This window comes from Bos indicus x Bos taurus, chromosome 10, assembly GCF_003369695.1.
Source record: "Bos indicus x Bos taurus breed Angus x Brahman F1 hybrid chromosome 10, Bos_hybrid_MaternalHap_v2.0, whole genome shotgun sequence".
Classification (NCBI taxonomy): Eukaryota; Metazoa; Chordata; class Mammalia; order Artiodactyla; family Bovidae; genus Bos; species Bos indicus x Bos taurus.
This window is the reverse complement of record NC_040085.1, coordinates 79,749,225-79,809,937: the sequence shown is the minus strand read 5'-3', so window position 1 is coordinate 79,809,937 and position 60,713 is coordinate 79,749,225. Positions and strand designations below refer to the sequence as shown.

At 42.3% G+C, this 60,713-nt stretch overlaps 2 protein-coding genes and 1 pseudogene across 3 annotated transcripts; 1 reads left to right on the top strand and 2 right to left on the bottom strand.

Annotated features, from left to right (window-relative positions):
- Window positions 1-4,540: 4,540 nt before the first annotated feature.
- Window positions 4,541-15,111, bottom strand: FCF1 (FCF1, rRNA-processing protein). Its single transcript, XM_027552437.1, has 8 exons — window positions 15,019-15,111; window positions 14,060-14,127; window positions 12,524-12,595; window positions 11,785-11,933; window positions 8,784-8,856; window positions 7,022-7,109; window positions 5,469-5,563; window positions 4,541-4,750 (listed from the first exon to the last, which is right to left on the bottom strand). Exons 1-8 carry the CDS (start codon window positions 15,019-15,021, stop codon window positions 4,702-4,704), a joined length of 597 nt encoding a protein of 198 aa, XP_027408238.1. The 5' UTR covers window positions 15,022-15,111; the 3' UTR covers window positions 4,541-4,701.
- An 8-nt stretch (window positions 15,112-15,119) lies between these two features.
- AREL1 (apoptosis resistant E3 ubiquitin protein ligase 1) lies at window positions 15,120-59,527 on the top strand. Of its 2 annotated transcripts, none has more exons than XM_027552435.1 (20): window positions 15,120-15,291; window positions 32,791-32,902; window positions 36,823-36,883; window positions 37,739-37,965; window positions 38,896-39,133; window positions 45,207-45,376; window positions 45,544-45,724; window positions 45,927-46,174; window positions 47,678-47,755; window positions 48,830-48,971; window positions 49,104-49,225; window positions 50,205-50,280; window positions 50,833-50,942; window positions 51,521-51,700; window positions 51,873-51,998; window positions 53,959-54,088; window positions 54,176-54,234; window positions 56,176-56,265; window positions 56,663-56,838; window positions 56,949-59,527. In XM_027552435.1, the coding sequence occupies exons 3-20, from the start codon at window positions 36,868-36,870 to the stop codon at window positions 57,049-57,051; spliced, it is 2,472 nt and encodes an 823-aa protein (XP_027408236.1). In that variant the 5' UTR covers window positions 15,120-15,291; window positions 32,791-32,902; window positions 36,823-36,867; the 3' UTR covers window positions 57,052-59,527. The 2 variants fall into 2 exon arrangements, with proteins under 2 accessions (XP_027408236.1, XP_027408237.1); XM_027552436.1 differs by having other exon boundaries at window positions 15,131-15,291; window positions 37,739-37,935; window positions 56,949-59,517.
- On the bottom strand, window positions 43,048-44,513 carry LOC113899115 (annotated as a pseudogene).
- Window positions 59,528-60,713: the final 1,186 nt, after the last annotated feature.

The window sequence follows — 60,713 nt, the reverse complement described above, 5'->3', positions numbered from 1 at the left end:
AAACCTTTGCCAGCCTTTGTTGGCAAAGTAATGTCTCTGCTTTTGAATATGCTATCTAGGTTGGTCATAACTTTCCTTCCAAGGAGTAAGCGTCTTTTAATTTCATGGCTGCAATCACCATCTGCAGTGATTTTGGAGCCCCCCAAAATAAAGTCTGACACTGTTTCCCCATCTATTTCCCATGAAGTGATAGGACCGGATGCCATGATCTTAGTTTTCTGAATGTTGAGCTTTAAGCCAACTTTTCACTCTCCTCTTTCACTTTCAAGAGGCTCTTTAGTTCTTCTTCACTTTCTGCTGTAAGGGTGGTGTCATCTGCATATCTGAGGTTATTGATATTTCTCCTGGCAACCTTGATTGCAGCCTGTGCTTCCTCCAGCCTAGCGTTTCTCATGATGTACTCTGCATATAAGTTAAATTAGTAGGGTGACAATATACAGCCTTGACGTACTCCTTTTCTTATTTGGAACCAGCCTGTTGTTCCATGTCCAATTCTAAATGTTGCTTCCTGACCTGCATACAGATTTCTCAAGAGGCAGGTCAGGTGGTCTGGTATTCCCATCTCTTTAAGAATTTTCCACAGTTTTTGTGATCCACACAGTCAAAGGCTTTGGCATAGTCAATAAAGCAGAAATAGATGTTTTTCTGGAACTCTCTTGCTTTTTCGATGATCCAGCGGATGTTGGCCATTTGATCTCTGGTTCGTCTGCCTTTTCTAAAACCAGCTTGAACATCTGGAAGTTTGTGGTTCACGTATTGCTGAAGCCTGGCTTGGAGAATTTTGACAAACCTAGACAGTGTATTAAAAAGCAAAGATGTTACTCTGCCAACAAAGGTCCATATAGTCCTAGGAATGGAGTTATTGGGTTGTGTGCAAAGTGTATTTTCTAATTAATTCCAACAATTTTGTGTCATTCTGATTTAGGCACATCTTGTAAATACCATATAGCCACAAGATTTTAAAAACATCCAATCTGAGTATTTGTCTTTAATAAGGGAACTTTAGTCACATTCATCATGGGTACTGTTTGGACTCCTTCCTACCAACTTTTGTTTTCTATTTACCGTTATTTCTTCTTCTCTGATTCTGCATTTCTTTTCCTTTTAAAACTTACATATAGTGAAATATACAGATCTCCAATGATGTATTCTGCTTTTTTTAAAAAATCTATTTATTTGGCTGAGTCAAATGTTAGTTGTGGCATGTGGGATTTTAGTGCCCTGACCAGGGATGAAACCTTTATCTCCTACATTGCAGGGTGTAGGGGACCACTAGGCAAGTCCCAGAATTTCCTTCCTTTTTAAAGCTGCATACTTTCCATTGTGTGTATATACCACATTTTGGTTATTCATTCATCTGTTGAGGACACTGGCATTGCTTTGTCCTCTTGACTACTGTGAATAGTGATGCTAATGAACATGGGTATACAAATCTCTTTCAGATCCTGCTTTCAATTTTTTTGTATATATAACCCAAAGTGGAATTGCTGGATTATATGGTAGTTCTATATAAAATTTTTTTAGGAACCGTACTATTTTTCATAGCAACTGTACCATTTTACATTTCCATCAACAGTACACAATAGTTCCAGTTTCCCCATATCCTTGTCAACACTTGTTATTTAGTTATTCTTAACTGCAGCCATCCTAATAGGTATGAGGTGGTAACTTACTGTGATTTTGATTTGCAATTCCCTAACGATTAGTGATATTGAACATCTTTTCATGTGCTTTTCGGCCATCTATATGTCTTCTCCAGAGAACTGACTATTCAAGTCCTTTGTCTTACTTTTAAATCTATCTCATTGTTTTTAAGTGCTTATGACATTCCGTGGTATAAATGTAACATAGTTAAAACTTTCAGATGGATATTTACATTCTTTTCAATTTTTCTGTTATAGTGGTGCAGTAAACCTCTTTCTATACACTTCCTTGTACACACATGTGAAATTTACATTTATCATGCATTTATCTCACACTGATGATGTATTTTAAAGGAAATCACCTATATGATACCTATAAACTAAAAGAGAGAATCAGGCTCACATGACATCTGTAATTTTTATTTTAATGGATCCTAGTGAAGTGAAAGTCACTCAGTCATGGCCGACTCTTTGCGACCCCATGGACTATACAGTCCATACAGTTCTCTAGGCCAGAATACTGGAGTGGGTAGCCTTTCCCTTCTCCAGGGGATCTTCCCAACCCAGGGATCGAATCCAGGTCTCCCACACTGCAGGTGGATTCTTCACCAGCTGAGCCACAAGGGAAGCCCAAGAACACTGGAGTGGGTAGCCTATTCCTTCTCCAGGGGATCTTCCCAATTCAGGAATTGAACCAGGATCTCCTGCATTGCAGGTGGATTCTTTACCAACTGAACTATCAGGGAAGCCCAAAGGATCCTAACTGCTGTTCAAAATGGTTTTACTTATTTGCCTTCTTGTCAGCACTACAGGACTACCCATGTCCTTACACCCTTATTATATATATTAGAAAATTTTGTCAGTCATTTGTCTTAAGTTTGGGGGAAGTTCTTTTTTGCAGATAAATCTAATTTTAATGTATCCACACTTTTTTCTTTTATGGCTTTTACATTCTTCTTCAAGAATTTTGCTGCTAAGTCACTTCAGTGACACGACTTCAAACAGTCATGTCCGACTCTGCAACCCCATGGGCTGTAGCCTGCCAGGCTCCTCTGTCCATAGGATTCTCCAGGCAAGAATACTGGAGTGGATTGCCATGCCCTCCTCCAGAGGACCTTCCGAACCCAGGGACCGAACCTGCGTCTCTTACGTCTCCTGCACTGGCAGGCGGGTTCTTTACCACTAGTGCCACCAGGAAGCCCTCTTTAAGAATTCTACTCAGAGCTTATATACATTTTCCTTTTTCTTTTTCTAATACTTCCATGTTGGATGGTATCATTGACTTGATGGACATGAGTCTGAGCAAGCTCTGGGAGTTGGTGATGCACAGGGAAGCCTGGAGTACTGCAGTCCATGGGATTGCAAAGAGTCGAACAAGACTGACTGAACTGAGTTGAATACTTCCACACTTCCCTGGTGGCTCAGACGGTAAAGCGTCTGCCTGCAATTCGGGAGACTCGGGTTCAATTCCTGGGTCGGGAAGATCCCCTGGAGAAGGAAATGGCAACCCACTCCAGCACTCTTGCCTGGAAAATCCCATGGACGGAGGAGTCTGATAGGCTATATAGTCCATGGGGTCACAAAGAGTCAGACACAACTGAGCGGCTTCACTTCACTTCATGGCTTAAAAAATATTTAGACTTTGATCCACTTGAAGGATATGAGGAATCTCATGAAGGATATGAGGTAGAAATATAAACTTTTTTTCAAGTGGATAGTCAACTTGTTATTATAATACAGTCATCACTATCATTTACTGAATAACACTTCTATCGGGTACTATTCAATACTATCTTGTTGGGGTTGTTTTGAGGATTAAATAAAAATTTTTTTTTTTTTTTCTATTTTTTGGCTATTCCTGGCATACAAGATCTTAGTTCCTCAACCAGGGATTGAACCCAGGCCCCCTGCAGTGAAAGTGCAATGTCTTGACTACTGGACTGCCAGGCAAGTCCCTAAATAAAACATTTAAAGGGAAGCAAGGAAAGCATCAAATGCTTATGTAATTTTCCCAATTCATACAGATATTAACTGCTGAAGTCAGGATCCTAACCCTAGTGGGATAACCCCACAATATTTGGCCTTCTAATGCAATTTCCTTTTCCCATAGATTTAAAAATTTTTTAATACCAGCTTTATAACATACTAAATTACCATAAATACATAGGTCTGTTTATGGACTTTCTAATCTGTTTCAATGATCTATTTGTTTGTTCTTATACTGTCTTGTGATCATGTAAAACATCTAATCTGATCATGTTATCCATCCTAATTAAAAATTTAATGAAGGTTGACCTCAGGATTACGTCCAAACCCTTCAGCCTGTCATATAAAGCCCCCTCCCTCCCACCTCCTACCTCTGGGGTCTCAGATGTGAGCACAGACCCCTCCCCTCTATGTTCTAGCTCTCTTCAAGATTAACCCAAACATAACTGCCTTCAGTCCTTCTTCTCTCCCTATCCCAACCAAGTAGAAAGAAATCATTCTTTCTACCTGTTTGTCTACTCCCTCATACTTTTATCCTAGCATCATTATTTTACTGTATTTTTTCATCTACATGTCTTTCTTTTACCATAATATGAATATCGTGAGGATAAGAGCACATGTTATTAAATGCTTAGCATAACCTTAAGAGTTGGATACGACTGAGTGACTTCACTTTCACTTTTCACTTTCATGCATTGGAGAAGGAAACGGCAACCCACTCCAGTGTTCTTGCCTGGAGAATCCCAGGGACGGGGGAGCCTGGTGGCTGCCGTCTATGGGGTCACACAGAGTTGGACACAACTGAAGTGACTTAGCAGCAGCAGCAAATCAATATAAAATGACCATCATATCATGTGAGAAGTTTTCTGATTTATAAAAAGATGCAGCAAATTTTAAAATGACACAAAATATAATTTTAAAAACAACATTAAAAAGTGAGTATATTTAACTGTAACTCAGCTCATTATAGAGCAAGTGGGTGAGTGCAATAGTAATTCACACTATAGCATGTTTAATGAACTTGCAAAAGAGAAAACAGGTCAAAGGAAGGTGGACAAAGTTTCCCTTTTCATTAGAACCGAGGGGCTCCGTAATCATCTGGCATCCGCTCAATGTTGTACCTGATGAGGACAAAAAATTAACACTGGTTAGAAACGTGTGTTCAGAACCCACCTTAAAAGCCCATCCTTTACTGATTGTATCACTCTCACCTCCTGCTGTAAATCCTTTTTGTCAGTGGGAACATTTTAAAGGCATATCATAATGAATGATTTACAGCAAAATGCTGACTATATTATCTTTATTCTTCAAAGTGGAGAAACAAGTTGGAGAGCCAGGTACGGAGTCCAGGTGTGCCCAAGCCCCTCACCCATATTCTTCCCATTTTGCTGTTTGTCCCAGGATGAAAAGTTGGCCAATAACAGTCTGAGGACTGATACAGGAATATCAAAGAAGGATAAAAAGCAGCTTTTGTTTTCTTTTTTTTCTAAATAAACTTTCAGTTTCCCAAATAAGATGCTAATCACCTGCACTAGGTTTTCAAAAAAAAAAGTATTTCTAGCCAAAAAAATAAGCTTAAGTTACTGCTTTGTATCAATATTTAAGGCCACACATTTCCCTATTCCTGCTAGTGATCTTACTGTAACAATGTGACTGTCTGCCTCATTCCTAAATCCTAGCTTTATCTTTTGTTTGTGTTCTTGTCATTAACACTTTGTCTCATTTATTCAAATAGAACTATGTAAACATTTGATACATCAAATTTTTTTTCTCCAAATCCTTCTATATCTTGACATCAACTATATACAGTTAATCACTTCTCTAAGAGAAACTTCTCACCTATGGTTAGAAATGTACATGATGGGAACTCCAGGGATCTTCCGGATTCTTCGTTTAAGGTCCCGGTCAACTGTGGCCACAATGTAACACTTGTGCTGGAAAAGACAGGATTGGGTGTTCCACAGAGCTCACCAAGTGACGCTGGATACAATCACTGGTCAGTCTGAAGAATCACTCATTTTTACAGTAAACAGGAAAGGAAAGGCTAAAACAAATTGGTGAGTAGTTTCTAGATCGAGGAGCTCATATTTATCACATAAAACATAACAAGTTGCCTGGGCTGATTGTAACTCTAAGAATCTTGAGGGGGAGAAGATAGAAAAAAGCTGCAAATTGTTTTTTGTCTCATAAGTGGAAGGGATTTTCATATCTAGGGCAGACAATTCCTTGGTTTTCGGAAAATACCCTTAGAAAGACAATGTAAAGGCAGAGTTACAGCCTTAGATCCGAAGGCACAGCTTTTGCTTTTAGAAGGATCTCTGGGGAAAATCCCGTGGATGGAGGAGCCTGGTGGTGGGCTGCAGTCCCTGGGGTCACGACTGAGCGACTTCACTTTCACTTTTCACTTTCATGCACTGGAGAAGTAAATGGCAACCCACTCCAGTGTTCTTCCCTGGAGAATCCCAGGGACGGGGGAGCCTGGTGGGCTGCCGTCTATGGGGTTGCACAGAGTCGGATACGACTGAAGTGAGTTAGCAGCCGGGGCTGGTCCTACTCTGGAGGCCTTCCATCCTACCCAAATCTCTTGCTGAGTTTAATAAAGAGTTGTAGATTAGGGCCAGCCATGCTATGGGGAATTAAGGGAAATGCTGGCCCCACTCAAGGGATGAAGTGGCTCAAGGGATGGCAGTGTGGTCACTACATAGAGATGATTCTTTTCAGCAGAGACAGGCTTTTTAAGGTCAATCAGCAATAGAAGTTCTTGCAGTGTTTGACAAGGAAGAACAGACGAATCAAAAACCTACTTATTCTAGGCTATGTGTGAAATAGCACCCTGGGAGACTCAGATGTAACAAAATTCCTACATAGGGAGTAAATGGAACTTTACTCAATTATTTATTTTTTGGCTGCACTACATGGCATGTGGGATCTTAGTTCCTCCATCAGGGATCAAACCTGTGCCCCCTGCATTGGAAGTGCATAGTCAACCACTAGACCATCAGGCAAGTCCCTGGAACCTTATTTTAGATTCAGGGAGACAGAACCTGATATATTAGTATGTCTGCACTCACCTACTTAAACCATATTATAGAGGAGATTTGTGGAATAAAGAATCAATAAATGCTCCAAATTACACCTCCAATAAATGCAGATGCCAAGATCTGAAACCATGTCTCCTCCCCAAACCCATGATCTTTCCATTATGGTTACAGTATACACTTCCATTCCACTCTCTCAAGTAAATGAGGACACCAACACTTCCCATGAAGGGATTCTATATAATTTTTTTTTTAATCATTTATTTTCCTAGATACTTTACATGAACATTCAGGAAATAATAGCTTATCTTTTTTTTTTAATAGCACAGAGTAAATATTAAAAAATGATGATACCTGAGTTACTCTTTGTACTAAGCAGTCATCTGCATAGGTTCCTTTGTGTGTACACGGTAATCGTTCAAATCTTGGATCCTTGGCAATCCTATACAGATTATAGGATTATAAAAGTAGATTAATAAAAGCATTCAAGCAACTGAGTAACTTTACAACCTTCAATCAGTGAAATAAGAGTAATGTGATGTATGTGGAGATTTCAAGACACCATTCTCCCCTTGAAGCTTATCTTCTATAATAATTGGAAAGACAATTTATAGAAAAGGGAATTAAAGCTTACTGACTGAGAGCTGCCAAGCCTTACATCATGTACTTGTTACAGAAATCTGAATTATTCTATTTCCGTTTTACAGATAAAGTAGAAGATTCAGAGAGTTTGATTAATTTGTTCAAAGCTACACAGCTGGGAAAAATCAGGATTCAAAACTACATCAAATTAAACCTAACCATTTTGCTTTTAGGAAGTTGTCTTACACAAATACACAAGAATACAGGTGCAAGGATGGTCACTACAAAATGGTTTACAGCAGTGGAAAACTGGAGATAATCTGAATATCCATCAGCAAGGTAAAAGTTCAATACATTTTGGTCCTTCTAGCCTACTGTAAAAAACGAGGTAGAGCTGTATGTACCAACGTGGGAGGACATATAATAAACAAAGCAGACACAGACACACACACACGTATATAACATTAAAAAACCACATTCATCAATGTTTTCACTGGTCTCAATAGAAAGGTCCTTAGCATTGGGAATGTGATTGATTAGCTTATGATTTTCCCTAACTCAAAATCAGTGTCTGTCAGTTGTTCTTCACATGAAAATGGTATTTCATGAAAAAGCAGCTCATTCAGCTCACAAATGCTTCCCTTTGAGACAACGTTCATCCTTTGCTCTGTTTTCCGTCTCCTTCCAGTTTTACTGAGATGGAAGTGACGTACAGCGCTGTGGAGTTGAAGGCCCACAGCACGGTGACTTGGTTTATACATGTTATGAAACGACCGCCGTGGAAAGGTGAAAGGTGCGCCCACCAGCAGAAATGCTTTGTGTGCACTTCTCACTGCACCACAAGGAACACTGGTGTGTATTCCAGGGTTGAGATTTAACACTTTAATGAATTTTACTGTTCTATTAAGGATATTCTTAAGTGACTCTGGTGTTAAAAAAAAAAAACAACAACTGCCAGTGAAGAATAAAAAAACTACTAGAATCATCTGGGCCCAATGTCTTGCTTTGTACTGAGGTAATGCCATTTTTTTGCATTCAGTGCAAATGTCAGCACAGTGACAAAGGCAACACCTTGGTATTATTAAGAAAATAGTTTTGCAAACTCCCTGCAAAGGTCTCTGGGACTCTGGGGGTGGAGGAGGGTTGCCGCACTTTAGGAACCACTAAACTGAAAGGCACTTTCTAAACTCAAAACTTCTTGTAAGTTTTGAGTGTGAGATTCTGTTTAAGTGTGAGATTCTGAAGATACCCAGATAACAAACTAATAGACAGACGCTTTCTAAGTGAAAATCCAGAGGAACATACAAGGAGGCCCAGGAGACCTGTGTGACTAAGGAAGTTTAGTTCAAAAAGCTTCAGCTGGAAAACTCTAACCTTCAAATGTCTGCTTTCTAAGTCATGCATAGTTAACTAGTTTTGTATGATTTTTATTTAAACTAACCAGACAAGAAACCTTTGGAGAGCAACAGAAGAAGGAGGGTCAAAGAATCCTCAGTGTACCATCTAAAACAAATCTAGATCAGCTCCATCCTACCTTAAAGCCACTCTATATTTCTGCCCCAATTTCTCAATTTCAGCCATTACGCAGTCAGTTATACAAGGGATACCTGCCAGGAAAAATAAAATTAGTAACAAACTTGTGAAGGAACTGATTTAACTCTCTGAATTATATCCTGTTGAGAGTCTTACCACTGGACCACCAGGAAATTCCCTGAATTATATACTTTAAATGAGTGACTTATATGGTATACGGATTGAATCTTAAAGATGTTAAATAGCATGAAGATGAAAAAGTAAATAATGCATGATCTATTCTTATTCATGAACAAAAATAACCTCACAGAATGAAGTTATTTATTATGAACAAAAGTACCCCATAGAAACTGTATATGAACTTTTTAAAACTGCCCCTTTCTGAGGAAAGGCATAACAGGGAACTTTCATTTTCTTCATGCTAGATTATTAATTTTTTTCACAAGTATACTAACACTCTTGAGAACAAAGTTAAGACATCTTAAACTAAAATACAATGCTCAGAAGAAAAAGCAGTTGTAAAATGGAGGGAAGAAGATAGGAGGAGCAGATAGTCATGGAATTCGAGGGCAATACATGCCTTCAAAGGGTCGATTTCAGGGCCATGCAGCACTGAAACAAGAGCTTGCATCTAGAGCAGTGAAATGGGTTCAGGAAGATCACTACAAAGAGGACTCTCAGTAGAAAGAAAGCGCATAGGTAGCTAACTGTCCTCATCTGTTGGAGCGTCAAACAGGGACCAAGAGCTACGAAAAGGTCAAAGGGGCAGCTCCAAGCCAAAAGGAAGATAAAGGCCTTCTTTTATGAATAAACCAAGTTAAAAAAAATAAGCAGAGCTTAAAACAGTTGAGGAATCTCCTAGGTAACTGAACTTGTGCACTTGAATGTTTCTTCAGCCTTTGCTCTGAGATCACACAGAAAAGTATCACACAGAAAAGTGGCATTTTCCTTAGTAAGTTTTTTCTTTCAGAAAAGGCACTGTGAGAGCAATTCGCTGTATGCATTATAGCTGTACTCTATGGTATCCACAACTGGAGAAAGACCTAACTATAAGGCCAATGCTATCCCAAACAATCATCTTTTTTTTTGGCCATGCCATGCAGCTTATAGGATTTTAGTTCTTCAATCAGGGATTGAATCTGCATCCTTGGCAGTGAAAGTGCCGAGTCCTAACCACTAGACCACCATGGACTTCCCCTGAACCATTTAGATAATAGTAGTGGAGCTAGAGAGCCAGGGAAGCAATGCAACTCCAAGGGACCATGCTTAAACCCTCCATCCACTTCATTCATAAACAGGTCACAGCATTCCTGGAGAAGCAGCTAAGACAACTATAAGAAACACCATGGGAATAGAAGAAGTCCACCAAGATCAGCTTCTTCCCTCATACAGGCCACCTTAGTCCACTTTTAGGCATGGTCGTGATCCAACTTCAGACTACTCTTTATTATTCCTAAAAGACTTAAGAAAATTTTTTTTTAAGTATTACAAGTACATAGCTTTAAAAAAATACAAAAAGGCCTATATGAAAAAATAATGATCCCTTGATCTTTTTCCATTCCAATTCTGAGAGTTGGACTATAAAGAAGGCTGAGCACTGAAGAATTGATGCTTTCAAATTGTGGTGGTGGAGAAGATTCTTGAGAGTCGCCTGGACAGCAAGGAGATTAAACCAGTCAATCCTAAAGGAATCAACCCTGAGTATCATTGGAAGAACTGATGCTGAAATCGAAGCTCCAAAACTCTGGTCACATGCTAGAAGAGCCAACTCATTGGAAAAGACCCTGATGGGAAAGGCTGAGGGTAGGAGAAGCGGGAGACAGAGGATGAGATGGTTGGATGGCATCACTGACTCAATGGACATGAGTTTGAGCAAACTCTGGGAAATAGTGAAGGACACGAAAGCCTGGTGTGCGGCAGTATGTGGGGTAGCAAAGAGTCAGGCATGACTGAGTGACTGAACAAATTCTGATCCTTAGAGATGACTATTTTAATTTCATTGGCTGTTTTTCTCACTTGGTGGTTACATGCATAACTTGATACAATAAACTTATGCAGTTAATTTTTATATTAATTTTAGGCATTTAAAGAATTGACCTCTCTTACCCATCACACATCCCTTATCCCATCTTGCTAATTTTAATAAATCAATAAACAGCATTCACATTACTATCACTCTGTAAATGTTCACTATGTAGTATCTTTTATATATATTAAAGGAGGTATGAAGTATTTCCTTTGATTCCAATAATTAATTCTTTATGGCAAATTGTAAGTTTAATTTTCATTTGTACCTTTTACTAGATGACTGGAAAATGTGTGAATATAAACCCACTACAAAATATAACAGATCTCACTATTAGGAAGTTATTCCCCTGTACTTGTCCTAAACTATCTTTTTCCTCCTCATGGTAGGAAAAGAAGACCATTTGAAGGAGGAGACACCCAAACACACAAGGGAAATCTATTAATGGTAAACTACATATCTAGGTGTAAATAAACTACCTCAGATCCTTTGCAGTACAAACACACAACAGACTGAATAAACTTAGGAATGGTTGCCCATGATCAATTCTAGTTCTGTGACTGTAAATGGCAAAATGTCTTATTTAGCTTTTCCACACTGAAGTGGACAGGTGAATGTTTCCTTCCTACTTAATGTAAATAATACATATAGTGAGAAATGAAATAAATTTTCATTTATCCAGAATTTTAAAATCCAAAATCCTAAAACAGAAAATTCCCCACCTATTTTCTAAGTTGATGTCTGTAACGATGGTCAAAATATACTAAGTGTTTTCTCAACTGTGAAAGTTTAATTATTCCCAGTCAAGTTTGCATTATATTTCAATTCATTGAAAAGGGTCCTCGCTATGGTGAGCAAATTAAATGGCCAGCAATTCAGTAAAATTGATTATTTTACTGAAATAATCATTTTAAATTCAGTAAAAGTATGATTATTCTTTACAAATGTCAGAGAAATGGAAAAGTCTGATACTCACACTTGGCATACAGACAGTCCATCATTGACTGCACTAAGTCCAGTTTGGCCTTAATGGAAAAGTTGATAAAGTTGGTATCGACCAGGATGTGGTAAGGTGGGCCCAGCTGTGTGTTATATTGGAAGAATAAGCAGGAAGGGTGTTGGGGGCTGGAAGAAAAAGAAAAAAGACATGAAGTAATGTCTACACTGATATTCTGGTATAAACAAACAAAAAAGAAGTCTCTGCTTGGAATAGTTTGTTCCTTTCCCCCCGTTCATTGAAAGTAAATCCTGTGATGATATATCCATCACCAATCTAGGGCAAAATGAGAAAAATAAGAAAAATGTGATGAGGTTTCATAAAGTTAAATGTACTTACTTAAAAGGAATAACCTTTATCCTGAAACTATGCCCTTACTACTTTTTGGTGATATGCTGTCTCTTTTATGAAATGCGGGTATGTTAAAACAATTAACAATCTTTCAATTTTCTTTTGAAAGTTCCTTGGCAAAGAAAAAAAAAATGATATTAGATTTAATCCCCAGGATTTAAGGAAACTTTTACTGCTCCATGAAGTCCAAAAACCTTTGAATCATTAGAATTGGTTTATGCTCATCGATATCACTTCATTTGCACAGCTGTGCCAGACTTACAAATGACTGAGCAAATCAGTTCAGGGGATGCCTGAATTTCTCAGAGGTCTATGGTTTTAGAATCTTTTAGTTTTAAAGGAAAACTTGAAATTTTTGATTACTCACACTTCTCTTTCCTTGAGTGCACTGGGATCTTTCTTTTCTTTCTTTTTCGGTTTTAATCTATCCTTTTCTTTACTAGAAAAAAAAAAAAATTCAATGTAGGAGAGAAAAAATCCACAGCAGTGATTATTATTAAAAGTTTCTTCTTTTTTGTCTACAAAGGAAATCCTATTTTGTGAGATTATCATATTAATATCAGCATAGGCTTCTTGTGCACAAATAACTGTGTAGAAAGTACCCTGGAATTAACACAGTTAATCAGTAAAACCTAATTAAATTTTAAAATCATTAGCTAATAATCCATATAAATTATTAGTGGATAAGTAAATGTTGGTTATATTATTTCTTTCTTTGTCAGCTCTCATATCAAGGATAAAAATCCACTTCCAAGCAGTGGGTGAACAGGCTGACATTTATCCTCTGAAGACTCATATGCTTCAACAGCAGGAAGGGTTCTCCCACATGTCTCTTATAAAAGGCTAAAATGTGACAATATATATACAGAATTTAACCTTAACTAGAAACAAAATATTATTAGTGGGTCAAATTTCCTTAAAATTACATAATAAATTCATACTAAAAGTCAAGAATACAATTTAACCACAATGAAGGCTCTAAGGACTACTCCTTTGTACTGAGACTCTTAAACACAATGAAGCCCAGTCTTTATTTAATAACTCCATCCATTCTTAACCAAGCTGGCAAGCTGTTTAGTTTCTCCTTATACTAGGGAGTATCATTCTACTCTCTTCCTCCACAGTCATAAATCTTGTAAGATTTATCAAATGGAGACACCTAGGTGTTTTCCCCGGAGAAGGCAATGGCACCCCACTCCAGTACTCTTGCCTGGAAAATCCCATGGACGGAGGAGCCTGGTAGGCGGCAGTCCATGGGGTCCCTAAGAGTCAGACATGACTGAGCGACTTCACTTTCACTTTTCACTTTCATGCATTGGAGAAGGAAATGGCAACCCACTCCAGTGTTCTTGCCTGGAGAATCCCAGGACTGGGGAGCCTGGTGGGCTGCTGTCTATGGGGTCGCACAGAGTCGGACACGACTGAAGCAACTTAGCAGCAGCAGCAGCAGCAGCAGCAGGTGTTTTCCCATTTTTTCTTTCAAAAATACTTGAGTTATCAGGTGCTGGTACACAAGACAATGATAATCTCTGTCTTTCAAAAATTATAACAAATCTTTTCCCCCCCACTGGGGAATGTAGCAGTGTAATGACAAAAACTTAAAGTAAATCCTACCTACCTCACAGAACAGTCAGGAGGCTTCAAAGTGATATGGCACATACAGTATATAGAAACAGTGATACAAATTGAACACTTAAGAGATGCTGAATTCCCAACCCATTCATCAGTGTACCTGCTCAGCAGCTAAGCCACTGTTGTACCGTATTACCCTATAATAATCCAAGACATAACACCAAAAGTAAACAAAACAACAAAAATAACAACAGAAACTTTTACTACTTATCCCCTCGTGATTTCTATAGCTCTGGGCAGTCTAGGAACCCAGGTGATTCCAGACACTCACAGCCTCTGATCTCTGAGACTAAGCATTCGCTTCATGGTCGCATACTTCCGTGTTTTCTTTTGCTTCCCCTTTAAACAAAAATTTTAGAGTTAAAAGGAGTTGGAAACACACCGCATATTCCTAAGTTCCTTTTCTTTTGTCCACATCCTTCTTCCCTCAAATACCCAATTCCTCCTATCTGCCTCAACCAGACTTTTATTTTCTTGGGCTCCAAAATCACTGCAGATGGTGACTGCAGCCATGAAATTAAAAGACGCTTGCTCCTTGGAAGAAAAGTTATGACCAACCTAGACAGCATATTAAAAAGCAGAAACATTACTTTGCCAACAAAGGTTCCTCTAGTCAAAGCTATGGTTTTTCCAGTAGGGTCACGTATGGCTGTGAGAGTTGGACTAGCGCGGAAGAATTGATGCTTTTGAACTGTGGTGTTGGAGAAGACTCTTGAGAGTTCACTGGACTGCAAGGAGACCCAAACAGTCCATCCTAAAGGAAATCAGTCCTGAATATTCATTGGAAGGACTGATGCTGAAGCTGAAACTCCAATACTTTGGCTACCTGATGCGAAGAACTAACTCATTTGAAAAGACCCTGATGCTGGGAAAGATTGAAGGCAGGAGGAGAAGGGGACGACGGAGGATGAGATGGTTGGATGGCATCACTGACTAGATGAACGTGAGTTTGAGTAAACTCCGGGAGTTGGTGATGGACAGGGAGGCCTGGCGTGCTGCAGTCCATGGGGTCGCAGACCCGTACACGACTAAGCGACTGAAGTAAACTGCCTCAACCCATCCTCCCAACTCGCTAAAACATAAGAAGCACTACTCCCGCAGTTTAAAAGGTGAGATCGGAATGAAAATAAGCAAGGAGACTTTCGTGGAAGTTTGGCCAAAGGCCACTCCCTCAATCTCCTCCTAGACGTGGTCTGACAATGCCCGTTCTCGGACTCCCCGGGGCCTCACCATGTTCACGCCGCGCTCTTGTTTCTTCCGGAATCACCGGCGGCGCGGCTCGTTTGCATCATCCGTACGCCACTTCCGGCAAAGGCTAGCCCGGAAGCGGAAGCCGTTTTGGGAAACGGAAAAGCCCAGCAGCGGGTTCCCAGCCGCCGGGCTGGGCAATCTGTACTGGGTTCTCTTGAGTGGGAGGGTCTAGGGCCGTATTTTCTGCTGGTGCTGCCACCGCCTCCCAGAGTAGCAGAGCTGCGACTTCGCCGTGCTGCACCCCCAGTTTGGGTAATGTTTCCCTCTTGCATTACTCCAGCACGAGGCAGAGCTCAGAGGACCTGCCTGCATTATATAGAGTTCTAGAGAGAGGGAGGACCAGGGTAGAGGGGACGACATTCTGGATTGCCCAGTAGGTTTGGGGAAAACACGTTCTCCTCATCCTTCAGCGGCGGGCATCAGGTCTTTATCGTGCTCCGCGGAGGCTCTGGTTCCTCCTTGGTTCTCCCAACCGGCATTGTGCTTGGGGTAGCCGAATGGACGATTCTCGTGATTTCCCCCGAGTGCATACCGTGTATTCGTCTTGGTGAAGCCTAAAGGGATGAGGGAAGGGTGGGATGAGGGATGGAGCAGCATTTGAGGGCTTTGAGGGCTTTCTTTGGACTGTCTCTAAAAATCGAGGCAGACGCTTGCCTGTGTTACTAGTTACCAAGCCAGTAAAATGTTGGGAAATAATTAGCATTGTATTCTGAAGCCTTGGTGTGTTATCTTTCATGGGAAAGATTAGAGTTTTTGAGAACAAGAAGGGTAAGATAACTTACTTTTTTTTTTTTTTGAGTACCTTTTTAGGTACTCTGGTGGTTCTTAACCTTTCGAAGATCCAGGGACAGTTCTTTAGTAAGTGGGTACACGTTGCAATATTTGTCACACGATTATGAGACTGGTGACCTCAAAGCCTGTCTGTGAACGCTCTAGGTCTGCGCTTGACATGAAGAACCCCGATTCTATATATTGTATTAGGCATTTTAACTGTATTACCTTCTTTGACCTTCACAGTGATTTCAGTATCCCCATTTTACATAATGGGAAGCTGAAGCCTAGACTTTGTTCAGGGGTTTGTTTGGGTCTAATTCCACAGTCTGTACTTATTTCACAAAGCTGTCCTGATGTTTGAAATCCAAAAAGGTTATGAGGTTAAAGAAAAAAAAGCTGACCATAGCAGCTTAAGACTTATTATGAAACATAGTGTATTAAAATGGACTTTGGAGTCTGACTGATGGGGTTTTAAAAATCCCTGTACTGCCCTCTAATTACTTGTATGTTATTGGGTGATTTTATCTGTGCTTCAGTATATGTGTAAAATGAATAGTATCTGTCTTACAGGAATGTCTGTCAGTAATCAGGACTAAGTGAGTTAAAGCATGAAGTCCCTAGAAGAGTGTTCACCACGAGTAAACCCTATTAAAGTATTTTCTGTTATTATTGTGTGTCTTCTGTCAAAGTATGCCAATGATATTTTAATATAGTTGCTCAGTTTTGGAACTTGAGTGTGTTATAACTTCAAGAACTTGATTACATTTTCAGTTCTTGAAAAGCTCCTTTGCAGGATGATTTCTTGAGTTGATTTGAGTACAGTTTTCTTCCTGCTTTCCCTTTGAGGCATGCATGCATGTAGCTAGCTTTGTAGGGCACATATTTGACTTTGTAGGCTCTGAATTTTTGACATTGAAATAATTTTGTTATGGAAGCATCTACAGATCCTGTGTATGCCTCCTGCTTTACCCCATTTGTGGTTTACTAGAAGTTCCTAATCTTTAGGGAACAGCCTTTCTGCCAAGCTGTCATGGTGACATGATAGCCACAACTTTTTTGATGCATTAGAACCTCATGGTGATTAGGCAATAAGCTTTTTAAGTAAACATGATCGGTGTGTTTATTTTGAACATTTGGAGACTGATTAGTATTATATATAGGTTTAGAGAGAAAATTGCATATAATTAAATAGTAATTTGCATTTAAATTCAGGCACCGACAGAAAAACACTCTCTTGGTAATGTGTACCCTGAATTTTGAATTCTGTGAACAATAACAAATTAAAAAATACAAGCAGTGTGTAATATCTATTCTGGGACTTTTCTGATTTCCTTGATTGATAAAGCTTAGTAGGGAGCTAAATTAGTGTGGGAACACTATGGAGGATGAGAACATACTTAGGAAAATATGGTTTTGTTTTTTTTTTTTTTTTGCTTTGTAATTTTGTTCCAATCCAAGATTCTTACGTTCTAAGATTCATAAAGTACCAGGATATCCTATAGCATGTTTTGGTAGTTATGGGAGGGACAGATGGTGTTGCTTTGTGTTGGGTGGGAGCAGAAAGTAATCGATTTTGATTACATACTTGTGAGAAAAATAAGTGATTTTAGTCCTTCTCAGCAGTCAGGAGGGTTGTTTGGTTCTTTTCTGCAGTCTTGAAGAGAAAGAATTGCTCAAGGCATTTGACCCACAGTTTGAACACATAATTGGGCTTGGATTTCATTCCATTCACTAATTGGCCTAACTTACTAATGTAAGTTGTTAACAAATTGCTTTTTAAAATTTTGGAGGATGAATCTTGTAGGTCAGTGTTAGAAAGTTCGATGTGTATTCACTTTGTGGCCATTAAGGGAAAAAAATCACATTATTTTCTTCCGTTTCAAGTTAGTTTTTACACTTTTTAAAGAAGATGTATCTATTTCTTTACTTACTTATTTGACTGCATCAGGTCTTAGTTGTGGCGTTCAGGGTCTTCGTCATGTCGTGTGAGATCTTTTGTTGCAGAGAACAGACTTTCTAGTTGAGCCGTGACGGCTTAGTTGCTCCGAAGCATGTGGGATCTTAGTTTCCTGACCAAGGATTGAACCTGTGTCCCATGCGTTGCAAGGTGGATTCTTAGCCACTGGACCACTAGGAAGGTCCCTTTACACTAACTTTTATGTCTCATGTGATAGGAGTTTTTTCCCCAACAAACATTAGTTGCTGTTAGTTATTTTTCAGTTAGCTCGACTACATCTAAATGTGGTAGCATGGTATATGTACAGCAGTCCCTGTTTGTAAGATATCGATATTGAACTGGTTTATCAGGATACCTGAGAAGTACGTTCCTGCTGCATGTTCATTCATTCAGAGGCATTTATTGGAGGGCCCGTTCTGCTGCAGGGAATGTGCTGGTTATTCTTCAAGAACTCAGGCCTGTATTAGAGAAAGAGTTGTGAACAGGTAAATTATGGTAGGTGGTTGAACCAAGGTATGCAAATTGAAATATTTTATTTTTTTAAACTATAAAACATATTATTAAAAAAATTTTATTTTGTATTGGGGGTAGCGAATTGAAATATTTTAGAGAATTTATTCTACCTGTTCTTCTTTCTGGAAATGGACCAGGTCAGAGTACTGTTGTGTAATATTTATTTAGTGCTATAACATATAACAGATCGGATTTTATGACTATAATGGATTCTAGTATGTCAGTTTATCTTTTAAATGACTGTAGTCATTAAATAGTTTAGGTGTAAATTTCAGTTATCTTTCTTTTGTTTCTTCTTTTACGCTTCACTAAAGCATCTGCTTACAATGCAGGAGACCCGGGTTCAGTCCCTGGGTTGGGAAGATCCCCTGGAGAAGGCAATGTCAACCCACTCCAGTACTCTTGCCTGGAAAATCCCATGGACTGAGAAGCCTGGTAGGCTATAGTCCATGGGGTCACAAAGAGTCGGACACAACTGAGCGACTTCACTTCACTTCACTTTTCCAAAGTTCTGAGGTTGTTTAACCTTATTGTAGCGTGTGTATATGTAAGCATGCCTGGAGCTTGATACAGTGTTATGTCTCTATGACATTTTCCTGATGGGACTCTTGAAGCCTATACTACAAAATGTGCTTTAACAGAGGGAGATACGTATTTACCTAGTTATTAGAAACCAAACAGTTATGGTAAGTATATGGCTTGCCATTTAGCCTGAATTGGAACAGTATCATATGATTTTAATATGTATTTTTGTTACCTTGAGAAGTTGAGGAATTTGTACCATGTTTTTCAGAGCTTTTAGCTGAAGCATCCATTTCACTGCAGTTTGCATTTTGGTGTTGAGATGCTAATTGTCAATATCTGTTCATTGTATTTTTTAAAATACTGACACAATACATTTTACTGAAAGATTAAATGGTCTAGTGTATTCACTCAACTAATGGTTTTGAGATTCCTTCTCACTTAGGTACTTCTAAGATCTTATACAGTGTTCCTGTGTGATTCCTACCTTCTCTTCCCAATGCATATCCATCTATTTTTATCCTTTAACAAATAGTTCTTCTTTTTGGACTAGCCTTAAAAACAAAGAATGAAATAAAACACTTTAAAAAGCATTTAAAATACATTTCTACCATGAAAAATTGGGATTGACTTAACTAGATGACTTGTCTTTATGCTTCTGTATGTCTTCAAGGCCATCTGATTCCACCTGAACCGTTCAAGGAACCTGAATTTGGTGCCCCACACATCCTACCCACCAGACACGAGGCCCGCTACTCTTAGATGTCTACTAGCCATACTTCTGGTTGATGTTGTTGTTTTTGCACAAAGTCCACCCCAAGAACTTTGACAAAGCAAGAGAAAATACACGTGCTAGCAAAAGTAATCTCATTGTAAAAGTTGCTTTTACATTTAAAATTCCTCAATTGCTAGCTTACTGTGGTTATAAAGTGCAGAGAATTCTTTTTGTTGATTTCTCCACCTCCCTACCCCTAGCATCCATTTCCTCCCAACAGATTTTCTTCCATGTATTCTCTCTCTTCCCTTGGAGCCATGTGCTTCAGGGGGAGCCAACCACATCTTCATGCCAAAGAATGGGCCTGGTTGGCTAAGAATAGTTCCATCCATTCTTTACCAGTCTCTAATTTAGGAGAAGAAATGCGATTCAATTTTGGTCAGTGAGAGATTTAAATTTGCTCTTGGCTTCTTTAAAAGTCCTTCCTCATGCTTTCATTGTGTTTTCTATTCATTATTCTTTTTGGTCAGAGATTAGATAAAGGTAACTTATTAATACACAACATTTACTATTGTGTCCCTCCCTTTGTTTTTATCCAGAGATCTAGCCCAGGTTATTTAAAACCCCTGGCTTGTCCACTTACGGAAGTTTAACTCCAAGGATTGTTGTTGAGTTGCTAAGTCATGTCTGACTCTTTGTGACCCCATGGACTGCAGCACACTAGGCTTCTCTGTCCTTCAGTATCTCTTGGTGTTTGCTCAAACACATGGTCATTGAGTCACTGCTGCTATCTAACCATCTCATCCTCTGCCGCCCTCTTCTCCTTTTGCCTTCAGTGTTTCGCAGCATCAGTCTTTCCCAGTGAGTTGGCTCTTCGCATCAGGTGGCCAAGGTATTGGAGCTTCAGCTTCAGCATCAGTCCTTCCAATGAATATTCAGGATTGATTTCTTTTAGGATTGACTTTGTTTGCTCTCCTTGCTGTCCAAGGCACTCTTAAGAGTCTTTTCCAACACCATAATTTGAGAGCATCAATTCTTCAGCACTGAGCCTTCTTCATGGTCCAACTCACATCTGTACATGACTACTGGAAAAACCATAGCTTTGACTCGAAGGACCTTTATCGTCACAGTGATGCCTCTTTGCTTTTTAATACGCTGTCTGGGTTTGTCATAACTTTGCTTCCAAGGAGTAAGCGTCTTTTAATTTCATGGTTGCAGTCACCATCCTCAGTGATTTTGGAGCCCGAGAAAAGAAAATTTGTCACTGCTTCTACATTTTCCTCTTCTAGCCATGAAGTGATGGGACCAGATGCCACGATCTTAGTTTTTTTAATGTTGAGCTTCAAGCCAGCTTTTTTACCCTCTTCTTTCACCCTCATCAAAGGCTCTTTAGTTCTTCTTCACTTTATGCCATTAGACTGATATCATCTGCATATCTGAGGTTGTTGATATTTCTCCCGACGATCTTGATTCCAGCCTGTGATTCATCCAGCACAGCATTTCGCATGATGTACTCTGCATATAAGTTAAATAAACAGGGTAACAACATGCAGCCTTGTCTTGCTTCTGTCCCAATTTTGAACCAGTCAGTCGTTCCACATAAGTTCTATCTGTTGCTTCTTGACCTGCATACAGATTTCTCAGGAGGCAGGTAAGGTGGTCTGGTATTCCCATCTCTTTAAGAATTTTCCACAGCTTGTGATCCACACAGTCAAAGGCTTTAGTGTAGCCAGTGAAGAAGAAGTAGATGTTTTTCTGGAATTCTGTTGCTTTCTCTGTGATCCAGAGAATTTGTCGTTAGTTTGATCTCTGGTTCCTCTGCTTTCTCTAAACCCAGCTTGTACATCTGGAAGTTCTTGGTTCATGTACTGCTGAAGCCGAGCTTGCAGGCTTAGCTCCAAGGATACCCCTTGGTGTATGTGGTAGAACTGTTAGGAAAACAGTTAAAACCTTCCAAGTATGATTTGGGTTTTCATATCCTGGTGAAGAAGGAAACCTGGTTGGGCTACATAAATGGTTTATAGAAAACCATTTAAACAGATAAGGTTTTGAAAAATGTTTTAAGCGAGCATTACCTGAATTGGAGCAATGACTTGGGAGGCATGATCAGAATCCTAAGGGGGAGTGTGAATGGAAAGTGGGGAACCATATGTACTTTTTTTAAACCCAGATTTTGTTTTGGAATCATTTTAGGTTTATAGAAAAGAAGCAGAATAGTACAAGGAGTTTCTGTTGTACCTTTTACCCAGATCTCTCCCTAATGTTAATGTCTTACATAATCGTGGTAACATTTTGTCACATCTAAGAAGTTAACATTGGTATGAATTGAACTGCAGACTTTATTTGGATTTCACAAAACTTTTCCACCAATATCCTTTTTCGGTTCCAGGATACCACACTGCATTTAGATCATGTATGATTTTGATAAATAGATTGGGGTTTTCAGTGAGCTTTTTCTGTGCCATGTATGTGGTCCAGTAATCCTCTCTGACCAGTGCTGAGGAAAGTCATTGACCTTGAGAATAAACAGTACCACATAGGTGGTTTTTGTAGCCTTTGATGCTCAAAGCACTGTTAAGCCAGTGGAAGAGTTGGCTTTGCTCCCAGGAGGGTGGTGTGACGTTTCCTGAGAAGCTTAAGAGCTGATCCTGATTGTGGGTCCCTTCTTAGCTTCTACTAAAACCGTGTGTATACCTCATAGATTTTACTACATGGAACTATCCCCAATTATTTCTTGTCTTGCTCTTTACTAAATTGTGTGTCTCCAAGGGGTCAGGAACTATCTTACTTATTTCGGAGTCTAGGAGGCCTGGCCTGCTGCAGTCCATAGGATCGCAGAGTCAGACACGACTTGGCAACTGAACAACAAGAAGCATTCAGCATATTGCTTGGCATGTAATAAGGTCTTAATACACATTTGAAATTAATAAGTCCATGTTTGGTAACATTGATTAGTTATTAGGTCAACAGAAGTTATGTTTTGAATGCCACATGTGTTGAGTTTCTCCAAATTGAGCCCTCTTAAGTGGCCATTTCTGTGCCTAGTTGAGTTTTTCTTCCCAGAATCTTAATCAGAGAAGTATAAAATACTCATTTAAGGTTGCTCTTTCTTCTGATTATATAAACAATTTATTTCTCTTAAAAAATGAGAGTAGGATCGAAAGTAATAGCAGTGTATGTGTGTGTATGTATGTATGTGTGTGTGTGCGTGTATGCATGTGCTAAGTCGCTCAGTGTGTCTGACTCTTTGTGACCCCACAGACTGTAGCCCACCAGGCTCTGTCTATGGGATTTCCCAGGCAGGAACACTGGAGTGGGTTGCCACTTCCTTCTCCAGGGGATCTTCCCGACCCAGGGATCAAACCCACGTCTCTTGGTCTCCTGCATTGACAGGTGGATTCTTCACCACTGCGCCACCTGGGAAGCCCAGTAGATGGTAGTAGAGGTAGAAACTGGGTTAGCTTTTGAGTGTATGTGTGATAGTTGCAGTTTCACCCCACTAGGCTGTAGATCTGGCTGTTTGCCTGTCATTTCATGCACAGTTAATGAAATAAAAACTTCCTAGACTTATTGAGGGAGACGGCTTGTCAGATTCAGAGAATTAGTTTAAAATTTTTCCTGTTACAACCAAGATTCGGTGGCCCAGGGTCACCTAAGCATAAAAGCTGCCATGGTATGGGAACACAGGGGTCTGTTCCAAATCTGTGGATCGGGTGCAGTAGATCAGCTTGGTAAATAGGAAAAAAACATCAGGGTAAGAAGGAGTTGTAAATCAGAGCTGCTGTTTTCTTGATTTAAAGTCTGTGACAGGGGCCTTGATGAGCCAGTTTTCTACTTTGTTTCTCTTCAGACGTCCTGTGAAGTTAGGAAATGAGCAATGATAACTTCTCATTTCATTTCTCCGTTTTAGTCACATTAGCTTTGTATACCTTTTTCCTCCTTTCTATGAACTATATTTTATTCCAAGGGGCATAGAATAGAAACTCGTATACCCTGTTCATTTAATTTTGAGTCTGAAGAACTCTGGCTTATTTTAAAGAGACTGATGTAATGGAATCCAAGTTGAATTAAGAAATGTAAAGTTCCTTTTAAGAACCAACGTCAGGGGTCCAGAAGTTTTATGTCAATTTGAAGAGACCCGAGGGACTAAAATCTTGCCTACATTTAGAAATGCCATTTATTAGATTGAAGAAGGGGAACATCTGTTAAAAGATAAAAATCTTAACAATTCTGAAATAGACTATAACTTCAATAGTGCTTGGTAATGAGGGAAGTTGATTTTAAAAGAAACAAAGGGATAATAAAATTGTGTGACTAATTATGAGATAAATGGAATACAGGCGTTTTAAAGAAAAGTCTTTTTAAAAACTTTGACGAGATTTTCTTAGATGAAGCTTTTAGATAAAATTTCTAGAAGAAAATCTTTGTGACCTTGAGTTAGGCAAAGATTTTTAAAGAATTTTTTAAGATACGAGAAAGGACAAACTGTAGAAGGAAGAAAAAATTTATAAGTTAGATTTCATCAAGTTAGGAAAGTTAGGAACTTTTACTCATTAAACAACACCGTTAAGAAAATGAAAATGCAAGTCACAGAAAATATTTGCTGAATGTGCATCTAATAAAGGACTTGTATTCATAACTTAACTTTTACAACACTACAGTAAGAAGGCAGCTCAGTTTTTAAAAATGACAGAAGATTTGGATACCAGAGAATCTTTATAAATAGCCAACAGGCCCAGGGAAAGACGCTCAGTATTGTTAGTCCTCGGGGACTTTAAAACCACAGTGAGATACCACTTCACACCTATTAGAATGGGTAAAATTTAAAAGATTGATAATACCAAGCATAGGTAAATACAGTAACTGGAGCTCTCATACATTGCTGGTGGAGATGCAAGGTAGTACAGCCACTTTGGAAAATAGTTTGCCAGTTTCTTATAAATTAAATGTATACTTATTACATGGCCTGGCAGTCCCACTTTTAGCTGTTTATCCAAGAAAAATGAAAACGTATGTCCACATTACACTTGTATTTGAATGTTTACCCATAATAGCCCCACCCTGGATAGAATCCAAATGTCCTTTGCTGGGGAATGGATAAACAAACTGTATGCCCACATCATGGGTGACTACTACAAAGGGGAATGAACTACCGATACAAATAACAGCATGTATGGAGCTCACAAGTATTGTATCACACAGTAAAGACTGTATTTTCTATGTGATGTCATTTATAGGCATTTTGCAAAAGGCAAAAACTATAGCTAAGTAAAGTACATCAGTGGTTGTGTAGGAGGGTGAAGGACTGCAAAGGGTCTTGAGGAACTTTGGGGGGTTATGAAATGCTCTGGATCATGATTGTATTTTATATCATTACCTTATACAGTTGTCAGAACTCTTAATTGTATGCTTTAAATTGGTGACTTACTACATACAAATGACACTTTAGGGAAACTGATTTTGACAAGAGATTGGACAAAGGTTTTTTTTTTTACTAGTGATTTATATATTTGGAGAAGGCAATGGCACCCCACTCCAGTACTCTTGCCTGGAAAATCCCATGGACAGAGGAGCCTGGTAGGCTGCAGTCCATGGGGTCGCTCAGAGTCAGACAGAACTGAGCAACTTCACTTTCACTTTTCACGTTCATGCATTGGAGAAGGAAATGGCAACCCACTCCAGTGTTCTTGCCTGGAGAATCCTGGGGATGGCGGAGCCTGGTGGGCTGCCGTCTATGGGGTCGCACAGAGTCAGACACAACTGAAGTGACTTAGCAGCAGTAGCAGTAATTTATACAGGACTAGAGAATGGGTTTAAAGTTTGGATCTGAATTTGTTATAGACATTAAAATAATTTTGAAATAATATCACTGAACTGAGTTGCAAAGAGCTTACTAGTTATGTGTTAGGTCAAGTTTAAATTAATGTTATTTGTAAAAATAGATGGAGATAAAATATAAATTTTACATGAAGAAGTTGCTGTATCAGAGAATGAGAGTTCCATATAAGGAAAAAAAACATGAGGGCTGATTTTGAATTCCCCGCTCTGGCCTAAATCTTTACTTGGTCTAATACAATTCACCATCACTTTGGAGGAATAGTCACTTCCTTTTGCCTCCAATAAATTACTTAAAAATTTTTTCTCCTCTGAGTTTCTTCTCAGTTTGATTTGCTAGCTCCTCTGAGGAAGCAAGGGCAGGATATGTCTAAAGTTGGTCCCCTCTAGCAGTCTCTCCCCATTCCCCATGTCTTTTGACTGCCCTCCAGATCCTGGTATCTCTAGCTTCAGATGCTGATTTCCACTTGTCTTGTGGATTTTCTCATCTGGATATGTTCCGTCTATGTGCCTGCTCAGTTGCTCAATCGTGTCCGACCCTGGGACCCCATGGACTAAAGGCCGCCAGACTCCTCTGTCCATGGGATTCTCCAGGTAAGAATACTGGAGTGGGTTGCCATTTCCTCCTCCAGGGGATCTTCCCAACCCAAGGATCAAGCCCACGTCTCCTACATTGACAGGGGATATCCTGTAGACGCTTTAAACTTAAGTTCACTACTGCACTCATTACCTTCCCTCCATATCTGCTCTGCCTCCTTAATTCTCTGTCATTATTCATCCAGGCTCCCAAGCATAGAAAATCCTAACTTGTCTTTGGCTTCTTGCTCCCTTTGGGCTTTTTGTCTCGAAGATCACTGATCCTGTTGCTTCTAACAGAAACAAAGCACACTCTAGTCTCTTCCTGTCTATGTCACGACCAGTGCCTAGAAGCTTCCTTGGACAGTATCCTCTTGTCTCTCAGCCATTGATCTTTCTCTTCAGAGTCTCTTTCACATTACCCCCAGAGTTACTTCTCTTTAAATGTGTGATCTTGTTACTCCCTTAGTTAAAGAACTTCTCTTGTGGCTTTGTTGCTGTTGTTTAGAGTCTAATCAAATGAAGTCATATTCCTTTAAATTTCCAAATTAAATACTTCTGAGCTCTCTTTCTTCTTATCCCAAGAATGTCTCTCCCTCCCCAACCCTTTTGGAGGTTCTTGATACATCAATATTCCTGGATAAGAAGGTAGGCTCTGGGATCACATTGCCTGGTTCCTTCAGTTGTCAATTTAGTGACCACAGACATGTTATTTTAGCTGTCTGTACCTCCATTTCCTAATCTGTAAAATAGGCATCATAATACAGTTACCTTATCCGGTTGCTGAGAGAATTAAATGAGATGATCCGTGAAATACTTCACACAGTGCTGGCACGTAGTAAGTTCTCAGTAGAGGTGGATTCTTGTTTTTATCATCATACTGGAAAAAGAATTCAGAAACTTAGTGTTTTGGATTGTTGCTGTCATTGGTTCAAAATGAGATTTCTCTGGATCTCTCCATCTTTCCTGATGAGGAGAGAACAGAAATGAAAGCTGTGTAACTTGGCTGAACCAAATTCCCTCAGGTACACTCAGTGCTGTCTTCCTCATTTATTTGGGTTGGGTGGCTTGGGCATAGACCGCCATCATAACCTGGCAGGCCCAAAGCCTGGGTAGCACATCGAGCCATATCCCCTGGGGCTCTCCTGTGGTGCCAAGTCACCTGGGCCTAGTTTCCAGTCTCAACCGGTCTTCCCTTCCTTTATAGTCCAAGTCTTGCTCCCCAAGGGCAGCTGAATTCCTTCCTTTTCTCAGTGCATCTCCATGTTATACCCGAGGCAACAGAAGAGAAGCTAAATAGCTTGTTCAGGATCACTTAATTGTAAAATTCACGCTCTTAACCACTGCACTGTGCTGTACTTAGTATCAGGCACCCTGGTTTAGCCCCATGGTTTTCCAAACACTTTGCTTTCATAATGCTTTTCATCACTCTCTCTTGACTCAGTCCTTTTACTTAGGATGTTCCTTCTACCTAGGATATTGGTGGTGGTTGTTGTTGTTTCCCTGCCTTGCAAAAGGCCTACTCATTGTTAGGTAACGGCCCCACTCAGGCAAGATAACCTCTCTCCTTCCTTTGCCTTCCACATATTGTTTTTCTCCTCTTTTGTACACCTGCTACGTTGTATTATCTACCTCCCACATTGGACAGGGTTAATGGAGGTTGAGAAAAGACTTTGTCTTACTTATCCTTGTGACCTTAGCTTTTAGCACACAGTCTTAAAAAATGAAATGAATGAAGAATGAATGATACAGAAGAACCTAAAGATGTTAGTTTGCCAACAAAGGTCCGGCTAGTCAAGGCTATGGTTTTTCCAGTAGTCATGTATGGATGTGAGAGTTGGACTGTAAAGAAAGCTGAGTGCCAAAAAATTGATGCTTTTGAACTGTGGTGTTGGAGAAGACTCTTGAGAATCCCTTGAACTGCAAGGAGATCCAACCAGTCCATCCTAAAGGAGATCAGTCCTGGGTGTTCATTGGAAGGACTGATGTTGAAGCTGAAACTCCAATACTTTGGCCACCTGATGCAAAGAGCTGACTCATTTGAAAAGACCATGATGCTGGGGAAGATTGAGGGCAGGAGGAGAAGGGGACGACAGAGGATGAGATGGTTGGATGACATCACCGACTCAGTGGATATGAGTTTGAGTAAACTCCGGGAGTTGGTGATGGACAGGGAGGCCTGGTGTGCTGCAGTCCATGGGGTCTCAAAGAGTTGGATACAACTGAATGACTAAACTGAACTGAACTGAACTGAGAGATATTAGTAGTGAATTTGCTAAAACTGCGTTTAAGGTAAGAGAAAATACAGATGTCTAGGGATGGAGGAACATAGAAAAATGTGAGTATATGAAATGAGTGATAATGGGTAGTATACCAGTAAGTTGAATGGGGGTTGTAGTGATTTTCAGAATTTTCAGCTCAGGTACCTCTAATGGGAGAGGACAGTGGGTGTGTAACCCTTTGGGGGCTGGGAACAGAGCCTGAAGTCGCCTTTCTGCCTCAGTGACAAAAAGCATATGAATGTTTTGAACATGTCCATGTTCGTGTCCATGTTTTATCTTTAGAAATTCATGCATGTTTTGCATTCTATTTTACTATCTAAATGAGTTTGTTATAACATGAAAATACTTTTTTCTCCCCATCCACCTCATCCTCTGATAGCTGGATGCAAGTGGGAATGTGTCCATTTATCCTCTGTCTCCTACCACATTCTGGCATGCCCCAGTGCCCAGATCAAGGAAGCACGGAATGGGTTATAGTCTAATACAGCAACATTCTAGCTTTCTGTTTGGGGGGATCGTCTGCTTGGGAGTATTATGTCATGGAACCGAGGAGGGTGAGCTCACCCTGTTCTGACTAACGAGGCTGTTCCTGGAGGGCTGCAGTCATTTGGAGGCACCTCATTACCAGATCGCTGGGGAGCAGCTGGAGAGAGTTCACAGAAGACCCACAGGAATGATTAAGAGACTGGAGGGGCTGATGGATGAGGAAAGAATACAAATGAAAACTATAACTTGGCTGAACCAAGGTCACAGGAATACACAACTGTATAAATATCTCAAGAGTATAAGCTTGACAGGGGAGGGTGGTCTTTTATGGTGGGATTTAGTGGTGGGGAGAATAAACCAAGGGTGAAATTTAAGCAAAGGAAAAGGTAAACTAATATTCTCAAGTGTCTGATAGTGCACGTTATTTCTTGGAACATCCTCAGTTGGGCCACTCTAACTTGTGGGCCTTTGGCTAATTGAATGATCTCTGTTTTTTATTCGACTTCCGTGGACTTGAGGTCGGCACTTCTCTGTGTAGAGAATGCTGGAGACTAACATCTTACAAAGCACACATCTTTCTCTTGTCCTGACTCGTTCTGTGGGACTCAGTGGTTATTATTTGGTACTCCTATGTGCTGCCTATCTCTTTATCCCTTTATGTACCAGAATTCTGAAGTGGACTTTCACATACTTTTTTTTAAGTTAATTTTTTATTGGATTATCGTAGATTTACAACATTGTGTTCGTTTCAGGTGTACAGCAGAGTGGACCAGTTATACATGTGCATCCATCCACTGTTTTAGATTTTTCCCCATGCAGGTCATTACTGAGTCCTGAGTATAGAGTTCCCTGTGCTATACAGGGATCACAGCTTTTTAGAATAGCACTTTAAAAGTAGCAACAGAGTCATTATGTATGGCAATAATTTTAGAAACCCAGGTACAGTATTTGGTCCCTGAGGTACTTGTTGATTTTAGGAAATTGTAGCCTTGATGAAATCTAAGCATGATTGTATGAAGCACATACTTTGGGAAATGGTTGTATAAAATGCCTATTTGGGGTATGGAAGGCATAAAACTTTTAAATGACAATTGAAATTAGCCAGGAGACACATTTGCATAAAATCGCCAGTTTTATAGCCGTTTTCTTAAGCAGGGACAGTAGAACTGGAAGGTGATTTTTATGCTTTTTTTTGATACATAAAAATGAGCTTATTAATACTACACATTTATGTAACTTTAAAACTAAGTCGTCTGTACCAGAAGTGGATAAACTTTTTCTGTAGACACTCAGATAGGAAAGCTTTGTAGACCATACATCTCTGCTGCAACTACTCAACTCTGTGTTGTAGTTCAAAGGCAGTCAAAGATAGAATGTAAACGAAGGAACTTGGCTGCATTCATTCTTTCTGACAAAACTTTTTTTTTTTTAAAACAAAACCCAGTGACTGTCTGGATTCGGCCTGCAAGCTGTAGTTTGCCAGCTCCTCCTGCTGTAGACCCTTGCTGCTCCTGAAAGCATGGTCTGCAGACCAGCAGCGTCAGCATCACCCGTGAACCTCATAGAGAGGTGCAGAATAGTAGGTGCCTTCTCAGGCTGGCTGCTCTAGAGTTGAGGCCATGCTTCCTGAATTTTAACACACATAGGAATCACCTGGGGAACTTGTGAAAGTATGGACTCTGAGATGACTTTGAATACCATGTTAGTCACTGGGAGGCAAAGATGAGTAAGACCCAGTAAGTGTCCTCAGGGAGTCTACAGTTCATTAGGAGAGACTACTGTATAAACAAATACTTATAATACAGACTAATAAATGCTTCAGTAGAGGTGTCTTCAGCATAGGAGTATCACAAAGGAGGAAGTGATTGGTTCTGCCTGGTGTGGGGAGTCCTCAGAGGGTCTTAGGAATTGGACCAGGAAAGGGGCTGGGGGCTTGAATTGAGTCTTGAAGCTCACTAGAAGCACTGAAGCGTGGGGAACAGAGGTAAGTGTGGCAGTTCATTGTGGGGCACCATAAAGATGATGTAAGATCTAGGAGTTACTTGATTTAATAATCGAATAGCTGATCACAGGGTTGGAGACCCACTGAGATCATTATGAGTAGAAATAAAAGTTCAGTACGTTCTATTATATTTAACTAGTTTTAAAATACTGTTTCCTTGGTTGAAAAATAAAGATCTTTTGCCTGTTCTCTCCCTTTTTTAGAAAAAAAACAAAACAAAACACAGTATTTGTTCAGAAATAGAAACTTCTTACATGTTTTCCTATCATTAAGAATTTGGGGGACTTCCCTGGCAGTCCAGTGGTTAGGACTCTGCTTCTACTGCAGGGGACACAGATTCAATCCATCCCACATGCCACATGGTGAGACCAAAAAAAAAAGAGAATTTGGAAAACACTAAAAGGTACAGTTAGAAAAAAATGTCTGTAATTCCAGACACCAAAAAATGACCACTATGAACATTTTTATGTTGCTCTTCCCAGTCTTCTTTATATAATATTTTAACAATTGGACTCATGTAAATAATTTTGTGCTTGCTTTTTCATTTAACATTTTATTTGTGAGTGATTCACTGGGTTGTTATTCCTTAAAAGTATCATTTTTTAAATGCTTATATTACATTCTGATGGATCTCTTATAGTTTATGTGATTCTTGTTTGTGGCTCGTTTGAACTGGTTCCAGTTGCTAGTTGACCCAGGTTTTGGCTGATGTACTTGGCAAGTCTGTCACCATATTTTAAAATAATAACACATGCTTATTTATTTTTAATTATAAAAGTTTGCCAACTTGTTTGATCTGGTGGCTTTCACCCATTCTGTTCTTTGGCTCTTGTTAGCATTTTTTAATTTTGTTTCTTAGTTTCCCTTTATAAAAAGGCAGCAGAGTGGTCATCCAAAGCATGGCATCTGAGTCCAGGTTGTCTGGGTTTGACTCAAGTCTACTATGTACTGTGGTGATCTTGAGAAAGTTCCTTGAGAAAATGCCTCAATTTCCTAATTTGTAAAATAGAGACAGTTGTATCTGTCTGAGGGTTGTGAATTAATACACGTGAAGGACTCAGAACAGCTTCTGCCACGTGGAAAGGGACTGTCTCTTCACTTAGTGATCAGTAGTTTCTTGTTGTACGGTGGCTGTTCTTACTAGAACCCCCTTTCTGCTACATTTAGTTCATGAATATCTTTGGTCAGTAAAGATGGACTTTACTCAACTTTATTACTCAGTGTCTTTATCTTGAATGTTCACAGAAAACTTCCCCTCACCCGTAGTAGCAAATTTTACTAAAATTTTAAAGTCAGTACTAAAAGTAAACATAAAGTCAGTATTGTTTAACCCTGTCTTGGAAATGCATACATAGGCATAAAGGGAGCAAACTGTATATAGGCTGACTGATCAGGTTATTTTTTAATTTACTTTTTAGTTGGATGATCAGGTTTTCAAGCTCTTGGGTGGTTTCCCCTTTCCAGCTGAGTGTTCCCTTGGTTCCTTATTCATGGCTTCTAAGGCCCCCTGCAACCCGGCCCCACTATCGTCTCCTTTCATTTCTCTTCACCTTGTTCCCTGTCCCATTAAAGTGAAACTGGTCGTGTGGTTGGGAGGAGACTCACTCTTAAGTCTGTGCTCTGGTTTGCTTCTACTGAAGGGTTGGAATCAACTGAAGTGCCAGAGCTCCTTTCTGGGAAGTGACCAGCTAAGGCGGTGAGATCGCCTCTTGGCTTTTCTCATGATTTTAATTGGGAAAAGCTTGGTCAGAGGTTCACCTGCCTTTGGTTATTTTTGGTGCCACAGGGTTTCCACTGCCTATTCTGTGCCTCTTCTTTGTTGTTTGCTGGGAGTTCTCTTTGAGAAATGAAAACCTATCCCACTGACTCCTTTTTTTCTTTGTAGGATAGGATCCTAAGACAGCAGACCCGAAGCACCCTTCTGCAGCTGACTGCACCCTGCATTAGAAAGAGGTCCAGAGATGATGTATTTGGGGATTATGTTTCTCTACCCAGGAATTCAGGCAGTTCGTTCCAGAAACACTGACCCTCTGCTTGTGTGACACACCCTTCCTGAAGATCTGATGGACACTTTCTGTTGACCTTGCAGCTGTTTTCTCACGTGGAAGTTGGAAGACCAAGGTGAAAGTGGCCGAAAGGTACCTGCTTTGGTGAATAGACGTGCTCCCCTCGGTTCTTAGAACATGGGACCTCGTTTAAAGGTAAGGTGATAGGCTAGTTAAGGTTCACTTCTTATTAGGATGGAGAATATGGACTCAGTGACCAGTTTCTGAGTTCTCTCAGCAAGGCCTAGCTAGCATTGACGTGCACAGTTGCAGTCAGAATTGACTTTATTCCCAGCAGGGCATATTCAAGTATGAAGAAATCAATTCTCCATTTCTGGGAATTGACTTTTTCACACTGGATCTTCAATGTTAGGGCTAAAATTTATTTGATACTGTACTTATAAATCTTTGTACTAAAAAAAGGCAAAGAGTTTTAGAATATGTGTCAGTCAACTTTCTAACATTCCCCTGAGACAAACAGCTTCAAGTATTTCCCCTTTCCCTCTTTTGTAGATAATGTGAGCCAAAGTGCTGTAGTATTAAGCAGCTTGCCCGGGATCTTTTAGTAAGCAAGCGATATTTCTGCATTAGATAATCGGTACTGCATTCCATTTTCCTTTGTAATGCTTTATTTTTATTTCAAAAGATTAAAAAGGAGGCCATAAACATTTATCTTTCTAATTTTAGCCTCGGTAAGATTGGGTAATGTTTTTCATACTTTATTTTACCTGTTTTCTTAAATCTTTTCTCTCCCCAAATACTTCACTAGCCGTATGACTCCACTCATTTTTCGTGATTCATGATTCACAGTTATATGAGGTTAAGAACATTGGGCTTCAGAGTTAGACATGGGCTTGAGTCACTTATCCTGCTGGGAGATGTTCAGCAAGTCAACTTTTCCAACCCTAGCTTTTTTTTTTCAAGTCTTTAAAATGAGAATAATAATGCTCATTTTACCAAGTTGTATTGGTGACAATTATTTAGGCTAACTTGTGAAACACTTAGTACACTGTTGGCCTGTGGTAATGACTCAGTAAGGGGAGTTGCAACTTATGGGTTTACTGCTGTGAGGTGGGACGGGAGAAGAGATGGGGCAGAGAGCACACCACAGGTACAGTAAGAGGACAGAAACTGCCACAGAAGAAGTGAATCTGGAATAAAAGTGGTTTGGGGGGTCACCCTAAAAGGAAACCCTGTATCCAAAGGCATGGAGGCTTTGTGACAGCATCCAGAGGGAGAAGATGCAGAAGGCAAGTTTAGAATGTGACCATGGGCAAAATTGAGAGCTGGGTAAAGTATTGTTGCGGGGGGGGGTTTGGAATGGTATTGTCAAGAAGTGGGATAGTTCATAAAGATCACATTAATGAGTGATGAATTGACAGAGCTAATTCCCTGGTCACAAGGTGGCTTCATGGAGAAGAGAGTTTAAAAAAAAAAAAAATTGGTATGCTGAGTTTTAAATAATAGAGGAAATTGAAATAGAAAAGTAGAATTAATGTATTGGAAAAGGTGTAGGTGATCTAGATCAGTGGTGGTGATGATTTGGGTGAGCAATAAGTGAATGGGGAGATGGACAAGGTTTTAACAAAGTCAAGTTTATTATTATCAGCCATGAGGACTGAGACTATGGCTGTTGTATACCATTCCCCCAGTATCTGGCGTATGAAGTAGGTACTCCCTATTTGTTGGATGAATTATTTTAGTATGAATTTTTTTAAACTCTTGATTATAAAAATTTTCAAACATGAAATTAGAACAGTATAAAGAATGCCATTGTAGGCAGAGGATTTAAGTATGATTAGGAAGGCTTAAGGAAGCCTTTCGTTTTGTAGTTGTGATGCGTTTCTCGTTGAATGAAGTGTGACCCTATAGAGGAGTTCCCTCAGTTTCTTATTGGCTCTGAAGCAAAGAAGCAGTGATGCTGCTGCTACTATTGATAATAGTTAGAGTAATAGTTTTAAAACTGAGAACTCACTGGCCCCCTTCTAGGTTGTTTACAAGTATTAACCCTTTACATGTATTAACCCTTTTCATCCTCACAGTACCCCAATGAAGTACACACAAATATTAGCCCCATTTGATAGATAAGGAAACTGGCAAATTATAGAGAGATTAAATAAGTTGTGAGTGGCAGAGAATGGATTTGAATGCACGTAGTCTAGCTTTAGTCTCGGTATACCCTCATTCTCTGTATTATTTTTTTTTTTGCTATATTTTTTAAGAGTCTTGATAGTTGTGGAGAGTTATACTGAAGTCCTGTCACACTAAAGGAGATGGTACCATAGGAATTATTAAACCTCAACCCTTTTTACAGCAATGAGAACTCTGAAGCTTAGACAGGTCATACAATTGCAGCCTGGAACTGGTCTCTTGGCTCTGACTTACTGCTTGTCAGCTGCCTCTCACAGAAATGTTGTTGTAGTTGTCAGAGAGATAGTACATAGGAATTTCCCCAGCCCTCATGATGTGTGCCATAAATTTAGTGTTGCTTCCTCCAGGGAGTAAGAGACTTAAGACACAAGTCTGTAGCATCACCTACATACACTTCATTTTCTACTGAGTGCTGTAACTTTGCTGAGGACTAAATGTTCACATCCAGGATCAGATTGAATGACATCCAACTGAGAGAGTGTCTGAGACAATTAAACTGCTGGTTTTGGTTCCACCAAGTTGCCTGGTACATCCTGTAAGGCACAGACAGATGCTTTTAGAGAGATGATAACAGCTTTTCAGCCTCGGAGATGAGATATTTGTTTGGAAAGGAGACTTGCTAGCTGTGATCTCAAATTTTGAGTTAGTGTATTGTCTCTGTAGACCCTTTGGAGAGCAGTGTAACCCATGTGTATTGATACCGCTAATGTTCCATATGTGGATTTCTTTTCTGGTGGGACTTGAGACACCAGTCTCAATAGTGATTTCTAAGAAAATTGACATGGTCACTCCTGAGATTACCTACTCCCTATGGTTTCCATTGGATATATTGTTATCAAAGGATCTAATGGCCATTTTCAGCCACTCTTTCTCCTAAATTTTCCCAGCACAATTAGACATCAAAGCACAAGCTGTTCAAAAAAAAAAAAAGTGATTTGGTTCCTCTCAAATCCGAGCATAGAAATTTTCATATGTCTTGTCGCTAAGTTATATATTAGTGGTGATGAAAGGTGCTGGCTTAAGATCACATTGATAACCTTAATATCTATTGACTTTAAAGAGTGACTTTAGTGCACTGTGAACTGGAGAGCACGTATAGCCTGCTAAGGTCAGAACTCAGGGGTGAGATAGGAATGTCAGTGTGCATTGCATTTTTCCTTGGCAGTACCTTGGGTGGTTCAAATGAGTAAGAAGATTGAAGTCTTACTCTGGAATAACTCTACTAATAGTGAAAGTTTCCCCTCAGACTCTGGCCCCTGTCTGAATTGTTCTGACCTTGGCAGACATCACTTGGGATGAGAAGTCCAGTCTCCTCCTCTGGTTCCTCTCCTTGGCCTCTGCTGGGCTCATCTTTCACAAGGCGCATTAGTTTGTCTGATTGGTAACAGCAAAAAAAAAAAAAAAAAAGCCAGCTTCTCTTACATGCCCACCGCTTATTATTGAGATGACCCAGAGTTCATTTTAATTACATAATGCCAACATGATGATAATAATCCTTGCTTTTAAAAAAAAAATCCACATTTTATATAACTATTTCTACTTAGATGAATTACTTCCAGAAGGCAAATGTAAGGGGAAAGTGACTCCATTATCCTCTTTGCTTGTGTTAATTAGCACTACTTTGCATGGGGGAGGGAAAACTGTCTTGGGGCCCTGGATCCAGGAAGATGAAAGCCATGTTACTGCATTTCGTAATTAGAAGCGGCTGTTTGTGGTATTCCTAGGGTGGTCGGTAGATTGGAAATTTTTCGGGGCAGTGATGCAGTCTGTTTCTCTGCAGTGTTGTAGGGCACCTGTCAAGCTAGAGAGAGAGCAGGGACAGGAAGGCCAGAGATGGTTGGCTCAAGCCACATGCTCTGCTTTGTCTCTCCCTGAGACGGCTGCAGGGAAGAGTCAGGAAAAACTAAACACGTTTTCTTTTGCAGCTGCAGCTGTGATCCTCGGCTGTCTGTTGGCACTGAAGGGACCTGATGTTTTACGTTATTGGTACGTCACGGAGAGAGCCCTCTCTCATTTTTTTGGTTAGGGTTGCTTATATCCTTTTCTGCCTCCCTCTTTGTCCTTGAAAAGAGACTTAGAAATATTTCTAATCATGCCAGAATGTACCTTCACAGAGTTAGCAGCGGAATTCATTCACTTGAGAAATATTTATTGAGTAATTATAGCCAGTGCCAGACACTGTTTCCTGTCGAGTCAAAGTCAAATAAGGCAAAAATCTGCCTCCATGAAGTTCGTAACACAAAGGGGAGAAACGTTGAGTAAATGAATCAATGTACAGGAGTTTGAGGGAGCCCAGAAGGAACCCCTGACTGTGGTAGGGACTGTGGGGGGGCTTTTGCCAAGTGGACAAGGAAGGGGAGGGCTTCCAACTGGAGAGAGCAGAACACCCATTCTTTTTACTGCTCTTGTCAGGGCCCAGCACAGGCAGGGAGCTTGTGGGTAGGCATTGTATATGGTCCATGGTATAGAACAAGGGTTGGCAGACTTCTTCTGTGAAGGGCCAAAGAGTAAATATTTTCAGCTTCCCAGGCCATACACTCTGTGTCACCACTGCTGAACTCTGGTTTTAGGGCAAAACCAGCCCTAGACAATAGTAAATGAGTGGGTGGGGCTGTGTTTTAGTAGAATTTTATTTGCAAAAACAGGCAGTGGGTGGAATTTGGCCCAAGGACCTTCGTTTTTGACCCTGGTACGGAAGGAAGTTCCTGTCTTCACCCACAGAGGTGGTGACCCAGTAGAGTGGGTCTTTGGACTTCTCCCCTGACTGATGGCTGGCCTGTTCCATAAGGAGAAGCTGTAATGTGTAACTGGAAGGTGGTGTGTGTTCTCTCTTTCACATAGGTGGCATCACAGTGTCTGTGGTTGCATTCTTCTTCACAATTAAGTTCCTCTTTGAGCTTGCCGCACGTGTAGTCAGCTTCCTTCAGAATGAGGACCGCGAACGCCGAGGGGACCGGACTATATATGACTACGTGCGGGGAAATTACCTGGATCCCCGGTCTTGCAAAGTCTCCTGGGATTGGAAGGACCCCTATGAGGTGGGCCACAGCATGGCCTTCCGAGTGCATGTAAGGGAATGTTTCTGTCTCTGTACGCACTGGGGTTTCTGAGTCAGTTGCCTTCCAGAGCCTAGTCCGGTCTGGCCTGGACTGTTAATATTTTCCCTTGTTTTTCAATTCCCCCATCTCGCCCACCTACCCCCACCAGGAACTTGGGAATTGTTAACATCTAAAGAGTCAATTTTTCTATCATTTGGCTTTAATAAGTATTCAGCTTAGAAGAAGTATAAAGCTTAATGTTACATTTTCACAATGAGAAAAATGTTACTGAAGAGGGTAGGTGTTGTAGATTAGGGGTTGGCAAACCATGGCCCAAGCGTTAAATCAAGCTCACTTCCTGCTTCTATAAATACAGGCTTATTGGAACACATTCGCACCCATTCATCTTCCTGTACTGCCTATAGATGCGGTCACATTTGAGACATTAATCACAGCTGAGTAACTATGTATGCCCTGCTAACTAACAGTATTACTCTCTGGCCTTTTGCAGAAAGTTTGCTGCCTCTGCAGTGACTTCTGCACTGCAGCCTTCTTCTTAGTTTCATAGTCCGAAACCCCCAGCCTTGCCTAGAGCTTCTGTTCACTCAGTGCCAGTGATACCCACTGACTTCTCCTGATGCTTGAGCTAGCAGTGATAAATGTAAGAAAAAAGGGCGAGTAAGACAGGGGAGGCAGCCTCTGTGGTTCATTAAGTGTCAGTTGAAGTGGATTCAATAGTATATTTCACCCCTTTCCTCTGAAATGGTTAAGAATCTGTCTGTGATTTAATGGTTTTCTTCGAAGCATGGAGAGAATTTGTTTCTCCTTGTGTGAGCAAGACTGTAGGATTAGGTGGGTGTGGGGATTTACCAGCCACCCGCTCCCACCCCACACACTCTCAAGTTGCACAGCTGTTATCCCCCTGCTCACCAATGGGTGTCCCTCTTCTCCCCACCACAGTTATTCTATAAGAACGGGCAGCCCTTCCCTGCACACCGGCCTGTGGGACTAAGAGTCCACATCTCTCATGTTGAGCTGGCAGTGGACATTCCAGTGACCCAGGAGGTCCTCCAGGAGCCCAGTTCCAATGTGGTCAAGGTGGCTTTCACTGTACGCAGAGCTGGGCGGTATGAAATCTCAGTGAAGCTCGGTGGGTTAAACGTGGCCTATAGTCCCTACTACAAGATTTTTCAGCCTGGTAGGTTTTTTGTTTCTCCCTCCCTCCATTCCTTCCTTCCTTTTTCTTTTCCTTTTTTCTCCTTTGCTTTTTAAATAGTGCCTTTATTGAAATTTAATTCACATGCTTTATAATTCATTCATTTAAAATACACAATTTAATGGTTTAAAAATGTATTGCTGGGTGGTATTATTGCCTGGTGTGAGTATACCATACTTGATTTAATCTTTCACCAGTTAAAGAACATCTGGGTTGTTTTCCAGTTTGTGGCCATTATGAATAGTGGTTTTAGTCTGCATGTCCCTAGTGGTTAACAGTGTCGAACATCTTTTCATGTGCTTATTTGCCATCTGTGTGTCCTTTTCAATGAAATGTCTTTTGTCCGTTTTCTAATGGGATTTTTTGTTTTTTACTATTGAGTTTTGAGAGTTCTTTAAGTCCTTTGTTACAGATGTGGTTTGCAAATATTTTCTCTCAATCTTTAGCTTTTCTTTTCATCTCCTTAATGGGGTCTCTCACAAAACAAGTTTTAATTTTGATGAAGTTAATTTATTAATTTTTCATTTTATGGATCATGTTTTGGTGTCTGAGAACTCTCTGACTAGTCCTAGGTTCTGAAGATATTCTCCTGTGTTTTTTTTTTTTTTGTAAAATTTTCCAGTTTTAGTATTCAAGATTGTAATCCATTTTTAGTTAGCTTTTGTAATCTAGGTCAGTATTTTTCTTATAAATGTCTAGTTGCTCCAGCATCATTTATTGGAAAGGCTATCTTTCCCCTATTACATTGGTTTTGCGCGTTTGTCAGGGATCTGTTGGGCATATTTGTGGTGACCTATTTCTGGGTTCTCCTTCCGTTCCTTTGGTGTAAGTGTCTATCCATCCACCAATACCAGAGTCTTAATGATGTAGCTACGTAATAAGTCTTGAAATTGGGTAAACTGACTCTCCACTTTTCTCTTTTAGAATTGTTTTAGCTTTTCCAGAACTTTTGCCTTTCTATATAAATTTTATTTTATTTTTTAGTTCTCAACCTGTTTAATGTGTAAAAGGGGAAAAAAGAGGAGGTAGGCAAAGTTTCGGTCTGAATACATTCTCGGAATGCTGGCCATCCAGAGCATCATTCTGAACAGCTGATTATCTTCTGTGACTCAAGAGTTTCAGTTTTGAAAAGACCTAATTCCATGGGATTATGGTGACTCATTTATCATAAGAATTAAATACAGAAATTTAAAGGCTCCGAGCAAACAGCAGGGGTGGGACTAATATGACAGTAATAGATGGAGTTGATGGGGCAAGAGGCAACCAATCATAAAATTACTTTTCCTTTGTAACAAAGGGTTCACACTTTTAACATAAATTATACATTCATTATGGTTTTTAAAAACAGTCAAGCCTAAATAAATTCTTCATACCATCAAGAAAAGATACATACACTGAAAACCTGCTTAAGTACAGAATTTTTCATTTGACAGCTCTTGGCCGGGGCCATGCACATTTTACAGGGAGCTTTTGCTTCTCAAGCTTAGTGAAAGTCTGCCAATCATTTTGTATAAAAATAAGACTTAAATTTAAAACCTCACCAATCTAGGAATCTGATGTAGAAAATCAGTGACACCGGAACGGCTAAAGCCGGTAGTTCTCAGACTTCAGCCCTTGTCCCAGTGACCTGCGAGGCCCTGCCCCGCGTGTCCGAGGCCTGGGCAGGCCCAAGTCCCTGAAGGGTTCCCCTGGGGGGAGCTGCGCTGGTGCTCCAGGAACCCTGGCTCAGAACCTCTGCTCACCGCAGACCGTGTCCACACTCTAGTCAGCTGTGGTTACTCTGTGGGCGACAGCAGGAGGCAGCGCTCAGGAGTGACACCACCGCCCACTGCTTTATGGTCAGAAGAGAGAGGTCCCGGGCTTGCGGTCAGGTTGCACGGAGTGCTGCTCTGCCAGCATGCGATGCGGTTTACAACTAAAGCCACAGATGATGTGTTTGAGCGTCAGGCACTCAGTCACGTCTGACTCTTTGCGACTCTGTGGACGGTGGCCCGCCAAGGCTCTTCTGTCCATGGGGGTTCTCCAAGGCAAGAATACTGGAATGGGTTGCCATTCCCTTCTCCAGGAGATCTTCCCGACCCAGGGATTGGACACAGGTCTCCTGCATTGCAGCTGGGTTCTTTACCATCTGAGTCACCAGGGAAGCCCCCAATATACTTGAAGTGTATATTTAATGCTGGAAATTCACCCCACGGGACAGACAGAAGGCTGTGAAAGGAAAGGCACCATAACTAAGCTGTCCTTGGACATACTGAGGTTTTTTTTTTTTTCTTTTCTCTCTCAAATACCTTCCCTTTAATGTAACTTCAAGCCCAACACTCTGGGAGGTAAACAGTCTGGTAATCACGAGGGATGAGAGGCAGCATGAGCCCCAGGATGACAGGAGGAGCACTGGGGTCTGGCCACTCGACTAACTCTACAGCAGGGCCTTGACACGAGAGCCCTGGGCAGCTGGAAGACACACAACTCCTCAGGTTCCCACCCGTCATGAAAGGGTGCCCCTGAGAGACGCTCTGAACCGGGCTGGGCAGAGCCACGCCAGAGTCTGGCTCAAAACGGCGGCCCAGAGAAGCAGTGCCCATGCCTCGAGGCCACAGGGGTCCCTCTCGCCTAACCCAGCGCCTGACACCACACAAGACAAGGCACGTGGCCAGTCTCAGAGAAAGAGGGGCTTGCCACTGGGGTGAGAACCCTGGAAGGAGCTGACCCGAAACCCAGAACTCTCAACTCGGGAAGTTCATTTAAAATGAGTTATTCCAAGTAAAACGCACGGCCAAATTCTAAGTGCAGCAAGAAGCAGCCTAAGGGGAGGAGGCTCCAGGTTCTGCCAGTCTGCGCTGGGCCCCGCGTCCCCCCTCCCTACCCCATGCGCCGCGGTGAGCTCCCAGCAGCCGGACTGGGGGGGGCTACGGGCTCCAAGTGCCACTGCCAGTCATCGTGGGGAAGCTCAGTTTGGCCAAACTGTTCAACACCAGATTCCTCCCGGCAAGTCTCTATGGATGTCCATCCCACTCTTCCCCAGCCTCTTCTCCTGCCTAGCCCAGCGCCCTCCGCCTAAAGTGCCACCTGCCCAACACTGAGGGCAGCTGTGGCAGAGCTCAGGTCACGGGGGTGGGCTGGCAGCCGGCAGGGAAGGGCTCCTTTCCACCCATCTCACAGTCCTGTACCACTGGGAAGAAATAAAAAGAAATGCAGATTTCTTGATATCATCATATGCTCCAAACTGAACACTTAAAGGCAAATCATCATCTTAAAGTACTACGTTTAGGGATTCAGTTACAATATACACGTGTTTTGTCTTCCCTTTGATCCAACTGTTGCTATTGCTTCTTCAGTTCAGTTCAGTTGCTCAGTCATGTCCGACTCTTTGTGACCCCATGAATTTGCAGCACTCGAGGCCTCCCTGTCCATCACCAACTCCTGGAATTCACTCAAACTCATGTCCATCAAGTCGGTGATGCCATCCAGCCATCTCATCTTCTCTTGTCCCCTTCTCCTCCTGCCGCCAAATCCCTCCCAGCATCAGAGTCTTTTCCAATGAGTCAACTCTTCGCATGAGGTGGCCAAAGTACTGGAGTTTCAGCTTTAGCATCAGTCCTTCCAAAGAACACCCAGGACTGATCTCCTTTAGAATGGACTGGTTGGATCTTCTTGCAGTCCAAGGGACTCTTAAGAGTCTTCTCCAACACCACAGTTCAAAAGCATCGATTCTTCAGCGCTCAGCTTTCTTCACAGTCCAACTCTCACATCCATACATGACCACTGGAAAAACCATAGCCTTGACTAGATGGACCTTTGTTGGCAAAGTAATGTCTCTGCTTTTGAATATGCTATCTAGGTTGGTCATAACTTTCCTTCCAAGGAATAAGTGTCTTTTAATTTCATAGCTGCAATCACCGTCTGCAGTGATTTTGGAGCCCCCAAAAATAAAGTCTGACACTGTTTCCACTGTTTCCTCATTTATTAATAGGACTTTAAAAAGAATTGATACCCTAAAAAAAGAACTCGATTTGTTTAAAAAGAAGTGCAACAATGTGGGGTCGGGGTGGGGGTGGGGGGCCCGGAAAAGCGTTTCCTCTCCCCCTCCCGCCCACCCCCTTTTCGTTTTGGCTCACAAAGCTTTTTTTTTCCCCCCCTCTTCGCTGTGGCAGAACTTCAGGGTGGCAGGCTTCAGGAAGCGTCCCTGGATATCCACCCGCTCTCAGTGAGGAAGTTCAGGATCCTCTTCTTGAGGACTTTGTCCAGATAGCTGGGCAGGCGGCTCTTGGAGGGGATGCCCTGGTGCTTCTGCAGGTGGTCCTTGTTGATGATGGTCTTCACCGTCACGCAGCGTGCGGGGCTCAGGTTCAGCGTGCTGCATAGCACCTTCTTGTGGTCCAACAGGAGCTGGAAGCCTGGCAGGTGCTCGATGGCCGTGAACCCGCCATTCCAGCCGTCCTCCTCGCCGCGCTTGGCGCTCCCCTCTGCTGCCGCCGCCTTGTGTTTCTCGCTCTTGAGGCCGACTCCTCCATCCTGGTGATGCCGTTGAACCGGTAGCACTACCGCTCGCGGATATTGGCATGCAGCATCTTGTGCATGTTCTCGAACAGGTCCTCGAACTCCTTGCACGACATGAACTGGTAGAGCGGCCACAGCTCCTCTTCCTTGGTGACCTTGTGCCGCGCCACCTGCTCCTTCTCCTAGTCCTTGCCCAGGAAGGCGGGCACCAGGTTGTAGTCGCGCGCGATGTTCTTGTGCCGCTTCCGCTTGCGGAGCTTGCGCAGTACATGTCCGTGCACGCACGTTTCAGCTCGATCTCCACGGCGTTGTCATCATAGTTGACCGAGAGCCTGCTGATGAGCCTCTCAGCGTCCTGGTTGTACTCAATCTCTTAGTAGTCCCGCAGTGGCATGTAGCTCAGCTGCTGCTGCTGCTCGGCCACCGAGATGTCTAGGGGAGGCAAGGGGGTAATGAGGCTGGGATAGAGGGGGCCCCCACTGGGGCAGGTGGGGATGGTGTTGGGGATGCAGGCCTTCCCCAGGTTTCTGTGAATGTACATGCTTACTTAATGCTCCATCACTTCCTGGGGGTTCCGGGAAGCGCCGACCTGAGCTGCCGTGTCCTCAGCCAGGCAGTACACGCAGTACTTCTTGCAGAGCTCCACCATCTTCCGCCGCCGAGGCCCCGCCACCCCGTGCTCCAGTGAAACTGCCGCGGCCGCTGCCACAGCCACCCCCCTATATAAATTTTAGAATAATACTGCCTAAACTTACCAAAAAATCTTTCTGAGATTTTGATAAGAACTGTGTTAAACCTCATGCAAAGAATTGACTCACTGGAAAAGACCCTGATGCTGGGATGGATTGGGAGCAGGAGAAGGGGACAACAGAGGATGAGATGGCTGGATGGCATCACCGACTCGATGGACGTGAGTTTGGGTGAACTCCGGGAGTTGGTGATGGACAGGGAGGCCTGGCGTGCTGCAATTCATGGGGTCGCAAAGAGTCGGACACAACTGAGCGACTGAACTGAACTGACCTGTGTTAAACCTAGAAACAAAGAACGGTGTTAAACCTTATATCATTTGGGGAGAATTGGCATCTTTACTATGTTGAGTCTCTGAATTCATAAACATGGTATGCCTCTGAACTTATTTCTATAATCAGCATTTTGTAGTTTTCAATATACAAGTCTTCCATGGGTTTTGTTAGATTTGCCCTTAAATATTTAAGATTTGTTTGTGTTACAGTTATTCACTTATTTTTAAGGCCAGTTTCACTTGTAGGTTCCCAGTGGGATTCTAGGCACTATATCTGTAACTCTCACTTCTGTTTCCTCCAATTTATTCTGTCATTGTGGTTAGTGCTTGGAGTAGATAGGAATTTGTAAAAATGAGTTCCCAGAAGTTCATTTGAGTTAATCTCTCTGTTTTCTTTCTTTCTCTCTGGCTCATAATGGTATTGTTTATCCCTAGGAATTGGGCAGGCACCCAGCTTTCTAGGACTCACTGACTGAGTAGATCTCTGTGTCCTGAAAATCACCTCTCTGACATTACCTTCCCTTGTCTTTATTCCAGGAATGGTGGTTCCTTCCAAGACCAAAATTGTGTGCCATTTTTCTACCCTGGTGTTGACCTGTGGGCAGCCACACACTCTTCAAATAGTGCCCCGAGATGAATATGACAACCCTACCAACAATTCCACATCCTTGAGAGATGAGCACAACTACAGCCTGTCCATTCATGAGGTGAGCAGGCTCCCATCTAGGTCACTTTGATCCGTCTCCTTCTCCCTGACCATGGTGCCAGCCTTCTGAGACTTAGATTAGCTCAAAGTAGGAAAGTTCTTTGTAAATTTCTGCACAAGCAGGGAAAATTATGTGTGGTTGGTGATGGCTTCGTTTTCCTCGTGTAGCTTGGTCCTCCGGAAGAGGAGAGTACCGGTGTCTCATTTGAGAAGTCAGTGACGTCCAACCGGCAGACCTGCCAGGTATTCCTGCGGCTCACCCTGCATTCTCGAGGCTGCTTCCATGCCTGCATCTCATACCAAAACCAGCCAATCAACAATGGTGAATTTGACATCATTGTCCTAAGTGGTGAGTTGAGAGGAGAGCTGTGAATTAGTCCTCTTCCCAAGCCACTTGTCCTTTGCACATCTGCAGTCATCTAACCCCCCCACCCCAAATATTTGGTATTTGGACCAAAACTTGGTTTAGAGACCTGTGGACTGAAGGTCTGGTGATGGGCAGTTTCCTCTCCTGTCTTGCACTTTAAACCTTATTCCTTGTTGCACTTCAGAGAACGAGAGGAATATCGTTGAACGCAACGTGTCCACCTCAGGAGTGAGCATTTACTTTGAAGCTTATCTGTATAATGCTGCCAACTGCACCAGCACGCCGTGGCACCTCCCACCCATGCACACGAGCTCTGCCCAGCGCCGGCCCTCCACAGCTCTGGAGGAGGAAGATGAAGACTCACCCTCTGAGTGTCACACCCCTGAGAAGGTGAAGAAACCGAAGAAGGTGTACTGCTACGTGTCACCCAAGGTTGGCACTCCCACTCTTGTCCCTGCCCGAGCCTGCTCATATTTGGTAACCAAACCCACCCAGCAATGGTCTGAGAATCAGGGTGCAATCATCACCTTGTGGGGGTTCAGGGATACTAAGAGACGGCTTCCCATTGAGCAAAAGGCTATACCGCCTCTTCTGCCTCTTTCAGGCTTGGACTGGATTACACCTCTGTCCAGAGAGTCTGTGCCTTGGTACTTTCGAGCACCTGGGGCGTTCTGCTGTTTGATCGCTCCTGGGAAGATTTTTCAAGGCACGGCTCTAGAGTTTTAAAGAAAGCTACTTTTAACCATTAATAATTTCTCACTAGGGTAAAATCACTGTTGGCCCTTTGTGCCGTTTGGGAACAATTTGATCTTTCATGCTGTGATTTGTGAAACCACAAGAGATGTCATCATCGGGGTACAGGGTTAGAATAGAGAAAGTTTGGCAGAGACAAGGGAGGTGAACTTCCCAAGGCCCCTGAGCTGAGAGACACTTTGTGTTAGGGAGTTTCTTTTTTAGTGTTTGTATTTTGCTTATTTATACAGACCTCAGAAAAACGAGACTCGAACCATCCCATTACATTCCTTTAATCTCATAGCAAAAACTGAGTTCTAATTCTGTTCTACTTCAGAACACTTCACTGTGTACCATTCATCATTTAAACATCTAGCCTTCATTTGTCCTGGGGAATGGCTATGAGGGAAATGGTAAGGTAGAGATGAAGTGAGATTGGCTATGAATTGATTATTGTTGAAGCTGGTGATAATTCATTGTACTGTTTTCTTTAGTATGTGTTTGAAATGTTCTTTAATGAAGAATTTTTTTAAAAATCAAGAAAAAAACCTGACCTACTATTTGTTCAGATAACAGAGGGGTCTTTTTAGCTTAAAAAGTTATTGCATTGTCTTTTCTTTTTTTTGAATGGCAAGAGACTTCTTTTTATTCTTACATATAGGGTTTTGTGAACTCTTCCGTATGCGACTCCCCCCACCCGCCCTGACACCATCATCCCCAGCACATCCTTGCTGGCATTCTGATAGGGATAAAGCAGTGGGCAGGGGCCACTGGTGTTCCCTGTCCACTGATTTGGAAGAAGTCTCTCTGAGAAGTATCTGGCTAAGCAGGAGGAGAGTCTGATTGTTTGTAGTGAAATGAAATGTTGATTTTGAAATGTTCTCTACTTGTAAAGTGAAAACCTGATCTCAGATATTTGGAAATGGTAGTAAGACCTGAGTATTAAGGTTATGAGACATCTTTGTGAAATTGCGACAACAATGTCACGCTTTGTGAAAGTGTGACAACAATATTTTAAATTTGCCTGTTTTTAGGTGGAATTGATGTTTTCTATTTGATTTCAGTCCTGACTAAATTATCCTCCTTGTTTAGAGAGGAAAAGGGCTATCATGGAAAATACGGATGGGGACAGGTATTTGAAATACAATACCCAAACAGAACCTCTTAGTCATTCATTTCATTTTCTGTGTGTTGGTCCTCCAGCAATTCTCAGTGAAGGAGTTCTACCTGAAAATCATTCCCTGGCGTCTTTACACCTTCCGGGTATGCCCTGGAACCAAAGTAAGTTAAACCTTACATCCGGTTCATGTAGAACAGGCTTCAGCCTCCAACATCTCAACCTTTTATTTTTTCCCAGAAGGGCTTTTGGTGTTTCTGGAAATTCTCATTGTGCACACAGGATTCATTGCCAAATAAAGAAGCAGATGCTACCTCCTTATGAAGGCAATAGTTGTAGGAGGACACATGCCTACAGAAACAGTAGTTAGTAGAAGTCAAAATACTTCAACAATTCTCTCCTGCCCCTAAGACTAAGCTAATGGAGAGAGTATTGGAGCTCTGACCTGAACTTGGCTTCCTAATGTGCCAAAACTAACTGTTTCAGCACCAGTGGTCTCATCTATTAAAAAAAATTTTTTTTTTTTTTTTAAATTTCTGAGCTTTTGAAATCTACTGGCAAATCATTTTCCTCCAGCCAGTTTGCCCAACCTATTCAGGTATTCATTTGCTGTTTTACATATCCTTACAGCTTTCACACTTCTTATATTTTATGTTTGAAAGTCTGTAGTATTACCTGTGATTCTTACTTACCTTGCCTGTGATCCTTACAGGTGGTCTCTATGACTCAGTTTAAAATAAAATCTGAATCATAGAGCATGCTCCGTCACTCAGTTGTGTCTGACTCTTTGTGACCCCACGGACTCTAGCCCATCAGGCTCCTCTGTCCATGAACTTTTCCAGGCAAGAATACTGGAGTGGGCTGCCATTTCCTTCTCCAGGGGATCATCCCAGGCCAGGGATCGAGCCCCCGTCTTTTGTATCTCCTGCATTGGCAGGCGGGTTCTTCACCACTGGCACAGTGGTAGAGGACAAAGTCTCAAAATGGAATCAATGCCTGGAGGTTCCGGGGATGAAACCCAGGCCTCATACATGCAATGCATGTGCTCTACTGCTGAGCTGCACCCCCCACCTGAAGTGAAAAATAAGGAAATGTACTCCTGGTAGGTACTTACTTGGATAAAATAGGCTTAACTTGTTTTTGTTGGTTGGTGCAGAAGGGTAGGGATGTGAAGGATTTTTGGTGGATTTGAGGGCTTCACAGAGTAATTCTTTCTTTTTTTTTTTTCCTTTTGTTAGTTTTCATACCTTGGCCCTGACCCTGTCCATAAGCTGCTCACCCTTGTGGTGGATGACGGCATTCAGCCTCCTGTGGAGCTCAGCTGTAAGGAGAGGAACATCTTAGCGGCCACGTTTATTCGCTCGCTCCACAAGAACATAGGTGAGGTTGGACAGGGAGTCTGATGGGGAAGGCAGTGACCCTAGATACGCTGAGTACATGAGGATGTAGGGGTGGCCTACACAGGGGACTTGTAAGGATTCTGTAATCATGATGGATCTTGCTGCTCCTCAGGAGGCTCCGAGACCTTTCAGGACAAGGTGAATTTTTTCCATCGAGAGCTTCGGCAGGTACATATGAAAAGACCACATTCTAAAGTCACCCTGAAGGTCAGCAGACATGCCTTGTTGGAATCGGTGAGTAAAGTTTCTTTCATGTCAGCAGTTGAACAGTTATCAAAAATTTCCAGCTAGAAACCTCTGTGCTATTTGGTTATATCCTGCAGGTTATTGTTTTTATGAAACACACATCTTTGTCTTCTTTAAACATGTTAAGCGCTGTCCTTTGTGTTTGGCTATACTGAATTTGGGGCAGATTTGTTGGAGGTATGTTAATTGAGGGGAGAGACTAGTTGACACATTGGCTATAAAATCTGTTCTTGACTAGTTCCCGAACAATCTCATGGACTTCCTATGGAAGGCAGGTATTAAGTTGTCGTTACAGAAGAAAGTTCCTGTTCTTGAATTCCAGGGTTAAGAAGAGCTCTTACGGGATTAAAAGGAAATGATTTTTGTTGTCACTCTGGTCTGATGGAAAAGGAACACCTGATGTGTTTCTGTCTCCACTGCACAGACACTGGCATAGTTCTCACATTCCTTGACAATGAGAAGGCTTTGGTCCCTGTCCAGAAAGTGTTTGTGATGTTTGGCTCTGGCAGGTGTGACTGGAAACCCCTTTTCTCAGCCACTTTCTCCTTGTGGCATGGCTCCCTGTCTGAACCTAGCCTTGTGGATTAAGATGTCTAGTGGGTAGACTGTACTTTACTGAAAACCAAGACTCCTTGGTTCTCTTGCTGACAGCTTACTGATTTGAGCCATTTTTATTTCAAGTTTTCTCATTAATAAAATGAGGACTGTTAAGAAATAAAGTTTCAACTTTCCAGTCAGGCAATGGTATAAATATGAATTTGATTTTTTTTATCTTAAATTTCTTCTGGAGATATGTGCATTTTAAATTTAAGATGGTATTGTTAAAGCTTATTTTTGAGTAACATATTGCTTCCAAATACTTCTGACTATTAAATGGACAGTGGTAATGTTCTTGTGTTTTTGTCTTTAACACCCAAGAGGCACTGGCCAGTGTTCTGACAATTTCTTTTCTTTTACTGCTTTTCAGTCTCTGAAAGCCACTCGGAATTTTTCCATCTCAGATTGGAGCAAGAACTTTGAAGTGGTTTTTCAGGATGAAGAAGGTCAGTTTTGAAATTTCCCACTCATCTTTTTTAACTCTCCTTCCCACTCCTCCCTGTCTCCTTACACGACATCCACAGAAACTGAAAACAACCCTCCTACACATGCTTGCCACCCCTGCTCCAGCTTCTTTTTCCCAGGGAAAAAGAAGTCATGAGTCAAGACCAAAAGGGTGGTGTTTACTGGCTAGATGGCTTGGTTGAGCTTGTAGAACACAGACGGACAAGGATTTGGAAGGTGAGCTCTTATGAGTTTGAAGCAGAAGGGCAGAGTAACCTTTGTAGTACCAAGAGAAGCAGCAGTTCCTGGGATCTCTGATCTGTGTTTCCACGCTAGAGCGCATCAGCTTAGTGATTAGAATACCTTTAATCCTACAGAATGAGGTGGGATTTCAAAAAAAAAATGTCCACAGTTAAGGTGGGTTGGAATATTGGACACCAATGTGGTGGAATGGAGGGAGGAAGGATCAGGGAGTATAAAATGATGAATAAATGAACAAAAATGATAAAAGGTGATAAGCCAGCATCACTTTTGATTTTTATTGTACTTTCCAGCTCTGGACTGGGGAGGGCCTCGTCGGGAATGGTTTGAGTTAATCTGCAAAGCACTATTTGACACCACCAATCAGCTCTTCACCCGATTCAGTGACACCAACCAAGCATTAGTGAGTCTGTGACTTCCCCGGGGGTGGGAGCAAAGTGTGGATTGTGTTAGGATGGAGAGACTAGTAAGAATTTGAACTAATCAGATTACCTCCCCCCTCTTTGTCTTCCTTATTTCATCTCTAAGAGAAAATGCAGACAGATGAATAAAAAGCATTACAGTGCAGAGGCTGTTCTACTCCTTAGTATTTTAATAATTAAGCCACTTTCAGAACATCCCTGAAGCAACTGAACTCTGTACAAGGTCTTTGACTAGGGGAGTAGGGAAGTAGACTCTGGCTGAAAGAGGTTCTGGTTTAGGGAAGAGGCATTATATCATCCACTGATTGACTTCTGTTTGTAGCCAGTGACCACAAAATCAGTAGAAGATTCTTCAGTTTATTGTAAGTCCATATTTGTCCTTTATCCTCCAGTCACTTTGAATTACTCGGTGGTGGCTACCAAACAATGCCATTTGGATGGGCTCCTTGATCCTAACACTGAAATTCTTGCTCCCTTGGGATAGAGTTGTGGAGGGAGAATCTTTCCAGAACTAGGCTTGAAGAAAAACGATCCAGGACCTTTTATCTCTCTTTGACAGGTGCACCCTAACCCTAATCGCCCCACTCATCTGCGCCTAAAGATGTATGAGTTTGCAGGGCGCCTGGTGGGCAAGTGTCTCTATGAGTCCGCTCTAGGAGGAGCCTACAAGCAGTTGGTCCGAGCTCGCTTCACCCGTTCTTTCTTGGCCCAAATCATAGGACTACGTATGCATTACAAGGTAAGGTCTTAGGTATGTGTTTCCTGCTAAGTCCCCTGGCCATTAACTCTGGAATCTCTCCAACCTCTGTTTATTATTTTTGAGGTTTGAAGGGGTAAGTGGTTCCAGGCAGTTACAAATTTTATTTCTGGGTGAGAGTGGTCATGTGTTCTGTGTCTTTTTGTCTCCTCAGTACTTTGAAACAGATGACCCAGAATTCTACAAATCTAAAGTTTGTTTCATCCTCAACAATGACATGAGTGAGATGGAGCTGGTTTTCGCAGAAGAGAAATATAATAAATCAGGTCAATTGGATAAGGTGAGACAGAGAACTGAAGCCTGTGGGTCCCATTTCTCAGCCTCCTCTGTATCAGGGCTGTCTAGTAGAGCTTTCGCAATGATGGAAGTGTTCTCTGTTTGTACTTTCGAACACCCAAAATGTGTCTGGTATGACCAAATACCTGAATTTCTAAATTAACTGCCTGTGACTAGTGACAGCCGTATCGGACAGTGCAGCTTTGCGACACTATATCCCACATTGTATGGCCTTGGCCTGTTTAAATGGAACCGGAGACACATATACCATCCATCCCCCTCATCCCTCCTTTCCAGTAGAAAAAGAACGAAGTGATAGTGAAGTGTCACTGCACTTTGGAAGGGATGACAGTGTCTGTCTCAACATTAGGGGCAGGGAGGTAATTGACTTCCATTTTAACACTGTGCCTGTTTATTTTTAAGGTTTTTATTAGAAAACGGCCAAAAGTATTTCTGATGCACATGTGATTTTGTTTGCATTCTGGGGTTAAATAATATCAAATGATCATGACAAACCTGACGTTGCAGTTATAAATAATTGAAACCAAAATAGCAATGACTGAAAGTTTGTGATCACTGATAGCACTGAACTGATAATCAGATACCCTTGTGAGCCCTGGGAGGGTCTTAGCTGCTGGCCTTCACGCCTGTGTGGGTGGAGCCCGTTTTCTTGACCCAGCACTGCAAGGCATCTCGAGTCAATAGAAGACTGAATTAGGATCTGCAGGCCTAGGGGAGTACTGATTTTATTTGGATTTGATATGAATACTAAATCTTAGTCATTTACTACTTAGGCTAATAGTTAGAAGTGTTTGCTACTGCTGCTGCTGCTAAGTCGCTTCAGTTGTGTCCGACTCTGTGCGACCCCATAGACGGCAGCCCACCAGGCTCCCCCATCCCTGGGATTCTCCAGGCAAGAACACTGGAGTGGGCTGCCATTTCCTTCTCCAATGCATGAAAGTGAAAAGTGAAAGTGAAGTCGCTCAGTCGTGTCCGACTCCTAGCGACCCCATGGACTGCAGCCTACCAGGCTCCTCCATCCATGGGATTTTCCAGGCAAGAGTACTGGAGTGGGGGGCCATAGAAGTGCTTACACACGTAAAATAAAAATAACCAGAACTGTGCACAATAATAGAAAAAGTCTTACATGTTTAGATCCATTGAGAATCTTTGCTCTGGACCAAAGTTCTGTCCCTCCCATGCCACGGTCAGGACCTTAAAATCTGATTTTGTAACTAAATGGAGGCCTTCACTCACCTGTGAAGACAGTCTTGCTCGTTGGGCACAGGTTTTCCAGGGTGTCTTTAAACTGTGTTTCAGGGCTTCCTCAAAGCTCCCTTAGGAGTTGCTTATCAGAGGAGGGTGCCAGTTCTATTTGAAAATCATACAGTTCAGCCTTTTCTTCGCAGATAGAAAAACCGGGAGTCCAAATAGCTAAGTGACTGAAACCCCATAGCAAGTTAGTCTCCAAGTATCAAGCCATGGCTTTTTCTATTGCCTCACGTTAGAAACAGAAGAATGTAGGGAAACATCTGTACACGTCTTGGAATTTCTGAGATTATGCTTCTTTACTACTTTTCTGGCTTTATAGAGCCTCAGTTGTCTCAAGGGTTTAAGAGAAGAGGTCAGTAATGGTTTAATTTTGGACCAGAGGAATGTTAAAGTGCTGCTAACAAGGGAACATACATATCTTCCTGTTGCATCGCCACTATTTGACCAGGTCGGAGAAGACTCCCTGAGAGACCCGCTTCAGAAACAGTAGTGAGTAGAATACAGCAATAGTGGTAGGAACCCTGAAGTTTAGTTACTGAGTAAAACCAAGTGTGTTGAAAACCTGAATGCAGAGCAGGAACGTGTGACAGCGGTGCAGTTCAGTAATGTGCTGTTTGTGGGACATGCCGGGTAGCTGTCGTCTTTTAAACTCCCATCCACACGCTCTCCCTGTCTTTTGCTTCTTCTTTCAGGTTGTAGAACTTATGACAGGTGGAGCTCAAACTCCCGTCACCAATGCGAATAAAATCTTCTATTTAAATTTGCTGGCCCAGTATCGACTGGCCAGCCAAGTGAAAGAGGAGGTGGAACATTTCCTAAAAGGTGGGATTCTGTTGACTCTTGGTTTGAGGTGTAAATACCTGTATCACATGGTGTGGATATAGCTTTCACTTGGGTATTTTGTTTCAGGCCTGAATGAGTTAGTCCCTGAAAACCTCTTGGCTATTTTTGATGAGAATGAGCTTGAGGTAAGTGCTTACAATTGGAACCCCCTGTCCCTGGCTTGCTGTTTTATTACGCCCACAGGAACCAGCGTCCTGCGCCTTCTGCTACGAGATGCGGCAGGAAAGCCCTTTGGGAGTTGGTTTCACTTTTGTTACTCTTCATGCATTGACCCTTTCTCCAGCTTTAAAAAAATTCGAATGTGGAATAACTATTGATGAATAGTAATAATGACTATTTACTCATCAAATATTATTGGTACTGGTTGAGTAGTAAGGAATGTTGGTATCTTGTACAGTCTTTGTAACTCCTGTGACCTTTTAAGTTGATTTAAGGCGTTAGAAGCATTTATTTGTTCAGAGACTATTTATATTGAGTGCCTCCTATATGGCATGTGCTTTTGAGGAACTGGGGGGCTCATGGAGCCACATTCTAGTGAAGGAGACAATCCAAAGGATGTGAGGCCTGTCATAGCTTAGGGTGACAACACTACAGAGTTAATATATTCTTCCTTTAGATCCTGTGACAACCGGAATGCACTGTAAGATGGTAAATACCTTGCTATAATGAGCAGACTTGAAGTTCCATGAACTTCGGGTGTAGGCCAAAAGTAAAACCGGTTTGTTTTTACTTGCTGCTCACATGATACATGTAACGAAAGTTATTAGCTTTAACGTCCTATAGCCTTTATTAAAGTTTCTCTAAACTGTTTGCTACAGTGAGGAAGTTCTTTAAAATTGGGGAGACACGGGACTTCCTTGGTGGTCTGGTGGTTACGACTCTACGCTCCCAAGGCAGGCGGCATGGATATGATCCCTGGTTGGGGATCTAAGATCCCACATGGAGGCGGTGAAGTATGCCCCCTCCCCCTCTACCCCCCAAAAAAGGAAACAGGAGTTTCAGGTGGTCTTGCACCATTTTTATTCTTATTAACTGAACTGGCTTTGAGAACAAGAATCAACGTCTTTTTCAGCACATTTTGTACCTTTAGGTATAAAATCCAAATAATGCAGTCCTGAAGTTTCCAGCAGACCCGTTACCTAGTGCCAGCATTTTCGGGGCTGAGAAACAGCTACTGGTGGATTTTATCCTGAAGCAAAATGTTTGTTAACAATTGGTAAAGTGTGTAGGAGGAAGGCGCAGCCTCTCAGGATTGCTCCCCTTCCTGCTCTTAGTTACTTGTTAGCAAGTTCTTTTTGAAGAAACCAAGCTTCTCAGGCTTCATTTGGGCTTCTCTTGTCTCTTGATTAGGACTGCCTTTACAGCTATTGGATGAGTACTCACAGTCTGCTAAGTAACTTGCTGGATCCTGAACCAAATTAAGACATCAACAAGAAGTTTAGTGCTCTGATGTCATTAATGTTCTCATTTTTTGGCATTCTTTTTCATTTATCTGATCAAGTAGAGGTGGAGCTAAAGGGACAGTAGTAAAAGTTCAGTCCATAAAAGAAAGGGTGGATTTGGGGGAAAGGAAGGGCCACCTAACAAATTTGTAAATGGGGCTGGGGTCTTCATTGAAGGGGAAGGGCCCACTTTCCCCCTGGTATTCCCAGGCCACATCCAGAGCAGTCAGTAAACACTTGCTTCCCTTTTTGACCTTGGTTTCATCAAAACAATATATATAGCAGCAACTCTTAATGAGGGGTGCCCATCAGAAACACCTGGGAGACTTTTTCAACGTTTGTAACCTGTCCCTAGAGATTCTGATTCACTAGGTCTGGGGTAAGGCCACAGGCATCTATCTATCTCTATATTTTAAAGCTCTGTGAGTTTTACTGCACTGGTTAGGAACCATTGACCTATTAATAATTGATTTTCCTAAAATAGTATTCTTGGATTATGACCTCACCATGCATCTTTTTATTGATGTTTCTGTATTCCGCATTTTTCATGTTAACATATTTTGACCTTATGATGGGACTTCACCCCTCTGACTGTCCCAGTAAACACCTGACTGTCTTCTCCAGCTGCTGATGTGTGGGACTGGGGACATCAGTGTGTCTGACTTCAAAGCCCACGCAGTGGTCATTGGTGGCTCGTGGCATTTCAGAGAAAAGGTAAGTGAGCCAAAATTCTTTCAGTTGAATTTGTACCATATTATACAGAAGAAGTTTCAGAGGGAAAAAGCTGAGAAGCAGACATGTCAACTGGGAAAAAGCAATACATGGCGGGGAATGGCAGATGGTCATCCAGACAGATGGGAACCCTCGTCCTTAAGGGCTATTCATGCTGCATCCACAGAGGCAATAATGTTGAAAAGGCGGAGAGAGAGAACCGAGCAGTCAGGGACCGCCCTGCTGGCTGGGTGTCCGCATCACTCCCTTTTAAGTTGATTCTAGCTGCGTGCAAATAACCAGGGCCTCCCCTCCCACTTCAGAGCATCCGTTCCTTTCCCCAGGGATCAGATCCGCAGCAACACCTGGGTGTGACCCCAGCCTCGTGCTCTTCCCACAGGTCATGAGGTGGTTTTGGACCGTGGTTTCCAGTCTGACGCAGGAAGAGTTGGCTCGGCTACTGCAGTTCACCACAGGCTCCTCTCAGCTGCCACCCGGAGGCTTTGCTGCCCTCTGTCCCTCCTTCCAGATTATCGCGGCCCCGACCCACAGCACGCTCCCAACTGCACACACGTGGTGGGTATCTGACAGCCCGGCACAGGCTGTCACAGAGGGTTATCTTTGCAGCCCTCGCTGGTATGGTCTGCTCGTGTGAGTTAATCACTCCCCTCCCCTCGGCCTTGCAGTTTCAACCAGCTGTGCCTCCCTACGTATGACTCCTACGAAGAGGTGCACAGGATGCTGCAGCTGGCCATCAGTGAGGGCTGCGAGGGCTTCGGCATGTTCTGACCACTCTCCCTGCCATCTGCTTGGCTCCCGTGGCTTCCCGGAGCCTCCAGGCGGCGCGCGCCACAGACGCGACCGCTGACCCTGACACAGAACCATCAGCCAGAAGCTGCGGTGTGCACCCCCGCAGTGTGTGGAGGAGTCGGTCACCCCCCAGCTTTGTCCTTCCCTCGCCCCCTCCCTTACCCCCAAGAGCCCCCTTTGGCAAGCCCCTACCCTGAGCAGCTCGCTCAGTTGCAGAGGAGGGTGGGGCCTGCTGTGCTCGCCCTCGGTTCTCAGAGGAGCTCAGTGGTGGGAGCTGCCCCAGCCGCTGAGGGGAGGCGACACGGAGGCTCAGCCTTTCTGGGAGCGCTGCGATCCTCGCCTCGCCCAGCCTCCTCTGCCAACGCTCCGCAGGGGTTCCCTCCGTGTCCCCTTGACCCGGGGTCTGTGAGTCCCTCATGGGGACAGGTGACTGCGTCTGCTCGCCAGGAGAAGAACAGACGGAGGTGGCCCACAGCGACAGACAGCCTTGAGTTTTGTCTGTCTGCACAACGGCTGGTGCAGGCACGGGACTAGCTCGCGTGGTTACTGATAGCACCGAAGGGTCCTTTTTTCTTTGGCGTCAGAACTGGAAAATGAGCTTTTCCATGCAAGCGTTTCTGGAAATGATCATATCGTTCATAAAGAAGAACTCCCTAGTAAGCTTTTTTCTTTTTGAGTATAATAAACCTGTGAGACAGACCTAAGAATGTGAAAGCTTAGCTGGGCTGCGGCTTCCAGTGCTGAAGGCGATGCTCCTTTAGGGTTGTGGGGCATTTCTTGGCATGTGACTGGCTTGAAGACTACTGATGCTTGTCCCTGAGTTTGTTCTTTACACTGAGATGTGGCTGGCCCTGGCTCCTTACCTCCAACTTGTGCTGTCTGCTAAGAGCTGGGCGTTCTTTAGGTTTCCACTGAAGAAAATTTTGGAGCAAGAAATTAGGACAGTTCAATAGCATGCCACTGGTCCCTGGTTCTCTCTGCTTGGTGTTCCCTGGCAGCACTAAGACAAGGGAGAAGGGATCAGTAATTTAATTGCTTCTCAGAGGTCCTTAGGGTCAGGACACAAGGGACACACATCGAGGAGCTGTGTCAGATGATAAACGCCTTGCTGTCCCAGTGACTTCCTGTCACTCCCTCAGTTACCAGCAAGGGCACCTCAGGAGGGAGGAAGACAACCAGGTTCACTGTGGCGTGACTGAAGAGAGCCTGCAGCTGTTTCTTGGAAGATGGCGACAACATTTTCCATTAACGATTTGAATGAAGACATTTTCAAGACTCAGAATCTAATCGATTTCCAAAGTTTCTGTTTCTAAGAAGGCTTTGCTGCAAGCGACCATTCCCAATGGGGCATTCGACTCTGAGAATATTAACAAGCCATCTTTATAGCCAAAACCAGCAAGTACAAAGAGTCCAGAGATGAGGCAGGACTCGAGGCCATGCCTTGGCCTGCCGGAAGCACGTCTGAGCCCTCCTGTTCCCAGGGATCGTGAGGAACACGCCTTCCTGAGCTGCTACAATTCCTGCCTGACCTCACTCCTTCGCAGTTGTCATCTGTCCTTGGCATGGGTGCTGACCTCACTCACCCTTGGGGTCCAGGGTCCAGCATTGGGGCCCTCTGTGCCCCAGGGTCCCCCACGCCACACGGTCACTGCTCTCCTCAGGGACCAGGACAAGGTGCTGCCCTGTGGGATACGTACAGGCAAGTGTCATCATCCCCCTGGGAAGCACAATGCCGCCCTTTGGGCCCAGAGAGGGATTCCAGCTAGGGGCACGTGGGCTGGCTCTGCTGTCTTTGGCCGTTGTTCCTCTTCCAAATCCTGTGTCCCCCGTCCCCTCCCCCCTTGCCCCTCCAGAGACTGATGCTGGAGCATGAGTTGATTTTCTTGGCTCGATCTGTCCTTTCTGAGCTCTAGTCATAGCACTTTTCAGAGCATCCTGGGTACCCTGGTGGCGCAGCTGCAGCCTGCGGTGGTCCTTAGCCCCAGGGTCTTTGTTTCACAAAACCCTTTGGTACTGTTGTGGTTTTGTATTCTTCCAGTGTTCTCTCTCTCTGTCCCTCCTAACTATTCAAAAGTATCTTTGCTCTTTTGCCCTTTCCTTTGACCTTCTGTTCTAATCCTGCTTTGGAATTAGCCGGTGTGGGGAGAGGTACACCATGTCGGAGAGAAGAAAGAGTGCCTGTTACTGGAAGTGTTTCCTATTCACGTTTATTTTGCTCAGTTCTTTTTATTTATGCCCTTGTGGCCCAGGTACTTGGGCAGCCAGCTAACCTCCTGGCTAGTGAAGGAGACCAGGCACAAAGTGAACACCAAGGAAAGTGTTGTGTGTTTCTAGAACTCCAGCAGAGACCAAGCCCTGCTGCAAATTTGTCAGGCCAGACCAAAGGGCCACACAGTTGCTCAGTAGTGTAAATATTTTGTACAGTGAATAAATGAATGTTTAAAAGGACTAAGAAGCAAGTGACTGCTTTATGTGGTGATTCAGGGCTTAAATTGGAGGTGGGGAAGGAAAAGAAAAAATGTAGAAATGTTTTTGCATTTCCCCAGTAACCCTTCAGAAGCAGTCAACTTGAGGTAGAATGGACTCCCGGAGCCCTAGCCCGGTCCAGACCTGCTTTCCTTCTCACCCTTCCCTGATTGCTGTCCGTGGTGCCCGGCAGGGCCTCGGTGCCTCCTTGCACAGAGAGCTAACAGCTGGGACAAGTGCTTGTACTCAGCTCCAGAAGGAGAGACCAGTTTGGCAAAAACAGGATGTCTGTTCTCATCAGTCTTTTACGTGTTAATTCCTTATTGTTTTACTACACAAGAAACTCAGTGTAGAAAATTTGGAAATTTAAAAAAAAAGTACAAGAAAATAAGATAGTTGCCATCCAGACGGAAGAACACTTTGGTGGGTGGTCTTATTTGCATATGGCACATGTATTTCTCAATGTCCTCTCAACTCTTGACTCTCCCACAAGTGCTTTGAGTATGGGGAAAAAAACCCATAAAACCTGCTCCTCAAAAATTTTGGGGTAGCAGGTGGGATGAATTCTTTTTCCAACCATAGATAAGCGTGGCAGAGAAAACCAGACCTCTGATATAGGCCTTACAGGAGAAGTGTTAGGGACCCCGGCTTTCTTGCGGAAGTGAGTTTGTTGTCTTTGACATTGGTTCCCATTCTGGAAGATCAAAACAAATTCCCCTTTGTAATTGTGTTTTGTTGTGCTTTTGTCGTGTTTTGCTTGTTTTGTCTTTTTGGCCACTCCGCATACCTTGCAACTACTCAAGCAGGGATTGAACCCAAGACCCAGCAGTGAAAGCACCAAGGCTTAACCACTGGACTGCTAGGGAATTCCCCTGTAATTGTTTTTAAAAATACAGATTTTTTTTTTCTCTTCTGCTCCCACCTCCCAGACTCAGCGAATTGGAATCTTAACTTGAAAATTACTCCTTTAGAGTGCATTCAATCCACTCCCACCTCATCAAGCTCTCCTGAGTGGTATGAGATGTGTTAAACACACAAAACAAAATTCTCTCCCTCTAGCTTTACACTTTCAGGTTATTTAACAGTCTTAAATCTTTTACACTTGCTGCTCTTATGGTTTTGACTGGGTCACTATGAACATTCATCACTGAGTGATTTCATCCCTTCGTGAAGTT

Coding starts and splice junctions, on each gene's coding strand:
- AREL1 (XM_027552435.1), top strand. Junction 37,966..38,895: donor GCATGGCCTTCCGAGTGCAT/GTAAGGGAATGT, acceptor TCCCCACCACAG/TTATTCTATAAGAACGGGCA. Junction 54,235..56,175: donor TTGATGAGAATGAGCTTGAG/GTAAGTGCTTAC, acceptor TGTCTTCTCCAG/CTGCTGATGTGTGGGACTGG.
- FCF1 (XM_027552437.1), bottom strand. Junction 8,857..11,784: donor GGACTGTCTGTATGCCAAGT/GTGAGTATCAGA, acceptor TTTTCCTGGCAG/GTATCCCTTGTATAACTGAC. Junction 5,564..7,021: donor TAGTACAAAGAGTAACTCAG/GTATCATCATTT, acceptor TGTCTTTTCCAG/CACAAGTGTTACATTGTGGC.